The sequence below is a fragment of the Equus caballus genome, chromosome 1 (assembly GCF_041296265.1).
Source record: "Equus caballus isolate H_3958 breed thoroughbred chromosome 1, TB-T2T, whole genome shotgun sequence".
Taxonomy (NCBI): Eukaryota; Metazoa; Chordata; class Mammalia; order Perissodactyla; family Equidae; genus Equus; species Equus caballus.
Window position 1 is genome coordinate 106,443,122 of NC_091684.1, and position 70,727 is coordinate 106,513,848.

The 70,727-nt window shown below is 46.4% G+C and overlaps 2 protein-coding genes and 1 pseudogene across 3 annotated transcripts; 1 reads left to right on the top strand and 2 right to left on the bottom strand.

Moving 5' to 3' along the window:
- Window positions 1-6,253: 6,253 nt before the first annotated feature.
- Window positions 6,254-17,638, bottom strand: MRPS11 (mitochondrial ribosomal protein S11). The gene is made up of 6 exons (XM_001503182.5): window positions 17,499-17,638; window positions 17,257-17,376; window positions 11,027-11,125; window positions 8,681-8,810; window positions 7,352-7,417; window positions 6,254-6,627 (listed from the first exon to the last, which is right to left on the bottom strand). Exons 1-6 carry the CDS (start codon window positions 17,561-17,563, stop codon window positions 6,520-6,522), a joined length of 588 nt encoding a protein of 195 aa, XP_001503232.1. The 5' UTR covers window positions 17,564-17,638; the 3' UTR covers window positions 6,254-6,519.
- MRPL46 (mitochondrial ribosomal protein L46) lies at window positions 17,635-28,609 on the top strand. Of its 2 annotated transcripts, none has more exons than XM_001916648.5 (4): window positions 17,635-18,177; window positions 19,483-19,672; window positions 20,420-20,593; window positions 26,942-28,609. In XM_001916648.5, exons 1-4 carry the CDS (start codon window positions 17,950-17,952, stop codon window positions 27,190-27,192), a joined length of 843 nt encoding a protein of 280 aa, XP_001916683.1. In that variant the 5' UTR covers window positions 17,635-17,949; the 3' UTR covers window positions 27,193-28,609. The 2 variants fall into 2 exon arrangements, 1 of the variants encoding a protein (XP_001916683.1); XR_011438624.1 differs by having other exon boundaries at window positions 17,889-18,177; window positions 20,420-20,755; window positions 25,914-28,609.
- LOC102148958 (tudor domain-containing protein 3 pseudogene) lies at window positions 21,042-22,407 on the bottom strand (annotated as a pseudogene).
- Window positions 28,610-70,727: the final 42,118 nt, after the last annotated feature.

Consider the following 70,727-nt stretch of genomic DNA (forward strand, 5'->3'; position numbering starts at 1 on the left):
CTGAGGTTCAGACTGACGAAGGGCTGAGACTCAAAGCCAGGCCAGAGCGCCGGTCTCCCCACCTCAGCAGGCTGGAGGGGACAGCCCGCAGGGGAGCTCTGGCTGGGGCACGCACTCCGGGGAAGGGCTAGTCGCATTTTTGGGCCCCCGTCAGGCCTTCGTTGCACCCAAGCCTCTCCCCAAGTGCAGTCCAGCACCTCAGGACTTGATCTTCCCTCCCAGCCATGAGTGAGTGGAGGCTCCTGGGAGGCCATCCCCTCAAGAGCTGCGTCCCACGCAAGCCCCTCTTTGTCTTGAGGCGGGAAATGAGGTCCTGTGAGGGGAGAGGAGTGTGGCCTGACGGCCTCCATGCTGGGTCTAGACAACAGGTGTCTTGCCTGCCAGGGCCCCTGTGATACCACACTGCCCCTCAGTTGACATTTCCTTTCAGTTCAAGGGGATTACGCAAATCCAAGGCGGTGTAGCAGCCACAGGGCACTATGGAAACGGAGCCCTGCTCTGTTGGTCCCTCCTTCCCGCCAAGCGAGGATGACACCGAGGCCGACTTTTCTGGCAAGACTTGTTATGCTAAATCACAGAGCATGTGCACAATTTAATTTGAACCCGGGCGGGCAGAGTGGAGAAGGCAGATTAATTACCAGAACAAATTTACGAGCCAAGTCAGCTGCATTTCAGCAAATACTGGACCACCAGTAGGGCAGGGTGTTACAGGGTCCCTGGGTGTCAAAATATTTATTGAAAGAAATGTTATTGCACACTTCAGCAGATCATGTACGTAATGCCTGACCCTGCAGCTTCTATATATTGTTTATAAACCACTTCTTTATTTCTGTTTTTATTTTAATTGGTTCATTAAATAATATGAATAAGCAACAACATGTACTTGGCACCCTCTTCTAAAGGTGAAAAAGGTAAAAACTCTTCTTTCCTCCTGTCTCCCAGTCTCTCATTTCCCTCCCTGGAGCGAAAGCTGCCATTTGGGGGCATGTTTTTCCAGACATTCAATGCATATGTATTTATGTACACACATCCTGTCTTTTCTACAAAAATCAGTGACTGTACTATGCACATTGTCCTGCCCGCTCCCCTTTATTTTTCACTTAGCAATACATCTGGGCTTGTTTCAGGGCTAAGCTTCCATTATATGGATGGACCGGAATTTCTTTAACTAGTCCCTGTTGATGGGCATTTAGGGTCCAATCTGCTACCGTTACTCGCAGTACCTCAGTGATGATCTATCTTGCGTCCTTGCTACACACGGGAAAGAATACCCAAGCTGCACTGTCAGTCTGGTAGCCACCAGCCACGTGTTGCTATATACATTTCAGTTAATTCGCAGTAAGTAAAACTTAGAATTCAGTTCCTCAGCCATGCTAGCCTCATCTCAAGTACTCGAGAGTCATGTGGGGCTGGCGGCTGTGTGCTGGCAGCACAAGTGGAGAGCGTCTCCACTGTGCAGCGAGTTCTACTGGACAGGCTGCTGTCTACGACAAATTCCTAGAGGGGAATTACAAAGCCAGAGGGCCGTACATCTTAAATGTTGACAGACATTCAAATTTCCCTCTGAAGAGGCTCTATTATTGATGTTCCCTGATTAAGGGCTCAGAGGCCCTTTTATTTTAGAACAATGGTGTGGACTGCTGGGGAAGAAAAAGAAATGTCCTCTGTGTACCGACTGTGAGGACGTTCTGTCTCTGCTGTCGGTGCCACGTTGTTCAAGTCAGACGCTGCTGTTCCCAGCTTAGAGCGGGCACGTGTTTCGCAGGCAGCCCCCACCGGCTGTCCCCCTCTGAGGCCTGGCCTCCTGCCACCTGGCCGAGGTCTACTTCTCCCCAGCTCCACTCTTCCCCCTAGCACCACTCTTCCCCCTCCTCCCTGAGGTCCAGGGCTCCTCTACACCCTGACTCCCGGCCCGCTGGGCTCCTTACACATTCCCTGTGGCCATGACACAGCCTTGACCAGAAGACTCAGCATCCTTGGCCGAATCTCCGTGTCCTCACCTTCCCCTCTCCTCCACCCCTTTCCCTTTGGTGAACGGTGGCCGTCATGGGGCCAGATCCAATGGGCACTGCCCACCCTCATCTTGCTTGGGTTCCTAGCTGGCCTCTCAGCCACAGTCTGCACTTTGTCCCTTCCTTCTCGAGGAGCTCACACCTTCGCCACTTTGGCTTCCGGGATGCCACACCTGCTGCCTCTCTGAAGGCTCCAGCCCCACCTCCTTTGTAGTCTCGTCCTCCTCGCTGCATCTAAAACTTGGTGGTCTTTTTTTCCTCATTCTCTGCTTTTTGCCCCCGGCAATCTCATCCCCACCATGGCTTTGATTACATCATTTGGGGAATGACGGTCATGCATTTTAATTCCATTTCCTCGATTACTAGTAAGATTGAGCTTTTGTATTTTCCATGGGTGCTGACCTTTTGTATTTTCTACAGAAGCAGGTTAGAAGCCGAGCAGACACTGCTCACAGGTTCCAGTCCAGACCACGGCTATGGCAGGTCCCTGTCCTCATCCCCTCCAGGCTCTACGTGCCCTCTGCTGTTTCCACGGCTTCTGAGCCCCTCCATCCAGTCAGCAGCCGAGCCCCGGCCCCAGCTCCCAGCCCAGTCTTCTCCAGGACTCTTCTCACCCCTCCCTTCCTTTCTGGTCCCTGGAGCTCGACTCTAAGGGGAGACGCCTCTCATCACCACACTCCTTCCCTTTCCTCCCCAACCCCGCACATCTCACCCCCAGTGGCGGGGACACGTGTCAGCACGCTGCCAACACCTCATCCCCCTTCCGGGACATTGTTCTGCCACGTCCTCTCAACAGTCCTTCTCTTTAAAAGCTCTCGCTATCCATCACCCGCCTCTTCCTCAACTGCTGCGCTGCTTCCTGTACTCTGGGCCTCTCCACTTGGTTGGGGAATTCACTCTCGCACAGACTTCTTCTCTATCCCCTTCCCTGACATCCGCTTTGGGGCTTCACCAACAAGACAGCTTTCTTTGGCCACATCTCATAGTTTCTTGACTTGAACCTCAGTGACTCATTTCCACTCTATTTTAGATGCCTACACACCTGGCTTCATCCCCTAAATGAGCCAGCTCTAAACTCTAACTCTGAAGTTCCTTCTTGACTACAGCCTTCTACATGCTCCCTCCGTTTCTCCATCACCTTTGTTGAACCTACTCTTTATTCTTGGAGTGACCACAGTTTTTTGACTCATTCCTTTCCCCCCAATCCTTTGATAAGCTTCTACCTCCATCTTCCTACCCAGTCAGAACCCCATGATCCACCATGCCAACTAAGCCATACCCAGTACCTGATGATCTCTTACCCCCTTAACCTGGGGCCATGCTGCTTTGCCAGTTTCCAATCCTAAGGACACCTGTTGACCCATTTGGTTGTCTTCCCCACCATCCCCTCCACAAAGCCTTCCCTTCCATCCCTTAATCTGAGGGGATCATTCTTTCACCCAAACACCAACAAACACTCGTGCCTCTTTTATGGAACTTCTTCCTGACTAACTCAGCCACATGCCTATCTAGCTCCCTTAGACTGTGAGCTCCAGGATGGTAATGACAGTGCCATGTCCCTGCACCCCCAGTGCCCAGCCTGTGTTCGTGCAATAACTTGTGCCTGCTCAATTTGGTTGAACGGACAATTTCTGCTTTGGCAGTGACCACTCCATCACTTTGGGCTGATAATACTCAGATTTAAAAGGGAATATGTCAATCTAGCATAGGGAAGAATGAATAGAGAAAATGAATAAAGGACCCCAGGGGGAAGGTACATATGCATTTTTTTTAATGGCCACGCAGAGGCGATTGGAAAATGATTTCTCCTAAAGTGCTGAGTGATACTCTGCCAGCATCCAGGTATTCTAGTGTGAAACAGGCTTATTTTGGTGGTGACAGTCTGTCTCGGTGTCAGGTGATGACTGTGGCTGAAAGAAGGGAAAACACCGTATCTAAGCTGAAAGGAAAGAAAGCGTACTTGTCTTTTTGCCGGCAGAGGCAGAGGAGAGGCGAGGCTTCCCTTTAGGCCACCAGCTTCGAGCCGGCAGCAAACCTGCAGGCGCATTTAGAGAAATAATCCGAGGCCCTGCTGCCCGGAGATGAGCAAGTGTGTCACAGAGCCTGATGCCCACCCCGCTTGTGCCGATACTGATAGTTGGACCCAGCGCTAGGTTCTGCCTCTCCTCTGCCTGGGCAAGCGTGAGCACACGGCCCCCTGTGCTCTCAGGCCGGAGGCCGGTTGCTGAGCAGGGCTTGCGGCAGCCGGCCGGGGACAGCTCGGGAATTTAGGTAAACGGCCTTCATAGGTCTGCTTCTGGTGAAGGTGCCTCAGCCTGCCCGAGGAGGGGCTGAACCCAACCATGAAGAGGTACTACAATTTAAGAGAGCTCGAGTTTCATCGGCCTCCCGGAGCCCGGACACAACGGTGCACAGGGAGAGCTCCCAGGAAAGCAGCGTGCGTTCTCCATACGCCGTGGCAATGGCAGCCCATGCTACTGGCTCCTGGGTTGTGCCAGGCATCCGTTGCTGAGCCCAAGACCCCTGGTCCTTTCGGGTTCCCAGTGTCCTGTCTGTGCTCACAGGCTCTCCTGGGCAGTACCTTCCTCCTCAAAGCCCTCTAAAACTAGTGTGCGGAGGATTTCTCCAGGAGTGACAGGGACCATCTGTGCTTCCTGTTCTGCACTTGCCCCACAGATCCATCCTGCAGCCTGAGAGGCTGACCCTCCGAGGACCACACCACCCTCTCCCTGCCTTCTTGCTTCTCTTTGGGGTCTCTCTGCAGACACCAGCAGGCAACTGGAGGGTGGGGCAGCCAGGGCATTTCGTCCGTTTCCCTCTGCCAGCCATGGTTTGGGCAGAGGCTGCATCCCTCTGTGACCACAGGTCCTGCCAGCTTCTGGAACTTTCCACCCCTGCCCCTGCAGGCAGGAGGCGGTGCCGGCTTCCTGCTCATGCTAGTCCTTGAATGCTCCAGCATCTCTTCACTCCCTCATCCCTGCCTACAGCTCTGTAAAGAACCTTCATTAAACTGCTTTCTCAAACCTTTAAACCATCTGTTTCTTGTTCAGGCCCTGACTGATAGACTGTCTCATGGTTCCAGGCCCTCTGTCTACCCGAATAAAGGCCAAACTACAGCAAATCACAGAGCAGTTCTTGACAGCCCCGTGTTTTTTACGCATCGTGTTTACATGTAGTTTTGTGGTCAGAATGTAACTCTTTCCGGCAGTGGTTAACACCAGAAGCCTCCAGCTGGGTTTGTCACTGGTCGCAAGTTAACCCTCACAGGTCCTGCTAAGGATGGGAAAGGCAGGGGGGAGATAATTTTCCTTTAAATTCACATCCAGGGCATGGTCTTCCCCCTTCTCCGACCCTGGGTCACACAGCCGCTTTGCTATGTAGGAGGGCATTTGGGGGTTAACCACGTGGGGTTCAGGCGGATCCAAGCTCAGCTGGCTGGGCAGACGCGGACCCCAGAGCCCTCCCCTCGGTGGTGGGAGGTGCGGTGCTGTTGTGTATACGTGCCCCTCCTCCTGATCTCCTGGCGGTGCTCACATCCTTGGCCCTTTGTCCAGGAGGAAGGGTCTCTCAAGCCCTCACCTGTGGTTTCCGTGTAGCATCCAGGGACCCCAGGGCCTTGACTAATGAGCAGTTGGTCAGGCCTGGGGGCCCAAGCTGAGCCCCCTGGTGTCAGCACCACCTGGGCTCCATGCCACTTGCTTTCCTGCACTTCCGGATTTGGGCTCTGCTCCCGCCCATCCCTCCCTCCACCCTGTTTTCTAGAGAATCCTGTTTTCTACCTCTACCCTCCCCGCTTTAGGGCCACTCAGTGTTGGGTGTTGAGAGTGCGGAAGCCCACAGAGCATGTAAAAGATGATACTACTGGGGGGAATCTCTGATTGTCCACTCTGAGAGAATGCCAACTGCGGACAACCCTCCCTCACTGTTAGGGCTAACTTCAAATATGCCCGCTGACAGTGAAATTATCAGGATACTCCAGACGGAGGAGGCGGCAAGCAGCTCTCAATCGGGGGCCAAATTACAAGCTAGTAACAAAAGCTGCTACATGAGCTCTGGAAACCTTGGATAAGGGGCTAAAAAGGAAATATCTGAAACCAAAGAGGGAAGCATCTGGTAAAAGGCAGCTCACACTGACGTTTTACCCTGCCATCCAGGGTCTCCCCTCAAGTCAGTCTCTCTTTCAGGGGAAGCAGGGATTACTGTTTGCAACTCTGGAAGCAAAAACCTCATAAACTACTAGAGATGGTCGAGATGTTTTTATTTTGCAGAGCAGAGGCAGCATTTACTGGCTGGAGCCTGAGCCACAGCTGCCCTGGGGCTCCCCTTGTGTCCCAGAGAGGCGCGGCTTCACTTCAGTGCACAGCGACCTCCAGCCCAAGGCAGGAGCAGAGGCGACCACGTAAGGGGGCAACCTCTCCCCTCCTGCCTGTGATCTCTGACAGCGTGATCCACGAGGTCCGGCCAGAGGTGTGACCTGAGGTTGGGTGCAGTGCAGGCTTCTTTCCCCTCACAGCCTCCGAGCCTTCCGAGGGCGGCAGCCATTGTGTGGGATGGGGGTGTTGTCTGTGATGGAGATCACTTCCAGGCCCCCCATGGTCAGTCCCTTGATGGCAGACTGGAAGGAGCAGAAGGAACAGGAGAATGGCATGCTCCCAGAAACGAAGCCCCAGCACGTCCTGACAGGGCTCGGGGTGGGGTGGGGAGGGAGGAGAGTGGGGAGGCTCTCTGGCTTGGAGACCTCCCATCCCAACACTATTCTCACAAAAGTCTCCCAACCAAACCCCTTCACCAAGTCCTCAGTGCTGTCCACTTCTCTAGTTGCACCTGCCACCTCCCCCCTTGAGCTTTACGATCTAACAACAAAGACTACTTGTCAGCCTCAACACACCTTGCGCCTTACATTTTGTAGTTTCCTCTGCCTGGAGCGTCCCTCTCCCGCTATACCTGGCTAACGCCTCATCATTTCTGAAAAGTCAGTAGAGATGTCATCTCTTTGGGGAAGCTTTCCTGATCACACCAGTGGACTCCCAGCACCCTGGGCACAAGCTTTCCCACTGCCCTCACTAGTGGGCACTGATAGCCCCCAGGGACCACCTTTCTCTTCCCAGTGCCTGGCACACAGCAGGCACTCAGTCAGTGTCCGATGAGTTAAACTAAGTGACCTGGGCTTGTTCTGGGCAACTTAGTAGATCAGAACAACAGAAAGAAACTTTAAGCCATCATGGAAATCCACTACAGGGCCTCCCGCTCTCCTGACTCTGCACTCAAGCCCCACCTCTCACACTAACTAAAGCAGCGAGCACACGTGGTGGAGACTCACGGGACTCACGGACACTTACCAAGCGCCCTGGCCCCAGGCCTTTCACCACAACTCGGATGTGGGTCACGCCCTTCCCGGCAGCTTTCTGGAGAGAAGCAGAGGGTGGTTAGTGCTCTGGAGAGAGAACTGCTCCAACTGGCCTCGTACTCCCAGCGGGGGCAACAGGGCGACGAGCTCCAGGGAGAGGCACCTGCAGAGGTGACCAGGCGGAGCACAGGGAAGGAAGCACAGGACAGACGGCTGCAGTGCAGGACAGACAGCAGCAGAGAGCATGGAACCTGTCAGGTCACAGGTTTACAGTCAACTGGGATGCCTTTTAGCTCAGGACAGCACTGCCACCTAATGGAGATTTCTAATCTCGCTCAGATTCGCCTCAGGTGGGTAAAGGCAGAATTTCAGGCCATGAGGAGGTCCCCAGACTGCAAGGCTGAGCCTAAACACCCACTTAAAAAGTGTTACCATATCACTTTAAACTTTTAGGTATAGTTAAATCTTTCTTTCTGGATTATAAAGGCAGTTCACTATAGAAAGTCTGGAAAACACAGAGAGGTCATGTTGACCCACCATGCAGAAGCCACTGTTAACGCTGACGTATTTCTTTTGAGTGTCTATAATCTGTCCACTGGTGGACATTTAGCACAGTTTGATGATCATTAACACACAGCAATCAATATTTTGGGGCCCTGAGCTATGTTTGAAGGTCAGGGCTTTCCTTCAGGAAATGCTCTGGATGGCAGTGTGACCCTCGGTGAGGCCTGTGCTACTGCGGACAGCGCACAGGCTTTGTCCCACGCCAGCCTGGGGTCAGGTCAGGGGATGGAACTGGCTGCACGGCTCCAAGCGAGCCGTATGCTCTGATCTCGACTGGCTCTTCAAAACGTGGGCAGTACCAGGGTCTCCTGAGGGTCCAGGACAATAAATGTAAATGTCTGGCATGGAGCAGACGCTCGATAAACACACCCTGAGCAGTCCACTGCCAGTTCACTGCTAGAAAGGCCCGCAACAGTTCACTCAAACCGCTGTTGCACGGGAGACCTCACCATAGCTCCCCTTCTCCAAGCCGACATACCACCAACCCCGGCCCCTCGCCTGATCTGTAAACTGAGCCTTCAGCACCTGCTCTTACTGCGTCTGGAGTGAACAGCAAGTGTGTCACTTCTACTGAAACTGAGAGAAGGAGAAAAGAGAAGCCTTTTCACCAGACCCATTCGCACCACCTCAGTGTTAGCGTCTGCCAAGAGCTGGCAAATACCCAACTGCTTCTGAGCAGCTAGTTCAAGAACTCCCCCCAGGGATGAGCCACACAGCAGGTGGAGCACGCAGCAGAGGGAGCAGAGAACACACTTACCGCCGCGGCGGCTATGCCTGCCGTTTGGGCTGCAATGCCCGTGCCCTTCTTGGCGTTCCGGAAGCCCTCTGTGCCACAGGAGGCACGGGCAAGCGGCTGGTTCGCGGCAGACATGACCTGGATCTGCGTGCTGGGAAGGCAGGGGTGGCACAGAGGATATGAGGACCGACCAGGGAAACGACGGACAGTGCTAACCATGCCCCCACAAGCCTGAATCAGACAGACACCCAGCTGCTTGCACTTAGGGTTAATCGGATGCATGTGTTTTGAACTCGATAGGAGGCATCAGGAAGGGTCAGAATTATCCTGTAAGCCTCATTGAAAACGGACAAGTCACATAAACTAAAGAGAGCTAGCTCTGTTACAGACTGAACGTCTCTGCCCCCTCAAAATGCATGTTGAAATCCTAACTCCTAACGTGATGGTGTTTGGAGTTGGGGCCTTTAGGAGAGATTAGGTCATGAGGGTGGAGCCCTTGTGATGGGATTAGTGCCCTTATGAAAGGGACACGGAGAGCTCCCTCGGCCCTCCCACCATGTGAGGACACTGAGGAGCTCTCATCAGAACCCGCCTGTGCTGGCTCTCTGATCTGGGCCTTCCGCCTCCACAATGGTGAGAAAGAAGCATCTGCTGTTTAAGCCACGCCGTTTGCGGTACTCTGTTACAGCAGCCTGAGCTACAGCATAAGAGAGGCTTCATGATCTGAGGGGGGCTGGGTGTCACCCAGAAGAAGGGGGCACGTTTGCCTCCTGGGTCTTCCCTGTAGCTGCTGCTTAAATTAGATTTGATGTCCTTGTTTGGCTTTTTTTCCTAAGAAGTTAGATGTTTCACATCAGGTAATTTTTAAAAAAACTTTAAGGAAAGTTTCAAATATACACAAAAGTGAACAGAACAGTATTGAACCACCATGGACCCATCACTCAGCCTCAACAATTATTAACTCATATCCAATTCAGTTTCACCTACAGACCCTGTTTCTACTCCCTTCTTTCCCAACTAACGGATTATTTTGAAGCAAATCCCAGACCCACCATTTCACCTGTAAATAGTTCAGCGTATATCTCTAAAAGATAAGGACTCTTCAAAAAAGCCCCACAAAACATTATCATACCTCAAAAAAGTTAGCAATATTACCATATTGGATAATTTTAATGCTTATGATACTCTATTCTATGACCAAAAAAATTTTTTTAAATAAGTGAAACTTTTTCTAATCATCTCTAACGTTAACAAGTTAAATTAAAATGAAGGATGACTTCAAGAAATCCTTAGACGTGTTTTCCATCTCCCCTGGGGTCATCATCGTCCCGTCTTCTGGTCTGAAGAGCTCTGCAGCATTGACAGTGAAGGGGGTGCTGGCGGAGGGTTATGAAGAGACCTCCTGGGGTGGTCAGCCCTGGGGCGGGCCATCTGTTGTTGGCCTGGCTATGGCTATGATTAGGGCTTCTTGGGTTTTCTCTACTGAACAGACAGCCAAGAGAATTGCTTGTCCTGAGACAACCTCAGCAGAGATCTACAGAGCAGGCCATAGACACTTAACAAAACAAACAGAGGGCTAACCTCTGTCCTCATTACCCTGAGAAGGGAAGAAAAAGAAATCCAGCTGCTCTCATTTGAGCTTATCAGATGGATGCAGAAACGAATCCTAGGGCATCTCACCTGTGCCCCACGCTCTATCCATGACGACCAACAGTCTCTTGTATTGTTCTCTAAATCGTGGGGGTTGGCCTGCAAAACTGTCACTAACATCAGCAAGGCTTCTGCTGCCAACACACAGTTGGGAGCTCCCCTGGCACCCGTGTGTGAGCCACATAGCACGCTAGTCTTGTCACAGAAATCACCATTCACGTTTAGCCCCACAAGGCTGGAGGTCAGTGCACTGTGGCCCAAGGTGAGTACTTCAAAGGGACAAGACTTACTTGGAGGTTTACATTTTGGTTAGTTTGTTAATAAATCAAATATCCTGAAATCATCTCTCTCACCTTATTTATATATCACCCATCCCCTATCCCCCAGGACTCAGTAACACTTAATAGATGCCATCATGGAGGGACCTTCTGCCCCTAAATACGCTCTCTCCAACGACTGAACAGACCAGGAAATACTATTCCGAAGGAAAGCAAAGAAATCTTATCACTATGATAGGCCCAACTCAATAAACTTGATAAAGACAGAGGTGGTTTCCCGAAACAAGGAGGGAGCCCGGGGGACCTCTGCATGAGCTGTCACGCAAAACGCAGCACCTGACTTGCACCCCCAGCCGGGCGCCCAGAGCCAGCCTTGGCTCGCCCTCTGCGCCAAGGGGAAGGCGCCCACCCTGGCCCGCCAGGCCTCCCTCCCACTTACTTGTTGTAGGATGCTTTAATGTGTGCGATCGGGATCTCCTCGAATCTCTTTCCTGCCCACCTCAGAGAGCTCTCCTGTCCTGGAATTGGAGGGTAAATGCTGCAATTAGAAGAAACATTTTACATAAAATTTGCTGGTTTTTTTTTAAAATAAAAAAGGAAACACATCACACGGTTTTAAAAAAATCGAACCGCACAGATGAACTCATACTTAAGAGCAGCAGCCCTCCCCTGGGCCTGCCCCCGAGGCCCCCAGTCCTTCTGGTGCTCCCGCTTGTAGCCACAAACAGGGTGCTCAAGCGGCCGTTTCTCGAGTTGCTGACTGTAGACACACCTAGTGACTTTCGACTAGGAGACGAAAATTTAATCCACAGTCCCCAGCTTCCCCATCCCTTCTAGTATAACCAGATCACTGTTTTCAATCTTCTATAGGCTGCTCTTTCTGCAATTTAAAAAATAAAGGCATTTCTTGTTTTCTTGTTTCATCACACACAAATGATATCTTGACTCTCTAGAAAAAAAGACAAAATAGGGGCTGGCTCCGAGACCTAGTGGTTAAGTTCAGCACGGTCTGCTTCAGTGGCCCAGGTTTGTGGTTTTGGATCCTGGGTGCAGACCTACACCACTCATCAGCCATGCTGTGGTGGTGACCCACATATATATATATATATATATATATATATATATATATATATATATATATATATGAAAGAAGAAGATTGGCACAGATGTCAGCTCAGGGCTAATCTTCCTCAAGCAAAAAAAGAGGAGAATTGGCAACAGATGCTGGCTCAGGGTGAATCTTCCTCAGCAAAAAAAAAAAAAAAAAAAAAAAGACAAAATAATTTTAATAATACTTAAAAAAAAAAATCAGAATAGCAGCCAGCAAACTTTTTCTGTCAAAGGCCAGAGAGTAAATATTTTAGGCTTTGCTGGTCATGAAGTTTCTGTTGCAGCTACTTAACTTTGCCACTGTAATACAAAAACAGCCACAGACAACAGTAAATTAATGGGTGTGACTATGTTCCAGTTTGTCAACCCCTATCCCAGACCACGGGTTCTCCATACTGGCCGAACAGCAGAACCACGGGATTCTGATGTGTAAGCTCCACCCCGAATTCTGGATGGGACGCGAGAATCTATTTCTAAGGTACTCCAGGGGAATCAGATGTGAACCAGGGTTGAGAACACCGGCCTAGACATGGTGTTGAGTTCAAGCTCTTTCACTGTCTCAGCCCAGCCTGTTCTCTGGCTGCCTCTAGGTCAGTACTCTTCATTTTCAGGTGGAGAAGCCGAGGGACAAATAGGGGGACAGGGTTCGCAAGGGAAGTCGGGCCTTGGACCCAGGAGACCTGCCTCAGTTCGGAGTTGGCTCACCAAGCCGTGCTTTCTTTAACTCAAATACACACGACTGTCGCTCAGCAATTGAGAAGCCAGTGACCGTGCTGTTGTGCCCTGCCCACACACACAGATCAGATCCGGGCTGGACCCCCCACAGCCTCCTGAGACACAGGATTCTTGTTCAGAAAATACACTATTATCTGAGCACCGTCCTCCCCAGCCCTACCTGCTTTCCTAGAGATATTTTTATTTTTTTTTTGAAAGATTTTATTTTTTTCCTTTTTCTCCCCAAAGCCCCCGGTACATAGTTGTATATTCTTCGTTGTGGGTCCTTCTAGCTGTGGCATGTGGGATGCTGCCTCAGTGTGGCTCGATGAGCAGTGCCATGTCTGTGCCCAGGATTCGAACCAATGAAACACTGGGCTGCCTGCAGCGGATGCACAAACTTAACCACTTGGCCACGGGGCCAGCCCCAAGATATTTTTAAAAAACAAAACAATAACAGTAGTATTCAAGCATTAGTGTATTCCTTCCTGCTGGGCCCGATCTTAGAGGGTTCACTCCCTCCACAGCGGCCAGCTGAGCAGCCTGCACACTGAGACAGAAAACGGACGAGGCTTCGAGATGACGTTAATGTTTAAGCATTATCATTTCCCCATTGATTATTTCCCCTATTGACTTGGGGGTCAAAAAACTTAAGACTGCTCAAGTCTGAACGTACCCGTGTAATGCTTTTATGTGCAGCAAGGTTTTCAACCAGGAAGGATTTGGAGCCTGAACCATTTAATTGAAGGTACGGACAAGATCAGTCCTTTAAACCTCCAGGTGCAATGTACACACGGACAAGTGGCTCACCCCAAGAAGCCCAGAAAAAGGAAGGAAAGTTTTCTGGCCCTGGTCTGCTGCCCCTTCACGCCCATCCTCAGACAGGGAAACGCAGCGAGGGGCCAGCACACACGCCGTCTCTTCTGAATGGCCCAGGAGGACTGGAAACAGTGCTGAGGGTCTAAGAAGCAGGCTGACTTCTGCCGTGAGCACTTCAGGCAGGAGTTCGCTGATCCCCGAACAAACCAACACAAACTGACCCTGACTCCAGTGGCAGATGCCGGAATGTGGGCTGGGTAAGCTGTGGCTCTACTCCCAAAGAGGGAGGGCCCTGCCTCTCGGTCTTCAACCCATTTTCTAATTGTGGCTAACAACATTTTTTAAAATGCAAATAAGTGTAGAGAAACGCAAAGATTATAGCTCCTGGCTCACTACTCCCGTCATCGGTACATGTGTAATTTCAGCAAGATCTTTCCAACCCCATGGCTTCTGTTTCTTGACCTCCTTTTCCCCACTGATCCCGTGTCCTCTATCCTACCCTGGCTACTTGCTCCTGTGGTCAAACCTACCCTTGTCATCACCACACCTGCAACTCCATCATGACCGTGGTTTCCACCACCACTCAGGCCACCAGCTCCTGGCACAACCCCCCGCTCCCTCCAACCCTCTCACTCAAGGAACCCTTCAATCCCCGATCCTACCACCTGTTCACTTTCCCTCACACCCGTCATGCCCTCCCTTCCCCCTTGACCTGCAGTGAATCCCATGACCAATCCTTATGACTACTCCCTTGCATACACCCTCATTTCTCTGCCCCCTCTTACTTCACTGACCTCTCCTGGCAAACCCTGAACCCTGGTTAAATCCATCTCTCCAGCCACTCCGAGCCTGTGCATGCATCTGCACAGCTGGCTAGAGAAAAACACAGCAATGTCAACTGCTCTCTCTACGTACCTTGGTTTCTCAGCCTCAGCACTAGTGACACTTTGGACAAGACAGTTCTTTGTTGTGGAGGGCTGTCCTGCACACTGTGGGGTGTTTAGCGCATCCCTGGCCTCTCCCCACTAGATAGTGTCTTTGAAGCTGTGACAACCAAAAATGTCTTCCGACATTGCTAAAAGTCCCCTTGGAGCTAGAAACTGCCCCCGGTTGAGAACCACTGCTTTATTTTAATGACTTCTAACATCAAGTGGGCCCTCAGCATGGCCTGGCAATCATACAGCATATCTCCAGTTCAATTATCCTTCCACTCTCCTGGACGACTATTTTATATCTTCTTTTGTCTCCTCCAACCTCCAACTCCTTCCTGCTTCCTCACTGCCAGCTGATGACCTTCAAGAAATAGAAGCAATCAGCGTCTTCCAGCTCCCACTGTCAAACATCTGTGCCCGCAATCTTTGCCTTCTCTCCTGTTATGATGCTCCACTTGTGTGTTGGCCTCTCAAGGGCATCATGCTGGCGATGCTCCTGCCCCCACATCATCCTTCTTGTCCCTCTCTGCTGCATCAGTCCCATCAGCAAAACATACTATCATTTCCCCAACTGAGAAACGAAAACCTCTTGATCCCAAAGCCTCCTTGAGTTACTGCCCAGTTCTCTATCCCCCCTCATGGCAGAACCCACTTAAAGAACGACTATGCTCGCTGTCTCTCCCTGCCTTCTTCTATTCTCTTTGAACCCATTCTAATCAGACTTTAGCCCTGTCACTCCACCAAAGATGCTCTAGTCAAGGTGACCAACCAACCCACAATGTTAAATCCAATGAGCATTTCTGTCATCAGTATATGGACCTATCATATCGCAGTATCTGACACAGCTGATTTCTCTGCCCTTGAATCACACTAAAAAAAAGAAAGAAACTCTCTAGGGGGCTGGCCTGGTGGCGCAGAGGTTAAGTGCACACGTTCCGCTTTGGCAGCCTGGGGTTCGCTGGGTTTGGATCCTGCGTGTGGACATGGTACCACTTGGCAAGCCTGCTGTGGCAGGCATCCCAAATATAAAGTAGAGGAAGATGGGCATGGATGTTAGCTTAGGGCCAGTCTTCCTCTGCAAAAAGAAGAGGATTGGCAGCAGATGTTAGCTCAGGGCTAATCTTCCTCAAAAAAAAAAAAAACAAAAACCCAAAAAACAAAAAAAACCCCCCAAACTCTCCAGGTTTTCTTACTACCTCTCTGGAGGTTCCTTCTTCATCTCTTTTCCTGATTCTTCCTCACCTCCCAAATTACTAAATGTCAGAGGGCTCCAGGGTTCAGTCTGGGACCTCTTCTCCTCTTTATCTACACTTACTCTCTTGATGATCTTGCACAGTCTCATGGTTTTAAAAATCCTCTATATGACAAGCCTTCCAAATGCATATCCGTAGCCCAGATCTGTCCCCTGAGCTCCATTTCTAACAGCCCACATTTGTACCTCTGTTTGGATGTTAATCAAGCATCTCAAACTTAACCACCCAAACCCAAACTCCCACAGTCTGCCCCGTCTTAAGAAATGATTTCCATCTTTCCAGCTGCTTACGCCAAAATTTTAGAGGGTTCCTTCATTCCGCTCCTTTGTCACACTTGACATTAACAAATCCTATTGGTTCTACTTTCTAATTGTCTCACTCCAACAATTTACACTCCCCTTACAGCCATCAGCCTGATCCAAGCCACCATCACTTCTTGCCCAGATTACTTCAAAAATCATCTAACTGTTTAGAAGACTTCTCCCAGCTTCCATCCTTGCTTCCTTGTAGTTCGATATCAACACAGCAGCCAAAGGGACTTCTTAAAATGTAAGCAATGCCATTTCAACTCTCTATCCAGAATTCTCCAGTGGCGTCCTATCTCACTCAGAGTAAAAGCTGAAGTCCTCACGATGGCCTACAAGGCCACACAGGATGCAGTCCGTGTGCCTGCTGCAGCCCTCGCCCCCTCTCCTATTTTCACTCCTCACTCCACATAGCCTTCTTGCTATTCCTCACAAACACTAGACGCACCCTCACCGTCTGTCATACTCTCACATTTTACTTGTTTTCTATTTGTTATCCTCCATCCACTAGAACTTAAGATTCCGTGGAGGCAGGATTTTTGTGTGTTTATTCACTGATGTGTCCCCAGCACCTTGAACAGTGCCTGACATCGCTGAATGCCCACAGACTCTGGGCTTAAATTCCTTCAGCAGCTCCTCACTGCCTGCCACGGGGACCGTGTCAAAGCCCCGGGGTTACAGACAAGACCCTCAGCATTCTGATTCCTCCTTGACTCGCTGGCCTCAGCTGCCATCGCACATGCACTTTGACGCACCATGCTCTTTCATAGTGCACGCTTCTAGACTGTGAGCTGTGCCTGGAATGATCCCTTTCCTCTTGTCCGGTTGAACTCCCATCCAGTTCTGTCCTTTGCTCCACGTTATCTCCCGCAGTCTCGCCTGACTTCCTCAGGAGTGAGACGCTCATTCTTTCACACTTCCAAGCAACCAGGTCTTACCTCCAGGCTACTCTTGATCAGACTATGGTGCAAATGTTTGCATCTCTGTCTCCCCTGGTAGACCGTGAACTACTTGTGGGGCGGAACGACCCTTTGTATTTGCATTCCCAGCGCCTGGCATGGTGCCTGGCACCAAGCAGGTTCTCAGCAAATGTGCGTTCAATGGATGTGAAGCACGTCCACTCAGCACACAGAGGTGGTGGGACTGACAGAAAGGAAGACGCGGGGCCCTAGGGCTGAGCACAAAACCCACCCAGGACCTTAGACCAGCTCTAAAAAGTGCACAATAATTGTGCCATAGCGTAGATCCCTCGGCCCCGCTTTGTGTCCGAGGCCCGGGAAGGTTGTTAGTCTGCCTGATCTCCCTTTCAGACGGAAAAAAGGCTGACACCTCCCATACACCTCCGACGTTCACTCATTCACTCGTCAAACGGTCACCGAGCACCCTCTTTGTGCCAAGGCTCATCTCATGTGATCCGCTCAACCTCTCACGGCATCATCTCCATTTTTAGATGGCAAGTGACACAGCTGGCAATTCACAGGCTCTCTGACTCTGGAGGGTGGGCAGCCCCCCGAGGGCTGGACCAGGGGCCCTCACCTGAAGCTGCTGCCGCCCGAGGTCGGGGCTGCCGCCTTCTCAACTTCCGGCTTGGCCGCCGCGTCTTGCAGCTGCCAGGCGCCCGTGTGGATGGCGGGGGCCGGCGCCCCGGCCGCGACCCTGCGGGGAAGGAAAGCTCAATGAGGTCCTCGCGGCCACTGGCGTCCACGTGGCTCGTGCGACACGGGTAGGAGGGCCGTCCCGGGGGTGGCCGTGGGCTCGTAGGGGGTAATCACTCTTACCTGGTCGTCGGCGGCCAAATCCATGACCGCAGGAGCCAAGATCCCGCGTTTCTTACAACCTGCATGACTGGAATTGACCCCAGTCGGCTCCCGTCCGCGGCGTCCGCGGAGCCGGCTTAGCTGGGGCGGCGCCAGTACCACTAGCGCTTGGGTGGGAGGGTGCAGAGGAAAAGTCACCTGGTTCCTCTCCATAAGCCCCATTAAAATTTTTTATTCCCATTTAAGTGCTCTATAATAACTATCGTTGCGAGCGTCCACTGAGAATTTCCCCCCTTTTCCCTAATCTTCTCACATGAGATCTCCGCTCACCCCTCCATGTTGGAGTGGTTTGTTCTAGTAGTACCGGGGACTGAGGACTTTCCTTCAGGCCGCTCCCGCGCTGCCTTGTGGGAATTTGGGATTAGCCCAGGAGCCCGCTGGGAGCCGCGGTACATTGTGGGAGGGCGGAAAGATGGCGGCGCCCGTGAGGAGGGCTCTGTTAGGGGCGGCGAGGGACTGGCGGCGGTTCGACGGGCTCTGGGCCGGTAGCCTGGGTTCTCGCAACCTGGCTCTTGCGGCCGCACCCTCGAGCAGCGGGTCTCCATGGCGCCTGTTGGGCGCGATGTGCCTGCAGCGGCCACCGCTGGTCTCAAAGCCGCTGACCCCGTTGCAGGAAGAGATGGCGGCTCTGCTACAGCAGGTAGGTTTGAGGTGCGGGTCGCGGCTTCAAGGTGCGGTTGGGGAGCAATAGAGGCACGTGGACCTGGGTTTATCCCGACTCCGGGACTAGTTAATTTGTGTGACCTTGGGCAAGTTGGCCCACCTCTCTGAACTTCAGTCTACTTACCTGCAAAACGGTACCTACGTTGGTGGGTTGGTTTGGTACGTAGTAGGCGTTTAATAAGAGACAGTTTGTTTTCATTGGCCTTCTTTCTTGTCACCTTAAGCAGCTCTTTGGAGATGCTCTCCTTTTTCATTCAACACACTAGGGATGCGGTGGTGAACTAGACGGACTCCGTTCCTATCGCAGGTAGTTGAGTTTGGAGAAAGTCTTTGTGTGACGAGTGTTAGAAGGCCGTGGGCACATCTGTAAGGTGCCTGTGATAAAGTCTGTTTGTGTCAGGGGCAAGTGAGGAAACGGGCAAAAACTGGGTGTAGTGTCTGTGAGGGTCTTAAATCCCCAAAGACAGTTTCTCCAGAATCTGCGATATTTTTGTCTGAACTGCTGAGAGCTATAAACTTCACTTCCTGCCTTTTTACTTGGTTTATTCATTTACTCTGCAAATATTTTATTAATCACTTTACAGATAATCATTTCGCACCTACTTTGTACAGAGACTGTGCTAAGCGCTAGGGGAGCGGGGATGAGTCAGACAGACCCAGGTCTCGTTCTCGAGTGCTTCAGTCTAGTGGAGGGGTGCCAGCCAATAACCAAATAATCACATGACTATACACGAATTGCAGATTCCGGTTGTTATAGAGGAAAACACAGGGTACTGTGAGAGGGTTTAGCAGGGACATCTAATTTGATTTTATGGGAGGTGTCAAGGAGTATCTCTCTGAGAAAGAGATAAATTGAGATGTGAAGGAAGAGTAGGAATCTCCCAGGAGAAGAATGTGAGGGAAAACATTCTAGGAAAAACGAACAGCAACTGTAAACTCCCTGAGGCAGGAAAGCCCACGGTGAGTGAGATTCTGTTCCCAAAGTGACATGACAAGCGTGTAAAAGGGCACGCAGTGCCTGTCCCGTCCTCTGTTCTTTGTAGTGGGCTTGAGCTCCAGTCACATTCTAAGATTTTGGCAAATGTAACTCAAGCCCAAAGTGCAGGTGACCTTTTTTCTTTCCCTTTTTTCTCTGTGGTGTTTTGGTTGTATATCTGTTTATGTTCAGCGGTAAACTTCTGAGTCTGTCAAGTGTGCTATATCTGTGTTTTATTCTGCCCGTTTTTTTGTCCTTATAATTTTCCCAGATTGGGGTAGATTTTTGCCCTTTTAATATTCCCAGATCGAGATCGAGAGAAGCCTGTATTCAGACCATGAGCTCCGTGCTTTGAGTGAAGCCCAGCAACTAGCAAAGAGGAAGGCTGACCTGTATGATGAAGAAGATGGTGAACGGAATATCCTGCTGGTGCAGGACTTGGAAGATGTGTGGGAGCAGAAATTCCTACAGTTCAAACCTGGAGCTCGCATAACAGGTTGTGGGCATTTCAGGCCAGCAAGAAGGAAGGGAAAGCGGGGTATTCTGGTTCCCAGACAAGGGACAGCTGCTTAGCCCCTGCTTCACGTTTTCAGTAACAAATAATTTCAAATAACAAAACTGCTTTCAGGTGGGAGAAAAGTAAATTCATCTCCCTGTTCCTCACATTTACTCATACAAGTTTTAAGACGCCTGTGTTATTTTTGAGTGGGAGGTAAGGGGCTTGGCATAGCCTCCTCTCTCAGTTAAACTTTATGAATGTTATATGAGTTTAACTCCTAATTGAGACTGAGAGTGGGGGAGATTAAGCCTTTCCCACTAGCATCCCTCTTAAAGCTGGGGGTTGAATTTTCTTATCCTTATGTCACAGATGAAGACTGAAGAACAGAGAAAGTGGGGGCTAGTTAAGTCAGTAATAGTGTCAAAACCGATGAAGTAGCAGTGTTTGAGTTAGTATGGATATTGCTTCTTTTCCAAAGGCTCAAAGTGCTTTCTTTCTGTTTTGCCCCTCAAAGGAGATCAGCTTTGCCTTTCCTCTTCTTACATTTTAGTTTCCTCAAGGTTGTGAGACTCCACCCTGAAAGAGGTTGGAGGTAGAGAGATGAGCCAGGGTCGTCCGTGGATTCTGAGTGCTTTGAGGGCATGCGTTGTTGCTCTGCCTTAGAGGAGGACTGTAGAACTCCCCTCCCCTTGGTTCTGGCAGCTCACAGTCGTCTTGTCCCCTCTGACCCCGTTTCCTCCATAGAAGCTGATAAAAAGAATGACCGAACCTCACTGCTCCGGAAGCTGGACAGGAACCTTGTCCTGTTGGTCAAAGAAAAGCTCGGAGATCAGGATGTTTGGCTGCTGCCCCAGGCAGAGTGGCAGCCTGGGGAGAGCCTGCGGGGAACAGCGGAGCGAACCCTCGCCATGCTCTCAGGTGAGTTCTCTGCCTCCCTCTTAACCCCACAAGACTTGCTTCCGTCTCAGCCGGAAGATTTATGGGCTGACTGTGAGGACAGCTTTAGGAGTAGGAGGTGGAGAGGTTAATGGACACTTTGATATTTGTAAGCATTTCAGCTAGAAAAAAATCTTCGATCAGGTGAAAGTCTATCCTTGTCCCACTGAGATTTTTAAACTTTATTTCTTTTTTATTATTTATTTATTTACTATAATAGCATGTTTTATTGATGGCAGAAAGAAAATTCTTTCACTTATAAAAAAGATATTTGCTTTGTTTAACTCTATTTTTTCCCATTCTTTGTGTGGGTTAAATTTTTTTCCTCCTAAAATCTGCTTTTTTGTTCTCCAAATAATATCCACCATGGCAGCATCTTATTCTGAAGGGAAAGTAGGTGTGTCAACAGGTTTTGACCAGGAGGCTTCAGTCAACGACTCCTTTCTTTGCAAAGACTCTTCTCAGATGAGTTCCGAGCCCGGGGTGTTTGGTAAACTGCTGGGTTGGCTCAGCGGATTGTCTTGGCCGGCCATCACCTCCTTTCTGGAACTCAAGCGTTCGGTCGTAGGCACCTTCTTCCTCCCATGCCTCTGTTTGAATGGGCCTGATGTTGCTTAGTTGTGCTTCTTCAGAGTTTCCATAATCAGTGAATTTAACAACTGCTGTCATGCCTGGAGAATGGAGAGCTTCAGCTTCTGCTTAGTAAAACTTGTCGGCTTCCCAGTGAATGCAAACATTTCTTCTCCAGGTTTCCACAGTTTTGCCTGCTCCCTGGGAATAGATAATTCTAGTACTTTTTCTGGTTTAATTGGTCTGGATCTTCTTCTGGGCCCACTATTCTCCTCACAGGATGTAGCTGTGATGGGCCCTGCTGGCTTAGGAGGTCCTACTCGCCTTTGCCTCAGGGGCATTCCTGTCTGTCCGTTTCGAAGACCAGTGAGACTGTTAGTTCAGATAGGATTCTGGAAGTCTGTATTTAGATTAAAATGCTTTTCAATTCTTACATCATTGAAAGCTTCATTATTGAGATTTACTGTCATAAAAATGATCAGGGTTTGCTGTTTGGTTTTCTTTTTTCCCACGTATATTTGGTTATTATAATCTATGGATTCTTGAGGAAGCGGATTTTCTTTTGTCTCTGCATAGGATGGACCTTTTCCTGATCTGCTTTACGTAGAGTGATCCCTTTTTTTTAAAAGCACCGTCATTGTTCTGAGAACTTAAAGGGTATGAAGTATCTTTACTTCTGTCCTATCTAGAATATGGTCTGTCACACTTGGTTCTTTCTTTAGCCCATACTTTGTTTCTAGGTAATCCACTGCTTTCTAAAATTGACTGTGAATTTTGGGTGTCCCTTTGAAAATGAAGAGGTTTTTTATTTCTTGACTGTCTGGTATCATTACGAAGAAGATACCCTGGTTCATTATTATCTTTGACTCCATTTTGCTCAGTATTTGATACTCTGTTTAATGAAGCTAATGAAGCTGCTCTGGCTGTGATTTAGGTTCCGCCCCAGGGCCCCGCGCGGTGGCAGCTGATGGAAAAGCACCCAGACTTTGTGTGAAAGAAGCTTGTTTGCTTATCTTAAGACATTGGCCTCAGGGGCAAGCATCCAATTCAGGATGCGTCTTGGGACCTACGGAAATACCCTCCAGGATGGTGCCAGCCCTGCACTCACCCTCTCCCCACTGGGAGTTTTAAATTTAGTGCGTTCAGAGTCAGTGCTCCTCCCGTCCTCCCAGCCCGCTTCTCTTCCTGTCCTCCAGCCTTGCTTACTGACACCGCCACTTACCCATTCACCCGAGAAACCTCAGAGTCATCCTTGACCTCATTCTGACATCCACAAGTTCTCGAGTCCTACCTGGCCTGTTCTAAATATTCCTCTCGTTATTCCACACCTTAGCTCTGACCCCTTTCACATCTCACTAGACCAGCGTTTCTCAACCTTGGCACAATTGACATTTGGGGCCGGATAATTCTTTTTGGGGGCTGTTCTGTGTGTTGTAGGATGTTAGCAGGGTCTCTGGCTTCTACCCACTGGATGCCAGTAGCACTAACCCATCCCCACTCGCCCTAGTGTGACAATCAAAAATGTCTCTAGACATTGCCAAATTTTACTTGAGGAGTGAAATCACGGTAGTGGAGAACCACTCGAGCGGACTCTTGAAGTAGATGCCAAATAAGTTCCCCTGTGCTTTCGTCTCATATCCTTCGGCGCGGCCAGAATGAGCTTTCAAAAACGCAAATCCCTTGTACTTCTCTGCCTACAATTCTTGGAAAGCTTCCCATGAAAGTTCAGACTTTTAGGCATGGCCTATAAATCCTTTATGCTCCGGTCCTGAGCTTGTCAGTCTTCCGTCTTGCTGCTTATAAGTGTATGTTTTAAGTTCTAACCTGGCGCACCTTTTGCATTCCTTGAATCGTGGTCTTTCACGCAGCTCTGTTTTGAGGTGTGCTGGTCCCTGACTGGAATGCTTTCTCCTCCGTGTGTGCCTGCTCAGCTTTTAAGACTCAGCTCGTACATTATACCTCTGTGGTGGAACCTTCTCCAAGCCTCTAGGTAGAGCAAGGCTCCCTCTAGGCTCCCATAGCACTGTGCGTGCCTTACTCAGTTTATGCGAGAGACATCTCCTCTGTGCCGACCGTTTGCTGGGCACTCTCCAGGCAGTGGGGTCACAGTGATGAAGAGGACACTCCCCCTGCTCCCCGGGAGCTTTAGCTCCAGTGGAGAACACGCTCTTTCACTTACCCCACTGCTCTGTAATTGTTTGTTAGCACAGTTCTCTCCCCAGCCAGAATTCTGGCTCCTTGAAGGCGCACACAGTATCTACTCCTCTCCATCACCCCAGCTTTCAGCAAAGGACCTGGCACATAGTAGGCACTTGCTGAATGTTGATTTGGTAGTCTCAGTGCAGAGCCACTTTTACTGGCCCCACTACCAGCATAAGCACCTGCTAACGAAACGTCAGCAGCCTGTGCGTGTCCCCTTGATCCTTTCCCATGAGGGGCCTGCGCAGCCTGCAGGAGAGGTAGCGAGACAGAATGGAATGGGTGGGGACTTCTGCTCTCCTGGTTTCCTCAGCCGTCACGTAGGAGTTGGCAGCTGGATGTCTGCCCAGGATCCTGTGTTCAGTTGCTCAGCTTCCCTCATGTCAAACATTCCTGAGTGATGCTTGTCAGCTCCACCTCCTGCATACCTGTGGAAGGGGCACCACTTGGCACTACACTTTCCTCCTGTAACATTCTCATTGTCGTAAATAAATGCGAAAGGAAATATATAAAAGATAAATTGTTTCATAAGTACGTATAAAATGTTGATTTGTTGCAAATTTATTAAAATGGCAAATAACATAAAATAATGACAATGGCAAAGAGAAAGTCAAGCAATATAAAAGTATACATATAAAAAAGTCAAAGTCCATTCATTTCCTCCTGGTTAGCGCCACACTTCCCCAGTATTTCTGCAAGATGGAATTCCCAGAGGTGGAATTAAAGGGCAAGGACAGGCACATTTAAGTTTTTGATAGGTGCTGCCCCTTTGTCCTGTAGAATGTATGTAACATTTGACATTTTCAGGAGTGTGCACAGGGGGGTCTATTTGTCTGCACCTCACCAACATATGAAATAGTCTCTCTTTCGCTTTTGCCTATCCAGTCAGTATAAAATGACTCGTTTGTGTTAACATTTTCCTGATTGCTAGTGAGATTAGCCATCTTCTCTTATGTTTATTGGCTGTTTGTATTTCTTCTTCCCTGAACTGCCTAGTCAGATTCTTTGCTCAATGAACTGTTTCTTTTTTTTTCTTGATTTGATTATTATTATTATTTTTTTTAAGATTGGCACCTGAGCTAACATCTGTTGCCGTTCTTCTTTTTTTTTTCTTTCTTCTTCTTCTTCCCAGAGCATCCCCCCCAGTATATAGTTGGATATTCTAGTTGTGGGTCCTTCTGCTTCTGCTATGGGGGACGCCGCCTCACTGTGGCCTGATGAGCGGTACTAGGTCCGTGCCCAGGATCTGAACCAGGGAAACCCTGGGCTGCGGAAGTGGAGCACGTGAACTTAACCACTTGGCCGTGGGGCTGGCCCCTGATTATATTTTTTAATCCAGTTTTTCCAGATTATGGAAAAGTAATACATATTCATTGAATTAAGTGGAAAATTCAGAAAAGTATGAGGACACGTATAATAACTGTTTATCTGCTAATATAATTCCGCTCACAGATACACATTGCTGACATTTTGTGTTGTAGGTGAGCCCACATGATACATGAATTCCTCATCTAATGCTCGTCATGGTATTGTTTTCTGATATTGAGAAAGCAATTCATTGTATATGGTGAGAAAGTTATCAGTGTCTAGTAAATGTAGTATAGGATAAGAAGTAATTTTCCCTTCTTAGAGGCAACCATCATTAGCAGTTTCTTGTGGATCCTTTTGGAAATGGCAACCATGTGTGTATTTAATCTGTTTCTTTTTTCCACATGGTGGGAGCATATATATTACGGTTGCATACCTTCCTGTCTTCTCTTATATACTTTTAAGCGTCTCTGTACATCAGCACACAAACACATATCTTACACTTTTTTACACCAGCATGCTGTCTCATGGTGTGCATGTACTGCAGTTTGTTTAACCAGGCTGTGACTTTTACAAGTGAAGCCGCAGTGGACATCCTTGTACACTCATCTGGGCTCACGTGGGCAAATAAATATATTTGGGAGGATAAAGTTCTAGAGGCAGAGTTGCTGGATCAAAGGGTGTCTATAATTAAAATTGATAACTCTTGCCAAATAGAGCAGTTAACTAATTTACGCTCCCACGATAAGTGTGAGAGTACCCATTTCCCCCTTATTTTTGATAAGTGACATATAGCTCACAATTTTTGAACTTCAGTTATAATATGTTGTTGTTTTAATGTGTATTTCTTTTTTTTTTAAAGATTGGCACCTGAGCTAACATCTGTTGCCAGTCTTCTTTTTCTTTTCTTGTTCTTCTTCTCCCTAAAGTCCCACAGTAATGGTTGAATAGTCTAGTTGTGAGTGCCTCTGGATGTGCTCTGTGGGACGCGGCCTCAGCATGGCCTGATGACGGTGCCATGTCCACACCCAGGATCGGAACTGGCGAAATCTTGGGCTGCCAAAGTGGAGCACACAAACTTACCCACTGGGCCACAGGGCTGACCCCCTAACTTGTATTTCTTTAATTGTTAATAAGATTGAGCATCTTTTAGTTAGTTTATAGGTCATTGAATGTATCTTCATGTGAACTTCCTGTTCGTATGCTTGGTTCGTTTTTCTTTTAGATTTGTTGGTTTTTTCCTCATTGATTTTTAAGTACTTCTTATACCTTAAGATATTATTCATTTGTTGAATGTGTTGAAAATATTTTTCCTATTTTGTCCTTACATTTTTATGCTTCATTTTTCTTTGCAGACAGATTTGATTTTTGGGTAGATAAATATGTCTTTTCTTTGTTGGAGTTTTGAATTTTGTGTGTTGGTTAGGACTTCCTGTCTCAAAAATGACACAGAAAGTATCCCACATTTTTTTTTTTTTTCAGCAGTCGTGGTTTCTTTTTTGTTTAATGAAAACTTAAAAAATACAGAAAAATTTAGAAAATATTAAACATCCATGAAACTACCATCCAGAATAAAGAAACCTCTTAGGAAAATTTAAAATTTTTATTGTTAAATCTTTGATCTATATGGTATCACTTTTGATGTGAGGACTGAGGTAGGGATCCAGCTTCACTTTTCCTCTTTAGCTAGCCAGTTTTCTGAATGCTCTTTAGTAATTAATGCGTCATTTCCCCATCCTTTGAAATGCTGGGTAGGGGTTATTAACCCTCTGTTATAGATTACAGATATGATATTATCTATCTATCTGCCTTTGTCTTAACTTTGATTATGATGTTTCACCCTACAGAAGTTAAATTAGGTTCTTCTTTGGCTTTCGATGTGACAGTCCCTTTAAAAGGCAGATGAACTTTGCTTTACAGATACCGAGTGTCTTGGTCCTTCCTCAGCAGATGGGGCTGAGTCCAGAAGCTCCGCGCTCTGACTCCCAGGTGGTGATATTTGAACCGTATTGCTCCCTTCAGTCTAAATGCAGGAGTTTGGCGCATGGAGTGGACCCAGGGAGTTGGGAGCCCTGCGCCGGGAGCATTTTGATGGGAGGAGAGCAGGCCTTTCAGGAGTGACCCTTGTCCCCACTTCCGGGGATTGCTTTGACCTCTGGCTGGAAATGGCTCTCCCAGAGACTCCCGGTGAGTTTCGGAGTCAGAGTAAACAGGTGGGTGTATCCTCATCTTCCAATTCTGTCCCCCCCTCAGAAAACAACATGGAAGCCAAGTTCCTGGGAAATGCACCCTGTGGCCACTACAAGTTCAAGTTCCCCCAGGCAATGAGGACAGAGAGTATCCTTGGGGCCAAAGTATTCTTCTTCAAAGCACTGCTACTCACTGGAGACTTCTCCGAGGCTGGGAAGAAAGACCGCCATGTGTGGGTCAGCAAGGAGGAGCTGGGTGACTATTTGAAACCAAAATACCTGGCCCAGGTTAGGAGATTTCTCTTGGACCTCTGATGGACTGAGCTGCCTGTGGACAACGCTCGGACAGGTCTGCAACTGGGGCCTCAAGGACGTTTTGTGGTTCCCCCATCTTTGTAGGGAGTATCAAGCAGCAGACTACATTCTGAGAAATAAACGGGTTTGTCCTTGTGTATTCTCGGCTGATCGGCCCTTCGAGGACCACTGACTTCTCCTGGTGGGGAGAGAGCCGTCTCTCAGGGGGTCTTTCCCTTTCTTCCCAAGCTGATAATTGAGTATTGCATTACTTTATAGTGAATCAGCTGATTTCCTGGGTCCAGGAAGAAAAAACAGAAGAAAATCAGTCAAGCTTCTAAAAGCCTGGAGTTTTGTGAAAGCTTCTATCCCTGTGGGGAAAAAATAGTTTTGTGTAGTTTCTTAGCCGTTTTCTGTTTTCTTTTCCCTCCCTTCCTACTTCATATGAAAGTATGTCAGTTTAACCTAGGAAATAATTATTCCTCCTTTTTTTTCCTTTCTTCTTTCATTCATTCTTCCTTTTTTTTTTAAGGCATTTTATATTTAAACAGAATTTAATCCTGTCTTATCTGTTTTGAAACAGTCATGTGAAATAAGCAGGGTCAGCTTGTTGTCTCCGTTTTACAAACGGAGGAATCACGGCTGAGTGGCCCTCAGCTAAGAGTCTTCCTGTGCAGCACTGATGGTGCAGGAGAAGCCGATCTCTCGCCTCTGGGTTGGGGCTCTTGACCCCTCACTGTGTTGATTGGGTCACCACTCGTCCCAGTGCCTGGCACAGGGAAGGCACTCAACGAACATTTGCTCAGTGAGTGGAAGAAGCGAGGATCTCAGGCATGCCTCTGTCTGCCTAGAAGAGTGGCTCTAACCACAAGGCTGCGGTCCTGGATCCCATCAGACTCCCTGGTTTCCTCGCAGACAGCCTCCTGGGTTAAACAGATGGCCCTTTATGATACAAGCTTGCGAATGTCATATCATGATTTATAATATTTGATCTTCATCCTCATTCCTGGTACAGAGCTCCTAAAACCCTTGGAATTTCCTAAGTGTCGAGAGCAATTAAGGTGTGTTTTGTTATATTGATGAAGTGCCTTTTGGAAAGCCCCTTGGTGACCTAGGAATAGGGGCTGCAGCCTGGGGAGCCAACCCTGCCTACCCCCGACCTCTGGGGAGGGGAGAGGGGCTTGAGGTTGAAGCAGTTACCAGTGGCCAATGATGTAATCAATCATGCCGATGTAATGAAGCCTCCATAAAAACCCAAAGGACAGCATTCGAAGAGCTTCCGGGTTGGTGGACATGTGGAGATTTGGGGAGAATGGGGCGCTCGGAGAGGGTGTGGAAGCTCCTTGCCCTTTCCCCATACCTAGACCTACATATGTCTCTGTCTGCCTGTTCCTGAGTTATATCCTTGTATAATAAACTGGTATTCTGGTAAGTAAAATGTTTCTCTGAGTTCTTTGAGTCGCTCTAGCAAATTAATTGAACCCAAGGAGGGGGTCCCTGGAACCTCTGATTTATGGCCAGTTGGTTAGAAGCACAAATGATGACCCAGACTTGAGGGTTGGCATCTGAAATGGGGTGGGGAGTCTTGTAGGACTGAGCCCTTAACCTGTGGGATATGATGCTTTTTCCAGGCAGATAGTGTCAGTATTGAGTTGAATTGTAGGACACCCAACTGGGGTCTGAGAATTGCTTGGTGTAGGGGAAAAACCCACACTCTGGAATTGGGACCAGAATCTTAATGACCTGTCATAAGATGGTTTATTTTGTTACAGAGTTGTCTCTTTCATAGGAAATAGCATATATACAATTGGTAAATAGAGAAGTGGTGTCAGGGCAACCCAAAATTAGGTTAGTTCCTGTAAGGTTTTCCCCAGAACATTAATATTTTGAAGTGCTCAGGGACAGAATTGAATACCTTAAGAAAAAAGCCAAAAATTTTGTAGAAGTGGCTTCCTTTATTACAAGTGGTGGCTAGTTTAGTAGCTCCAAGAATCACTACCAGCCTTTCTACTGCGTTAGGCTGTGTGGGGAAATTGAGTAGAAAGGAAGATGCTGTGCCTATGCCAGCCTTCTGTTTGTTTTACAAAATTGATGACGAAGGTCTTGTCCTGGGTCACATTTTTTATTTTGATGTAACTGGTCTCTGCTAGGACCTTGATCTCAAAGGACCCACATCTCAGGAAGATGCATGAGCCCCAGGATTGAAGGCTGCAAGGGACCAGTGCACATGCCAGTGGGAGTTTAACTCCAGGAGCATCATCTTTGGGCTTGGTTCTATTTTGTGCTGTGGCTACAACATTCTGTGGTTTTCAGTGGTCTGCTCCAACCCCTCTTTCCCAGAAGCTTTGTAAGTTTTTGGAGTGTGATTTTGCAGAATGTAAGTTTTTTTGGCTTTCTAGTAGAAATGATTATACATGCTGAATGCCAGTCTGAGTCTTCCCTTGGCTGCCACATGTGACCGAAAACTTGTTTCTAGTCTATCCTTTGAGAGAAGATTGCCAGAGAACAAAGTAAGAGGTAATGTTCTCTGTGTTTTAGGGGATGGGAGCCTTCAAAGAAAGCAGTGGGAGGAGGAAAGAGTAACGTGTGTGATGTGGGGGTCAGGAGTTACAGTTTGAGGTGTGTTTATGCACCCTAAGAAGAGAAATGCCCGTGTGTGTGTGTAAAACATGTAAAACACCCTAAGAAGAGAAATGCCCGTGTGTGTGTGTGTGTGTGTGTGTGTAACATGTAAAACACCACCCAGCTCACCAGTAAGCTCCTGCAAATGTTTAGTCCCCTCTTGGTCCTTGCCATCCCAAGTGATTTCCAGTCACTCGTTTTTCAACATTGCCGGTACTACGGAGAAAATGCTACCACTCTTAGAAACTTGTTTTCCTGGTAACTTAGCCTCAAGAGTTAACCTCCTGCTCAGCCTTTCCTGCACCTGGTCTGTGCTTCCACACTTAGCATTTTATAGGACCATGACTTGTTTGTTAGTCTGGGTCCTATACCTAACTGAACTTCCGCATCCTAGGACAGAGCCTGCCTTCATGGCCATACTCAAAAAATGTTTAAGTCAGTCAGTTTCTTTCCCCATGAGCACTGAAGTTGGGAATCAGGAAACCTGGGTTTGAATTTGTTTTATGACCTTGGGTAAGTTACACCTGCTGTCGCTATTAACAACAGTGGCGTGAGCCCTGACTGCCAGGAACTGGGCTAGGGTCCATCTCTGCAATGTACACTTATGTTCAAACCAGCAGCACGGCCATCGTCCCTATTTTATAGAGGAGAAATAGACTCGGAGGTTAACTTGCTTAGGGGTGCTCGCTAGTAGGTAGTGGGGTCAGAATTCAAACTCAGATCTGTGTACAAAGCTAGTTCTTAACCTCTTTTTCCCTTTCTCATCTGTAAGATGAAGACGATACTATTTCTCAGGTAATGTGATACTTTATGTGAAAGTACTTAGCACCGTGCATGGCTTGTTATAAACACTCAGTAAATGTTTCCCTTCTTCCGGCATGTTTAGGCTCCTCAATTCTCCTGAATTCAGCTGTATCATCTTCAGCCTTTACAACTCCTATTCTCACCTTTTCCAGGTTATACATTGTGGCAACCAAGTGTTTCTGACCTATTTCGGAAGGGACATGGGAAATTTGGACCTTGATGGATTCCTGTCAGCCCATCTCAAAATGGGTGGGTGGCGGGTCAGTCCCATAACCGCATCCAGCTGGTTGGGCATGTCAGCCCTGTCCCACTGTGCACCAGGAAATCCAGAGCCAGCATTAGGCACAGGCTTATGAGGCACCCTAAACAGAATGGACTTGCTGACCCATTCTGTTAGCCCGGCAGGGGCAAAGGAGCACAGCCGAAAGGTCGCAGCAGCCCTGTTATTAAGAGCTCACAGCTCACCGGGCTGCAAGCACACACAGCAGGGCAAAGCCTGTCTGCCTGGAGTTGCAGGGCAGCCTCAGTTCCTCTGCTTTCTCCCTAGAAGCCTGGGGTATAGCCAGTCACTTCTGGCTATCAGTCACCTCCCATATGCCTTGGAATGTCACTGCTCAGACCCCAGGAAGTGAAGGAGGAACTTCTCTCCCTGCTCCCAGGAGAGGTGCTAGAGACGCTCAGGAATAGGCCCAGACAGCCGAATCACTGCTGCAGCCGCGGGGCTGGCGCTGGGAGGCCCCCTGAGAGTCGGGATGGGGTGGCTGGGGAGGGCGTTGCTAGACCAGAGCAAGGAATAGGTGCCTGTGCGTGTATGCATGTGCACACATGTGCATGCACACACGCACACACACACACACCAGCTACCCTGCCCCAAGCCATCCTCAAGTGGAGCAGAGGAGCCAGCAGCAGGTTTTGTTCAGAGGACTTGGCAGTACAGGTACCCGGTTGATCGCTGAAAAGTCGGATCCCCAGGCCCCAAGTAGCTGCTGAGTGGCTGAAGAAGGGCCTGAGGTCGGGGGAGAGACCCCCAGGTCCTCCTTTGGCCTAGGAGGGGGAGGACCATCCAGAGGAGGGGTCTTTGAGAACGACAGGTCTGGTGGGCGAAGTTGAGAACATCCCGGGCCTAGGGGCTTTGGGAGGACACCTCCAGGTCAGGAAGCCTTGTGGTAGACAGGGGTGAGAAGAGGAGAGAGGACACCCTCACACTAGGCAGCCAGCAGGGGGCAGAGAGGGTAAGGCGGGGCTTCCCGACTGGTGGACGGGGCTCATGTGCATGTGCACCACAAGGTGGCAGGTTTTGCCTGACAACCACTCTGTTCCTTGCTGCCTCACTGGGCCTGGCCTTAGGCTGCTGGATGCCTTGGAGAGGACCTTCCCAGGCTCTGCAGAGCCCCCAGTGCCTTGTCCTCGGGTTAAGGGGTAGCCTGAAGCTGACATTCACCTGCCAGCACAGGTGTGGGGTGTGTTCGCGCGCTTTGTCTCACATGATTCTCAGGGGAGCCCCGTGTGGGGACTTTCACTCACACCATGTTTTGATCAGCAGACGAGGTTGGGGAGGTGAAGGGACTCTGAAGTTCTCACAGCCAATGTGTGGTGGAGCCAGGGTTGGAACCCAGAGCTATGTGATTCTAAAGCCACTCACTGCCCCATGCTGCCTGGATGATTACCTTTGTATCAGAGTTCCCACGCCTGTCACCAAGGGGCAATCAACTACAGACCCCTGGGCCCCTGGAAAGCCTGAACTGGAGCAATTTGGGAGAAGAGGAAGAGGGTTTGGAGTTGAGAACAATGAAACTGAAGAGACTGAAGTCATTGAACTTAAAGAGGAGAATGAGGAGAGTCATGGTCCTCAGGTGTGTGTGTGCTTACAGAGCGGGTATTGGGCAGTCTCCTTTGACTTAGAGGAGTACGCTTGAAATGCAGGGAGTTACAATGTGGGAAGAATGCCTTGACATTTCGGATTATTAGACTTTAAAGTGGATCCCTGAGACCTTCCAGTTACCATTCAACAAATGTTTGTGGAGGAGGTGGTTTGACTGCCAAGTACTGGGGATAAAATGGTGATCAAAATAGTCCTGGCCACCGTCCTTGTGCTGGTTTAGTGTGAGGGTGGGGGCGGGAAACAGACCTGTCAACCAGCAAGGAGGAGCTGTGCCGTGGGAACACACGGGCTGTGCACCCAGCCGGGTCCAGGCTGAGGGACGGCCTCCTGGGCAGTCATGGGAAGAATAAGGAGGAATGAGTGGGCGGAGGGGAAGGGTGGGAAGCATGTGTATGTAGCCCACAGAGACCTGAGAGAAGTTCTGCGGGGCTGGAGTGCAGTGTGGGAATTATTTTACAGTGTTCTAAGTTCTTAACTGTCCAAGACTGCTTAAGAGTTGTTCGGTCTGAAGGCAAGAGAATGGGTTCCCTGATCTCGTATTACGTGGAGCCATATCTTACCTGGAGGCTGGATCCTGAAGTCTGTGCATATGTCCTATATCATGAATAGTCAAAGTTCCCATTGAGCTATCCTTTTGAAAGGCATCACGTTGGTGACCGGCACAGGTCCTTAGGGGAGTCCATTGGTTTTCTCCAGGGATGGGACCAATCATGGTTTATTTGGTTGAGCACAAGGTTAACCAGTTGGCTGGTGTTTAGGGACTGTGGTGTGTAAAGTACTAGGGCTCCCATACCTCTCACTGAGGGGCAATTGACTGCAGTCAATTCCTGTGTCTCCCCAGGAAAGGCCCATCTTGGGGCAATTTGGGAGAATAAAGGGGATTCAGAATCACACAGTATCATGTGACACTCACCAAGATAGGCATTCGGGATCCCCGCTGGATTCTCCTCACCGGTCTCAGGCTCACTCCAGAGCAGGAGCCCATGGGAGCAGTAAGCTCACCCATAGTGGATAGAAATGCCTGCACTGTTTACAGATTACTAATCTCACCTTTAAAAAATCCCAGATAATAGTTTGAATGCATAAAAGTCAAATGTGCATATCATGTGATTCTATGGTATTCATTTGGTTCCCTGTTGTTCCTCTAGCTCCCTGCACCCTCTCATCTGCAGCAGCTAATTATCAAGCTCTGAAGCTTGTGTTTTAACCCAAATACCCAATGGAGGCTTGACCTCCACGGTGATAAATTAGCATTCCTTTTTTTTTTTTTTTGTGCTGAGGAAGATTTGGCCTGAGCTAACATCTCTGCCAGTCTTCCTCTGTGTTGTATGGGTTGCTGCCACAGCATGGCTGACGAGTGGTATAGGTCTGCACCCAGGATCTGAACCCACAAACCTGGGCTGCCAAAGTGGAGTGTGCTGAACTTAATCAGTACGCTATGGGGCCGGCCCAATTAGCACTTTTTTTTAAGGAGAGAGATTTGGGTTTTAGAAAGGCTCTTAAGTCAAGCCAGTGATGGGAGTGATTGAATGATTAAGTTGGGTAGTTCTAACCTCAGCCAATAAGAATACGTGATGACTGTAGTAATGGTTGTAGATTTTGTGTATGGCACACAAACTGCCTGAAAGCAGGCCCCAAAACTTCCTGGAGCTGTGGCTGCATCAATAAAATAAGAATTTAACTTTTTAAAGTGACTTCTTTGAAGCAGCTGATATTCATTTGGATGGAAAAGTATGTTTGCTAAATTGTTTATGTAGTTGTAAATTGTAATAAACAATTATTATGTTTCTTGTAGCCACACCTCCTATGCAGCCTTCTCTGGACACCATCCTCTTAGCCATTTTGTGTGCATATGTGAGAATGAAAGTTTGGATGCAGGTCTGTCCCCAGAGAAGACACGTGGCTACATTTTCTACCATGTCCATAGAGGACATTCCTGTACACATCCTTTCTCCCATCCCCACTTCTTCTCACCAGTCTCACACACAGCCACACGCACACACACTTAAACATCATGCCACACAGCTTTGAACATTCACAGCACACATACACCTCCTTGAACATTCACAGCACACACCCCCCCCAAGAGCTTTAAATATTCTCATCACACATATACATACCCTTGAGTGTTCAACCACACACAAACCCTTGAACGCTTGCTCCTGTCACACATTTATACGAACCCTTGAAGTCCCTCTGATACACACATACCCTTGAACAGTCCCGCTAACATGCACATGCACGTTCTACACACACACACCCCTTTGAAACTGATGTCATAATACACATGCGCATTCTTGAACATTCACATCCTACATAGGCTCTTCAGTATTCGCCTCACATACTGTTCAGGTTGTTGCCTGTTGCTTTCAGACCCACTCCCCACCCTTCCCCTGCTGTGCTCTGCAGTGTGCGTGTGTCTGTGTGTGTGGTGTGTATCCGGGGGAGGTGCTGACCCTTGAAAATTACATTTCTCAAGCCTTCTTGCTACTGGTTTCCGGTTGGGTTTGGCCAATGAGAGGTGCTGGTGAGAGATTGGAGGGCGAAGGGAGAAGGCAGATATTTCTCCTCATTCTTTACTTAGGTGCACGCCTGATGTCCCCTCTGGGGTCCCGTCTCCCGCAGGCAGCCGTCTGCATGATTCCAGTTCCTGCAGGATGGTTGAGGCTCCTGGCGGCACCACCTGCCTCCTCTGTGCCTCCAGCTCTAGGGCTGGCGGTGGCTCTACTCGTGCTGATCCCTGGGTTGCTTCGCCATTGCCTGTTTTTGAGTTTTGGTCTTTCCAACACTTTTGTGACTAGTTCCTCTATTGAATCCCCTCTTCTGAACTCCCTGGCATGGGTGACTTTTCCCTAACCAGACCCTGACTGCTGCTCAGGTGACATCTACGCTTTAGAATGTTCTCGTCCCTGACTGATGGTCTTTCCTCCAAGTGTGCTGGGATCTTTGTTGGATCCAATCCTGGTACAGAGCAGATGTTCAGTGTTTGTTGAATGAATGAGTGCAGTGACCTTCCCCCCGGCACCCACCCATTCCAGGATTTTTCTGGGGTGGAGCTTGTTGTAGCCCTGAACTAGGTGGCTCAGGGGCATCTTCAGCCTTCTCTGCATGGATCACAAATGACAACAGTGAGCCCAGCCTCGTGGGGGTCCACATCATCTAGACCAGAGCATTTGGAGAGTGTTGGGAGAATGGCCCTCAGCCGAGTCGTGGAAATGTTCATGGAGCCTCCTGCATAACCAGATTTAGCATCAGTAGGCCAGAGCAAGGGTTTCAGGAGCAAGGGCACTCTCGCTGCCTGACATAAATAGGAAAGGATTGGGGGGGTCTCTCTTTCCTTAACAGTTGGGATGTGCACCTGTGGTCTGAACACTGGCCCCCAAATCTGAATTCCTAGTTCTGAAGCTGGCTGTGGCGAGCTGTTCTTTGTGTCAGAGTTCTTGCCTATGGAATCACAAGGGACTATTACCCGTCACTTGTTCCTGTTCGCAAAATGTCTAAGGACCTGTTGGATCTTGAACGAGTAATACGCCCCCATGTGGGCCTCGGTTTCCTCGACTGGGACATAAGGAAGTTGGACTCACAGTGCTGGTGGGGGCTGCCACGCGTTGGTGATTGGGTTTTGGCGATCAGGATGGGTCCCAGGCAGTACATGTGGTGTCCACAAGGGAGGCGCCACACACAAATGCATCCACGGCCCTGGATGATCCAGGCCAAAAGCTGGGCTGCCCAGGGCTTCAGAAAGCCCAGGCTGCCCCTTCTCCAGAGCCTCCTGGCATGTGAGGGCCTCTGAGTGGCCACCCACCTGTTACACACTGAGTTAAGGCATTGAAGGCCACTGCAAGTATGCAACGATGTGGTGAGGTGGAAGTCGCCAACCAAGTCACCAACACATTAGGACGAGCTCATGGGATTAAGCAGAGTCATGAAGAGGGTGTGGGAACCCAGGAGAGGTGAGATTTGAAAGGGAAGAAGAGCCAGGGAGAAAGTAATAGCACCAACATCCAAACATTTCACACGTATTTGATTCAATTTAATATATTTTTACTTCGAGCAGACTGTTTTGCTAGATTCTCCCTGTCATCTGGTGTCCTGAATTTATGTGATCTTTACAACAAGCCCGAGGAAGGCAGGGCTGTGTAAATATCACTAATGGACAGGCGAAGGGAGCTGAGAGCTGGGGAAGTGAAGTGGCGTGGCCCTCGTCACACATCTGGCAAGTGGCAGAGCTGTTACTGAAATCCAGGTCTTCAGGAGCCATGAAGGACACCCTGGGGTACCAGAAACAGTCAATATGGTGGGCGCCTGCCTTAGGGTGGCCTTGGGTGAGTCTGTCTGGCGAGCAGCACCTGACGTGTGACAGGGAGGCAGTGCTGGCTGGATTCAAACCCAGCAGTGGGCCACGCAGGTGAGCTCCTTCAGTCCCCTGCTTCCACCTCCTCTAGATCTGGAATAATGAGGCCCAGAGAGGGCCAGTCTCGTTTTAGGCCTCAAACAGAGCCCGAGGCAAGGATGAGCAACCCTGGGAGTCCTGACTCCCAGACTGGGGCTTTTGCCCAGATGCCGTGTGGAGTCTCCCTGACCCCAGCATGAGATCCGATACTTTCTGGAAGGCTCTGAAAGCCTAGGGGCCTCCCCTCCTGCCCTCACATACCAGGCTCTGAGGAGCCCCCTGGCAGGGCTCCTTGGCCCTCCTGACCCCCTCCCAGCAAAGCAGGGATTTCCCAGTACCCCGGGGCCTGTGGAGTAGGGCGGGCCAGGCTTTTTGCTGTGCACAGCTTTCCCTGGGATTACAACACAGTGCACCTGACGGAATATGAGTCATCCACGTTTATGGATTATGTGGAAATTGAATTGTGGAAATCTCCCCGGCCATCTGGTCCTGGTGCCGCTAGCCAGGGCCTCCCAGAGGCCTTCTCAGGTCCTGCGCAGGGCTGGGGCAGGGCCGGGGGTGCTGGCTGTGCCTAGGGCCAGGCCAAGATTTCCCAGGGGCCTGGAAGGGTCTCTGCCCCAGCACTGGAGCGAGGAAGGCAGGACAGGGCGGCTGCAGCTCAGGCAGGGATGTGAAAGCCCATTCATTCCTGTTAATGCTGCATGCGGATGGTCTACCTGTTTCTGTAACGGAAACTCAACCTTGCGTTTTAGAAGGCATCAGCAGGCACGTTTCTGGGGTTGGGGTGGTGGAAGGGGAATTTTTCTCAAGACTAGATGCAAACGTCCCCTGCCCTCCTTAAGAAGTGCAGCCCGGGCAATGGAGTGTGCGTCTGAATCCTAGGGCCTTCCCTGCCTGTGAGGACAGCCCCCGGAAGCTATTGCCTGGGGTGGGGGTGGGGTCAGAGGGGTTAGGGGGGCAGTGTCAGGTAGGAATGTAGCAGTGAAGCATGTGGACTCCTGCTCTAAACAGCCAGTGTGAACTCAGCTCTGCCACTTAATAGCTGTGTGGCCTTGGGCAAGTTGTTTGACCTCTCTGTGCCTCAGTTCCTCATCTGCAAAAAGGGGATACAGATAGGACATGTGTGGTGGGGTGGCTGTGTGGATTAAATGATTAAATGCGTGTGTGTATTAAAGCACTTAGAAGATTGCCTGGCCCCCGGGTCCCTGAGTCCAGAGACTGTCCTGAGTGTGGGGTTGTAGCAGATACTTAGCACCAGCAGCGTGAACTGGTTCTTGGAGGTGCTGGGCAGTGGGGAGGGAGTGCTGTTTTGTAGCACTCATCCATTTCCATGGTGTAAAAACTCCTGCTGTGGCCGGTTTTGAGCCACTATGTGGTGTCACTAAGTGAGAAATTGGGAAGAGGCGCCCAAACTTGGCTTTCAAGGGGGTAGCGTGAGCTGGTTCCAGCACAGCTCTGGTATGATAAGGCTGCTTAATAAATATTACAAATTTTCATCCTGGTTGGTAAATAGCTGCTGCCTCAAGAGTCTACCTCCTAGCCCATTAGCCCTGGTCCCTCCCCTCCTGATGCTCCCCGACCCCCCGCTGGTACATTAACTGAGAGGGTTGTGAGAGCCCTGCTCTGTGATTTGGCCGGTGTGTCGGTTCTGATAGGTCAAGGCTGTGCCAGACCAGTAGATCAATGACTCGAGTGTCACAGGTCTGCAGCCTAGAGGTGCCAGGCCAGTGGCTGAGGGACCTGGCTCGTGGATGTGATATCTGGCCCAGCACTGTCAGCTGCCTGGTGAAGCCCCCTCCCTGTGGTGTCCCCCAGCACAGCCGCAAGACCAAGGTGGAGCCCGGTGTCTGGAGGTTGAACTGGGGCAACAGGGAGTGCACGTCTCTGTTAAAACAGAGTTTGCACATGATTTGCTTAAATGATTAAAAAAGTAATCAGTATGAACTGCTTCACCAGCCTGGAATGCAAATACCGTCACATTTCTTTTATTTCTCTAATTAATTGCTTGAGCAGTCTTTACTATTCAGAAGTTGAGGATCTCTTTTTTGAGGGTTTCTGCCCCATTGAATTGTTGGTTCAGTGTGAAGGACAGACCTGCTTTCAAATGCTGGGCAGAAAAGCAACTAGAGTCTGATTGGTCCCCTAGCTGGCGGTCTGGGTGGGTGGCTGCTGTGGTGCCTCCCTCAGGACTCCCAGCCTGAGGTGGGTGCCAAGGTGGTGGGATCTTTGTGCAGTATGGAGCCAGGCAGGTAACAGAAATGAGTGTGATGGGTTGGAGGTGAACAATAGAGAGTGGTGGGGTCTGTGGTGTAGTACCACGTGCATTCCTCCAGTCAATTGTGGCCAAAGGTGGGCTGTGTTACCAGATTTTCTCATGTTTTCAGAAGAAACAAGATATATGTGGGGCTTTATTTCTGAGGCATAATTTACATATAATAAAATGCATGAATCCTAATGAGTTTTACATATGTATACATTTTATATATGTCATCGCCATCCATATAAAGATATGGAACAATTCCATCTTCCAGAAAGTTCCCTGTGTTTCTTTCCAAGTCAATAGGTACCCTTCCCCACCAAAAGGTAACCACTGATTTCTATATCCATAAGTTAGTTTTGTCTGATCTTGAACTTCTTATGAATAAAATCTTACAATATGTATTCTTTTGTGTCTGACTTTTCTTGTGTTATATAACATTGAAGATTTATCCATGTTGTGTGAATCAGTAGTTCATTCTTTTTATTGCTGAGTAGTACCAAATACCACAGTTTGTTTGCCTGTGCTCTTGTTGGAGAGTGTTTGGATTGTTCTGACTTCTTGCCTGTTGTGAATATAGCTGCTGTGAACTTTCATGTGTAAATCTTTTTTGTAGACATATACACTCATTTCTCTTGGGTAAGTATATACATGGGAGTGGTATTGCTGGGCCATAGATAGGTCTGTGTAACTTTATTAGAAATGAACAGTTTCCCATAAAGGTTATGTCAGCTTACACTTTGACCAGCAATCTTTGAGGGTTCCGGTGGCTCCACATCCTCACTAGCAGTTTTGGCCATTCTGGTGGGTGTGCAGTGGTACCTCTCAGGTCCCAGTGAATAATGAAATTGAGCACCTTTATGTACATCTATTGGCCATTCAGTATTTTCTTTTGTCAAGTTCCTTTTCAATTCCTTGCCCTCTTTTTTAATTGAGGTGCCTTATTATTATTTTATATAATATATTGGATGTATATATATCTGATATGTATATATGTATTCTTTATTTTTTAATATGTTCTGAACACACGTCCTTTGTCAGACATATGTGCTGTGAGTATTTTCTCCCATTCTGTGGCTTGCCTTTTCACTTTCTTGGTTGTGCTATTTTTTTTTTTCCTCCTTAAATGTTTGGTAGAATCAGTGAAGCCATCTGGATTTGAAGTTTGATTTGTATAAGATTTTTAACTATAAACTCAATTAACAAAAATAGGATTTCCTCTTTCCTCTTGTATCAATTTCAGAAAGTGGAGTTTTTCAAGAGTTAAAAAAAAACTTCCTCCAAGTTGTTAAATTTATTAGGATAAAGTTCTTCATAATCCCCCCATTACCTTTTCAATATCTGTAGGTTCTATGATAATATTCTCCTTTTTATTCCTAATATTAGTATTATGTTTTATCTCCTTTCTTCTTGATTATTCTCACTAGACATTAGCCAGTTTATTAACCTTTAAAAACATAAATTTTTGCTTTGTTGGATTTTTCTGTTATTTCTCTTTTTTCTGTTTACTGGTTTTTGCTCTTATGTTTTTATTTTCTTTCTTATACTTTGGGTTAAATTTCTTCTTCTTTTTAGCTTCTTGAGGTAGAATATGTAGCCATCGATTTTATACTTTGTTCTTTTCTAATAGATGCCTTTAAAGCTATAAAGCTCCCTCTAAGTACTGCTTTAGCTGCATCCCATAGATTTTAGTATGTTGTTTGTTCGTTTCAAAATATTTTTTCATTTCCTTGGGATTTCTTCTTTGATTCCTGGAGCTTTTTTTTTTTTTTTTTTAAGGTGTAACTTAATTCCTACATATTTAGAAGTTTTTAGGTTTTGTTTTGTTAATGATTTCTATTTTATTCCATTGTGGTCAGAGAACATACTCTATGATTTTAGCCCTTTAAGATTTATCTAACTTGCTTTATGTCCCAGCATTTGGATTATTTTGGTGACTGTTCCCTGTGAATTTAACAAAAGTTATATTCTATAGTTGTTGAATATTGTTTTCTATGAATATTAATTAGGTCAAAGTAGTTGATAATGGTCAAATCTTCTATACTCTTCTCGATTTTTTGATTAGTTGTTCTACCAATTAAAAATATTCAGCTATGATTGAGGGGTTTGTTATTTCTCCCTTAGGTTAATTTTTGCTTCATGTATTTTGAAGCTCTGTCTTTAGGGGCATATACATTTGTGGTTGTTATGCTTTCCTGATGAATTGTCTATTTTTTTTGAATTGACCCTTTTATCATTATAAAATGTTCTGTTTATTTCTAGTAATAGTCTTTGTCTTTAAGTCTATTTGTCTGATATGAATATAGCCACACCAAGTTTCTTCTGATTAACATTTATATGATATATCTTTTTTCATATTTTTACTTTCAAACTGTCTCCTTATATTTAAAATGTGTCTCTTGCAAACAGCACAATTTGAACTTGATTCTTTATCCAGACACTCTTTTTTTTTTTTTAAAGATTTTTTTATTTTTTCCTTTTTCTCCCCAAAGCCCCCCAGTACATAGTTGTATATTCTTCGTTGTGGGTCCTTCTAGTTGTGGCATGTGGGACGCTGCCTCAGCGTGGTTTGATGAGCAGTGTCATGTCCGCGCCCAGGATTCGAACCAACGAAACACTGGGCCGCCTGCAGTGGAGTGCGCGAACTTAACCACTCGGCCACGGGGCCAGCCCCAGACACTCTTTTTTTTAGTTGAAGTGACTAGCGTACTTACATTAAGTATAATTAAGGATATGATCGGGTTTAAGGTTGCTTCTTTTTTTTGAGGAAGATTAGCCCTGAGCTAACGTCTGCTGCCAATCCTCCTCTTTTTTGCTGAGGAAGACTGGCCCTGAGTTAACATCCATGCCCATCTTCCTCTACTTTATATGTGGGATGCCTGTCACAGCATGGCTTGATAAGCAATGCATAGGTCCGCACCCAGGATCCGAACTGGCAAACCCTGGGCTGCTGAAGTGGATTGGGTGAACTTAACTGCTGCGCCACTGGGCTGGCCCTTATGTTTGCTTTCTTACTATACTATGTGTCCAATGTCTTTCTTATGTATTTATTCCTCATTTCTAGCCTTCTTTTGAATTAATCAAACATTTTTTATTATACCGTTTTATTCTTCTGTTGGCTTTTAAACTATAATTCCTTATATTATTTTAAATGTTTGGTCTAGAAATTATAACATGCACCCTTAACTTTTCACACTTAGTGAATCATATAATTAGTATTAATTAGTATTATACCATTAAACAATGTAGAATCTTATAAAGTATGATTCCTTTTACTTCTCCCACCATTTGTGCTATTTTTCATGTATTTTACATCCGAGCATGATGTAAACCCCACAATTCAATGCTAGGGTGTTTTTTTTTTTTTGGCTTTAAATATATATAAAATCACCAATATTTACCCTTTTTCTCTGTTCTTTATTCCTTCCTGAAGATCTGGGCCTCCATATGTTCCTCAGCCTGAAGAGCTTCCTTTAGTATTTCCCTTAGTGCTGTCTACTGCTGATGAATATTTCCTTATTTTGTTTTTCTGAAAATGACTTTATTTTGCTTTTGTTTTTGAAGAATCTTTTCGCAGTATATAGAATTATAGATAGACAGGTTTTTTCTCTCTCTTTTTTTTTTTTAGCACCTAAACAATGTCATTCTGTTGTTTTCTGAATTCTGTTGTTTGCTATAAACAATGCTTACGTTGTTGAGATGTTTGCTGTAAATCTTATGGTTATTCTTCTAACTTTAATGTCCCTCTTTTCTCTGGCTGCTTTAAATTCTCTCTTCATCTTTGTTTTTCAGTGGTTTTACTATGATATGCTTAGATGTGGTATTCTTTGTATTTTCCCAACTTTGGATTCACTGAGCTTTTTGGATCTCTGGGTTGACACGTTTCACAGAATTTTGAAAATTCTGGTCATTATCTCTTCAAGTACTTCTTTTGCCCCAGTTCTTTCTCTCCTCTCCTTCTTGGACTTCAACTGTTTTTATATACACTGTTTGATTTTTTTCCCCCCACCACACTCTGATGTTACATTGTTTTTATTTTTCATTCTTTTCTCTTTGTGCTTTAGTTTTGTTATATTTCTTATTGACCCGTTTTTGAGTTTATTGGTCCTGTCTTCTGCTTTGTCCATTGTTAAGTTACTCCTTCATTTCAGATAGAGTCACCTGTTGCTTAATGACAGGGATCTGTTCTGAGAAATGCACAGTTTGGCAATTTTGTCAGTGTGTGAACATCATGGAGTGATGGTATAGCCTGCTACACACCTAGGCTATATGGTACTAATTTTATGAGACCACTGTCGTATAAGTGGTCTGTCATTGACTGAATTGTCATTATGTGGCACATGGCTATATTTATTTTTTTAGGCCTGAAATTTCCATTTGATTCTTCTTTAGAGTTTCTGTTTCTCTGATGAAATTCTCCATCTTTTTACCCATTACATTTATACTTTATGCCAATTTCTTAAAATATTTGTAATTGTCATTTCAAAGCTCTTCTCAGTTGATTTTACTACCTAGGTCATCTGTAGATCTGCTTCTCTTGACTGTTTTTCTGTTAGTTAGAATTGTCATTCTACTTTGCATTTATTGTAATTTTGGGTCACAAGCTAGAGGTTGTGTATAAAAGAACAGTAGAAAATGAAGTAGGTAATATTTATCCCAAGAGAGATGATACCCTTTCTTCTCTCAGCAGTAAAATAATGGCTTCATTCACCATTGGTTTCAAATATTTTGAGGATGTGCTCAGGCCTTTTCCTTGGGATCTTTTCCTGTGGGAGATCCCTTGCTCTCCTTTCCAGGCCAGGTCCACATGATGATGCATATGCAATAAACATCCTGTGGTGGAGACTTGGCAGTGAGTGCCATCTCTACATGAGGGCTCCATCAGAATCCAATCCATCATGCCAGCCCTAATGGTCATTATAAGTTAATCTGGTTTCCCCTTCATTCAGCAAAGGACCCCTACCTGTTGCAGGTTTGCTTCTCTGCCTGCCCATGTCCCCAAGGATAAAAACAGCCACTAGTCTCTATTCATTTATGAAAGGCTTCTCTCTCTGTAGAATTTAGTTTATTTAGATTTCTCTGTATCCTCAGCTCTTTGTTGGGTTTCCAAAATTTGGTTTTGTGGTATATCTGATGTTTTCTCATTATTATAGTGAGAGTGACTGTTTTTCATGACTTTCTTCATCCTAACTGGAAGCCCAGATGATTGTTTTTTTAGTATGAAATCATCTCATTTTCATGGTAGCAAAAAATTCCAATATTTCAAAAATGTTATGCAGGCTGAAGGAAATACTTCTGTTGGCTAGACTTCTTTTAGCCAATGGGCAATAAGTTTGTAGCCCATGATCCAAAATTATTTATTGATCAGTAAATCATAATTGGTGGAATAACTATGAATTATTGTAATATCCTACTTCCTTGAAAAATGGTGTGAGGTTTTTGTTAGAATCTGCTTATACTTTGGGAGTCTATCATACTTATGTTCTTCACATCTTTCACAAGTGTTATGATGGGGAAAAACATTAAGAATCTGGTTGATAAGTCCATTGGTTCTTGTAGGTGATTACTGAGAAAACCAGGACCCTGTTGTTTTGAATATGGTGGGCAAGAGGGGTAGTGAGAGGTGAACAGTGCCTGAGTCCCCTGGGATGCTTATATTTGTTATATATTTTCTATCTTGGGCCTAACCATGCTGATTATAGCTCAGCCTACCCTAACAAAACACCATAGACTGGGTGGCTTAAACCACAGACGTTTATTTCCCGTGGTTCTGGAGTTTGGGAAGTTCAAGTTCAAGGTGCCGGCAGATTCAGTTCTTGGTGAGGGCTCTCTTCCTGGCTTGCAGACAGCTGCCTTCTTGCTATGTCCTCATAGGGTGGAGAGACACAGCTGTGTTGTCTCTTTGTGTCTCATAAGGACACTAATCCCATCATGGTGGCTCCACCCTCACGACCTCATCTAAACCTAATTATCTCCCAAAGGCCCCTCCTAATGTCATCATATTGGGGGGTTGAGCTTCCACATATGAATTTTGAGGGGACACATTCAGTCCATAACACTTATTGGTGATTTATAGCTGGAACATCTCTTTGTTCAGTCAGTTCTGCAGCATTTTCTTTTCTCGGATTTCTATTCTTTTCTCCCCGCTCAGGCCTCTGCTTGTCTTCATTGTCATTCTTTTATTTCAACATTAGAGTTTATTTCAGTTCCTTTGTAGTTTCTCAGAGTTCTTACATTTGGTTAGCCATCTTTACCCTTCTTGAAAATTAAAAACCTTCAATTAATTAAATAAATGCATAAACACACACACATTTTCAATTAAGCAGATAAATGCTCAAAAACAATGCAATTCTTGTGAATATTTTAATGTACTGTGTTAAGAGAAAAAGTGACATGCTTAACGAGGTACATTGCAGAAATTCAAAGGTTAATTTAGAAGATTAAGTAAACACTTGGAAATGCATACAGTTCTCATAAACATTTTTATATACAGTTCAAAATAGATGGCACATTTAATGTCAATGCTGTAAAAATTCTAAATTTTATTTGGAAATATTAAGTAAACAAATGCTGAGAAGCATATCAGTTCTTTCAAAGGCAGTCATGAAATGGATAGGCATGTTTTTCAGTGGCTGGAGTCGTTATTGAAAACATGCATGCTCAGCGGAATCTTGGGGAAACAAAGCTTCGGATTTTATATGTCAGTAAATGAGGTTCATAACTCAGCCCTGCCCTGATCCCAGCCTCAGTAGAGGCCTGAAGGTTGGCAGGAGGTGGGGACACTAACAGAGGCTCAATCAGGTTGCCTGGCACCACAGGCTCAGCTCAGGATTTATTCCTGCCCCCAGGCCACATGACACGGCAGCAGGACCATCTCCCGCGTGTAGGGAAGGAGACCCTGCCGGCCAGCCTGGCCAGCAGGTGGGAGGTGGTTTATTGTGTCTGAGTCTGTCTGGGCTGGGACAGCAGGGACCCAAACCCTGGTGCTGATGTCCTTTCCTTGCTCCCCTGGGTGACCACACAGTGGAGAGGAAAGAGCCTGTGTTTTAGGTTGAAAAATCTGGGGTTAAGACTCTGCTGGGCAAGTCACTTACCAGTTGACGAGTTCCTTAGCCTCTCTGATCTGCAGTTTTCTTATCTGTAAAATGAGGCTAATAATGCCTTTTTTACTGGATTTTTGGGAGGATGAAATGAGATAATGGATATGAGAGTGCTTGGTTAATTATATAAAGTGCTGCATACAGTGCTAATTGTGATCAGGTCACTACAGATATTCAGTTCAATCTGAGAAGCAGATATTAAGTGCCATTGTTTACCAGGTGGGTCATGTCTTAGGCACTTCAGGGGGTAGAATGATGAATAAGAACCAGCCCTTGGTAGGTGGATATGTCAAAAGTAGCTGTGATGGAATTCTTTCCCACGAGGATTTCCATCTGCAGTGGAAATGCCTTCTCAGCAACGTGCCCACTCAGTTTAGGATAACTTGCTGTAGAGGACACAAGTTATTTGCCTGTCAAGCATCCATTCCCCGTGTTTCTGGTAATAGCATGTTCCCATTTTCATCTGAAGGTCCACCCCTCCCTCTCTCTCAGCCCATGTGCTTTGACTTGACTTCATCCCTGGCCCCAGGGGTGGAGCATAAGGCTCAGGTGTATACAGGCAGTGCATTTCATCCCCCTGTGGTCAGTGATAGCTTTAGGAACTAGCACGTAACTCAAGTCAGGCCAATCAGAGCTATTGAGATTTAACTCTGGGATTTTTATTTGTTTCAGTGTTGGGATAGCAGACTTACACTTTCTTATAGGATGAGCCTGGAAGTGTGTGGTGTTAGAACCACTGTAGTCATCTTCTATGTCAGGAGAGCCTTTCTGAGAATGGATCCTATCCAGAGAAAGCAGACCTTAGAGATGAAGAACGAGGTTTTGGTGATACTCTTTGAATGCCTGCATCTAGCTGTGCCTGAAGCCAGCCCCACCTCTGAACTTTTCAGCTATGTGTACCATTAAATTCTCTTTTGGCTTAAGAAAATTTGGGTGGGGTTTCTGTGCCTCGTGACAGAAATGCTCCTCATGTCAGGATGCCTTGAAGAATCCCGCAGTAGGCTCCTTAGAGACCCTGTAGAGAAGAACACACTAACAAAATATTTTACTTCATGGTTGCCCCCTACTACTCTAGCTCCTCCATCTGCATACCCACACCTACTGAGGATCATGAGGCAACATCAGGACCCAAACCTTTTTTCCCCAGCTTTATTGAGATGTAATTGACATATAACATTGTGTAAATTTAAGATGTACAATGTGATGATTTGATGTACATAGTGCAAAATGTTTACCTCAATAAGGTTAGTTAGCAAATCTGTCACCCCACAGAGTTACCATTTTTTTGTTCTTTGGATGAGAACATTTAAGATCCACTCTTTCAACTTTCAAGCATACAGCACAGTCGTGTTAACTGTAGTCACCGTGCTGTACCTTAGATCCCAGAACTTATTCATCTTATAACTGGAAATATTTACCCTTTGACCAACATCTCTCCATTTCCCCACCCTGCAGCCCCTGGCAACCACCATTCTACTCTCTGTTCTATGAGTTTGGCTTTTTTAGACTCCTCATATAAGTGAGATTACGCAGTATTTGTCTTTTTCTGTCTGACTTATTTCACTTAGCATAATGCCTCAAGATCAATCCATGTTGTCACCATGGCAAGATGTCCTTCTCTTTTATGGCTGACCAAATCTTTCAGCAGGATACCAGTCTCCTGTTCAGCCAGATGTACTTGTCCCATGATAGCGACTCAGCCCTTCCCCCAGGTGGCACCAGGCCTGAAAACCGTTTCCAGTTGTTGTCAACTGCCCTCTCCCTTCCATCTTTTAACCAATTCTGGGACCCAATCTCATGTAGGGAATCTTTTCCAAGTAGGGAAAAGCATGAACCATCTTCTCTTTTACATACCACCCCACTAACCTTGTCCAAAATGTCCCCCAACCAAAGAAGCTGGAAGGGCAGACTGTAGAGGTCATCGGGTGCAGAGAGAGGAAGTTACTTGTCCACTTTCACTTGGTGAGCAAGTTTCAGGGTCAGGACAAGCAACTGGGTCTCGGCGTTTCTAGTCTGGCCCTCCTCCCACCATAGGACTAGTTTATTTTTTTACGTTCTGTATTTTCACATTGTGATATCTTAGATGCTTTCAGATCAGTGTAGTCTGTGTTGACATTTATGATCCTAGGGAGCAGGGATGGTATTGTTTGGTTGGGTCATAAAGCCACCTCTAACTTGGCATTCTTCTCACATAAGAGTACACCAGAAGTTTCTGATGACAGGCTGAGGATGGAGAGGTTGTTTTGGGCTACAGGCTCAAGTGGCTGGTCACTGGGGCACAAGGATGAGTCTGTGTGAAGTGTGAGTGGATCGCTCCTATAGGGACCCAGATTTCCTCACCTGCCATGGGGTTTTCTGCTTTGGACCCATTGTTCTTCTCTGGGAAATGGGACTGATGTCTTGCTCTCATTTCGTTTTTGGAGAGTATACTTGAAGCTCTTCCAGTCGATGGTGAGCTTTTTGAGAGGCAGGGCCAGTCTGCAGTGGATGTGTGAGTGAGTTTGTGTGCCTGCCTACAATCTACTTATTCACCTTGTAGGGCTCCCAGTCTCTGGAAGGGGCAGCTCTTTGTTCCACATCATCTCTCTCCCGCTGAACTTTAGCTGATTAGGCCAGGGGTGGACATATGACCTAATCTGATCAGTTCATCTCTCAAGAATTTGGAATCAAGACTCTGAGGGGAGGAGTTGATGAGCCGTGGGGTACCAAGCTGAGAGGTCCTATGGACTCAGAGCTCAAGTCAGCCTGGCACCTGGAAGTCTGTGGAAAGCCTAGGTCATGGGTGAGCCCGAACCACAGTTCCTAGATGAAACCGTTCTACAGAGAGAACACATGATCATGCCACCCAGAGACAGGAGAGAGAGAGGGAGAGAGAAGCCCCGAAAGATTGGCCAGCTCTGTGAGAGTTACTTTCACTTCCTGCTCAATATTTCTTTGAGTTTTCCTGGTAGCCTTCAATAAAACCCTCCATTAGTTGAGCTAATTTGAGGCCTTTATGTTCCTTGCAAGCACGTGATCTCTGATTAGGACAGTGTCTTAGACATGCTGCATCCCCGACTCCTTGCAGCAAACCCTGCACGTTTGCTGAGTGCAATGTGTGCCTCCCAGGACTGCGGCTGCGATGGAGGAGTGTTCAGCAGTGCAGAGGGCGCGAGGCCCGAGACCAGAGTGTAGACACAAACCCTTCTTAACTTGACAAGACACTGGGGAGGGGTGAGCTGCTGGATGTTTCCGGATGTTCCTAAGGGAGGCCTGGTTTCAGGGACGAAAGGCAGGCAGCTCTAGCGCCCACTGCAAAACCATGTGGGCCAGGGGTGTTGCTGGTCTCCAGTGTTCTTATCTATGTTTTTAGAGCACCTGGGCCTCTCTTTCCTGTGACCTGAGGTTCTCAAGTTGCTCCCCGGTCCCTCTTGGGCCCCTAATTGGTGAAGACTCAGTTCTTTGAGTCTGAGTTAATTTCAGTCTCATTTTCTCTCTCCTCCTCCGTCTCCTTCTCCTTTTCTTTTGTTGTTGAAACTTGTGTTCGTAGCAATCAGCGAGTCTGTGATACAAGGTGGCAGATACTCTGCTTCAGCCCTGTGTCCCCTGGGCCCAGCCTCACTCCTGACCTCCAGTAGCTGGTGCTCAGCCCTCTCTTAGGGCTGGGACCTTTGTTTCACATCCTCTTCTCTGCCTGATGCATGGTAGGTCCTTAGCAGACATTTGTGGAATTGATTTTGGGAGAATATACCTGACATAATAGGATGCTCTTCCAGGGGGACTTAGGCAAGCTGAGGAGGGCTGTAGAGCTCCAGGGCCTTGGGGGAATGCAGAAGGGTGGGGAACAGAAGTCTGGGAAACAGGCGGAGCTGTGTAGGAGACGGAAGTAACCGAAGACGTGTTTTGGCAACTGACTTTGTCAGGGCAGTCCAAGTGCTGCAGCAGAGAAGCTCAAAATCGCCATGTCATAACATAATCGAAGCTTAATTTTTGCTCAGATAGCAGGATATGTGTGTTTGACAGGTGGCCTTCCAGCTGTAACTCAAGCGCCCAAACTCCTTCCATTTTGCAGCTCTACCATCCCCTAGGACTTGAAAATACTCAGCTGAATGGGATGCTGTGCGTACAGCTGACAGACAGGGAGAGAGAGAGTAAGAGTTGGGGAGAGAGAAAGAGGAACTTGTATGAGGGGCTCTCATGGAGCAGCCCTGGAAGTGTTAGCCTTCACTCCTGATCACATTCCATTGGTGAGGCCAGCAGATCAGGAGCCATCTGCCACTGAAAAGATAGTGTGTTACTCACAGTGCCCAAGAGGAGGGGGTGCGCCACGCCACGCAGGACCACGTGGGGAAGTGGCAGGGTCATCAGGAGCCCGAAGGAGCGAGGGGAGCTGCGGAAAAGCCTCTATTGTGTTCTTTGTGGGAAGGAACGGGCGAGGCAGGGTAAGCAGGTCTAGGATTGGCTAGTTTGAATAATTTCAGGGGGCTCAGGGTGTAGGGGCTGCCCCCACACTCCTGTCTGATGCCTGGCCCCAGGGTGGTAGGGACAGAGGAATCGTGCAAGTATGAGAGCTGCAGTATAAGAGACGCGAAAGCAGAGGGTTGGGGGCTGGGGTTTGTACTGGCCAGTCTGCACAAGACAGGGGGCTCTTGGCAGGGTTTACTATCGCTAGAAGTCTGCTAACTCTGGGGGGCAGTTTCCCCAGGGTTAATAAGGCTCCAGACGTCAAAACATCAGAATAAGAAGACGCTTAATTCAATGACCACGCTTAATTGTCAGAAAGGCAGGAAGTGTAATCTAGTTGTGTGCCCAGGAGCAAGAGGCCAGTTTTCGTGAGCACAGTTAGTGTCTACAGCAGTGTACCCTAATTAAGCGGAAGGAGCTTACAGTTGGAGTTAGAAGACAAGGACTGAGCTCCCGTCCCTCTGACATGGAGGAGTGTGAGCCTGGACAAATCACTTTCTCTCTAAGACCATCAGCTTCACTAGCTTTCAAATGGGGAAAATAATTAGAGCTACATCTCACAGCGATTGTGAGAATCAAATAAGAGGTTGTATGAGATGCTTTTGGCAACCCCAGGCGCTGTTGAAATGTGAACTGTTTTTTGTGGTGTTTCCAAGTTTGCGGGGGCCCGCTGTGGCTCTTGGAGATGGAGCTCTGCTGTTGCTTCAGCACAGGTCCCATCCCCAGCCTGCTTGGAGAGGGACCAGAGAAGCCGCTGGGATGACCTGTTTCCCCAAGGCCACATGCGGAGGCTCGGAGGGTCTTTACAAGGATGGCGCAGGATTAACAGATGTGGCTGGGGGATTTCATGCCGTCTCCAGCTGGGAACACACACGGCTCAACGGGAAAGAAGGTGATTAGTGACTCTGCCAACGCTTTGTAAAAATGATTCTTTCCCCGATTTTAAATCAGTACATGCTCATTAAAGAAACAGGGTTAAATATAGAAAAACACAGAGAAGAAGTGAAAGGCACTCCTCGTACCACCGCACAATCGTTGGTAACATTTTGTTTCTGCTTTTTTTCCTTTCGGTATTTTCCCACTGTGAAATGGCTTTTAATTCATTTGTTCTTAATCAAAAATTTATTTTGATACATAGTACATACAAAATTCAAAAGTTACAGAGGGTTGTGCAGTGAAAAATGAGTCTGCCCACTCCTAGTTCCTTTCCTGGAAGGCAGCCTCGGTTACCAGCCCCTTGCGTTTCCTTCCAACGTTAATCAATGCGCATATAAGTATATGCGTGCATATTCTTTTATTTTTAAACACGCGTTCTCGCATGGTATATACCCTCTTCAATAAATTGCTTTTCCACATAATAATGTATCTTAGAGAATGCTCCATATCAGTTCTTGGGGGCTGCCTCATTCATTTTAAAGGCTGTATAATATTCAATTGTATGGATTGTGACATGATTTATTTAACCGGTCTGATATTGAAGGATATTTAGTCTATTTCCAGGCTTTTGAATTTTTAACAATGCCACAATGAATATTCTTATACATATGTCATTTCACACATGTGCAAGCATATCCATAGGATAATTTTCTGGAATTGCAATTGCTAGATTAGAGACTCTGCACATTTTAAGTATTATGGTTTATTACCTCCGTAAAGGTCACATGCATAGAACGAGGTTGTCGGTTTCTTCACACCCTTGCCAACAATCTGCTATTAAGTTTTGTCAACTTGGCCAACCTGTTAGGTAAAAATGGTGTCTCATTTAAATTTTCAAATCTTTTTATATGTTTAAAATCCATTTTACTTCAGTTATTGTTAATGATTTTATCTTATCCACATTTTTCTATTGGAGTGTTGATCTTATTGATTAGTAGAAGCTCTTTATATATAAGGGACTTAGCCTTTTGTCTATGATATATGTTGCAAATATTTTCCTCAGATTTTACTCTTCTTGTGACTCTGTTTATCTTTTTTCATAAAGAAAATTTTGTTTTTGTGAAATTAGTGTAATCAATCTTTTCTATCATAGTTCCTGGGTTTGTACCATACTTCAAAAAAGGCCTTTCCCACTCCAAAAATGTAAACATTCTTCTGGTACTTTTGTGGTTTTATTTTATATATTTGGACCTTTCTTCTTCATGAATTTATTGTGGTGTAAGGAATAAGGTTGAAATCAAACTTATTTTTCCAGCTAGAGACACAGTTTATCCCATCATTTATTGAATACTGCATTCTTTGTTCTACTGATTCAAAATGTCATATTGACCATGTGCTATATTTTCACTTGTATTTGGTTATGTCTCTGGAATCTGAAATCTGTTTCACTGATGGGTTCTCTAAAATAAAAGAATAGACTGAGAGAGGACTGATCAGGAAAGGTCTATGTGAGGAGGTGATATTTCAGCTGAGGCTGGCAGGGCCTTTCAGGTGGAGGCAAGAGCATGTGCAAGAGCTCTGAGGCAGGAAAAGACTTGGTGCCTTAGAGGAACCAGAAGAGAGAAGCCTGATATGGCTGGTCCTCAAGTCAAGGAGCAAGTGGTACGACATGAGGCTGGAGAGATGGGGAGGGGCCTTATTAGTCCTCATGGGCTGTGTCAAAGATTTTGTACTTATCCTCTGCATTCAGGAGCCTCTTAAGCAGGGGAGTGACATGATCCAGTTTACATCTCTCTTTTAAAATACTTCCGATGCTTGTTGAGTGAATGAAGACCCTAGGTGCGAAGGTCGTTCTGCAGGGCGTCTGAGGGATGGAGGAGAAGTGCCCGTCTTGTCTTCACTCTCGGGGGGTCCAGCACAGCCACCAGGCCCTCTCACTCCCTCTGCCTCTGTGCTGAAAGCAGTGAGACTGGCATATCAGCCAGTAATTAGCTTTTAACTAGAAAAACATGGCTTTGCCTCCACGAAGGGACAAATACCTTTACAAATTGAATCACTTGAATTGCATAAATCTTTTACTGGAGAGTTCTGGAACTTCTAGCCTCATTGAGCAAAGCCTCTTGAAAATGCTGCGTTAACACAGCAGTCACTGGAGCGCCGTTTTGAATACAGCTGTTTTACCGTGAAGGGTAGGCTGGCTTTTGGCCAGGATGATGCTCTTCCCTGACGCTCTGGGCCCCCTCGTGGGTCCTCTGGAGCGGTGCTGCGCAGAGTCCCGTCCAGACCAGCCAGCAGCACCTGGGAGCTCATGGAGATGCAGCATCTCGGGTCCCACTCCAGACCTCTTGGATCAGAACCTCCGGGGTAGGTCCAAGAAATCTACGTTTTTAAAAGCTCTCCAGGCACTTCCTGGGCACATTCAAGTTTATGTTCAGAAGCCAGTGGGCGACTACGAAGCTTTGTCCCATCAGCCTGTTGGATAGGGAGTCCTCTGGCGAGCTGGCCTTGCTTACAGCTGCTCATCACATGATGAGTTCTGGAGCAGCTGCGCAATGCCGGCACTTCCCAGGGATGGGGAGACAGGAGAGTCCCTGTCCTCTAGGAATTTAGTCTAAGGGTTTTTGGTTTGTTTTTGGTTTAAATAGCATGAACGGGTCACTTAAGAAGGAAGTGCAGGGTTCCATGGAAGCACAGAGGGGCACAGCTGGGGTGGGCATGTGTTGTTTTGTCACCCAGCATCAGCTCTCCCTTTTGGGGGCAGTTTCTTATGCTTTGGGGGAACCACCTCTTTCCTACCCTCAATCTTGTTGGTTCAGAAAAGACTAAGCCCACCCCAGGCTCCCGGGATGGTTGAAGCTCACAACCCAGGTCTCAGAGATTGCTGCAGCAATGGGCACAACCCCCAGCAGACCACTGAGAGGCAGCGCGACCTCAGGGGACTTCTGGCGGAGAGCGCCTCTCTGCTGGGTGTGGCTTTGAGTGGGTACAAGGTCTAGAGCTGCTGCAGGCCCTGGAGCCTCTGAGGGGAGAGCCTGTTGGAGAATCAAGACAACCATGGAGGAGGCCAGAGTCAGGCTAAAAGCCTGAGTCACCCAAGGCCTGGTGACACTGTTGGAGCTATTGCACCAAGCCAGGCTTTGAGCTAGCCCACACCCTGGAATTTTCAGACACCAAGGCAGTAAATTCCCTTTTTGCTTCAGCCAGTGTGGACTGAGTTCCTTATCACTTGCAACCAAGAGAGGACTGATTTTTAATATCAGAATGAAATGATAATACCGTGTTTTAGTATTTATTTTATATGATACCGAAATACTAGTCTTAATACTGGTATTTTAAAATTAAATATTTAAAATTCCTTTTTAAATAATTAGTGAAACTAAGACCTTAATACCTTTCAAATTCAAAATATGTATAAACATATTACAAAACATCAACTAAGTGTTAACTAAAATATTAACGTTAACGAACATTATTCTAGTGTCATTTTGACATAGAGTATTAAGCCCTGCCAGCCCCGCAGCGTCCTCTCCGCCTTGTCTCCTGGCTCTGCCGCCTGCTGCTCCTCTTGTCTCATTTCTGCCCGTGGGAGGTTAGGGTTGCCCTCTGTTGCCAGTCCGCACGGGGCCCTATCTCTTTGTTTCCTCTAAGCCTTGCTCACCCCTTTGTAAATAGCCCCTTTATTGAGCTCTTCTCAATTATCTAGTTTGAGTGTGCCATTATTTCCTTCAAGTTCTGCAGCTCCAGCTGATGATGGATTGTTGTGGGGGCGCCTTCTTGCTGGGCCGGTAGTGAACGAGCGTCTATTTAGAGGCTGTCGAGCAAATATCCTCCAGAAAGGGTTGTAAGGAATACAAGCTTTCCCTCTGGGTTTGTCACCTTGTTCCCTGGATGAGGACAGACTTTCTCCTGGGTGAAGTCCGGTGTTGATGCTTCCTTGTGAAGGTCTTTAATTCATTGACTGAGGCGAGGCAGAGAAGTGACCTGTCCTTTAGATCAACGTCACTTCCTCATCTCTGCCTTTCTCTTCCAGCCTTGGCCCTAGTGATGTCCAGGGCCTTGGCCAAGCGTTTGCTGACCCCTCCGTGGTTTTGGACTTGCCCTGTGCCACACAGCTGGCACCACCTAAACTGGTCTGGAACCATTTTCTTTGTCCCTCCACATGCCACATGCCAACCTGCTCCAGATTGTCCCAGCTCCTGATGCTCCCATTTCCGACTTTGCAGATTCAACCTTCCTCCTTTCCTCAACTCCATTGTGAAGTCTTCCTCTGCCTACCCTGCCCCTGGCTGCCCATCCCCCAGCTCCTGAGACCCTCCACCTCAGGGCAGCCTACGTGGCCTTCACTCATGAGGTTCCTTTTGGCTCAGTGGACGGGACACAGAAAGAGTTAGGGCTTCTTATGTCATGACAGAGGCAGGATCTTACCGAGGGGCCAGAAATATGTACAGGGTTGGACATGTCGGTACCAGGTCTAATTTACCAATTTCACCAGTCCAGTTTGAGAACGTTGGTGTGCACTGTGGATAAAGGAGTCGCCCTCTGGGAAGAGTTCTAGAACACTGAATCTGAAAAGGACCCCGGATTTAATCCATGTACCCCTTCATAAATGGGGACACTGGGGTTGAGCGTATTTAATGCCTTGCCAATTGCACACAGCTCACTTTTGGCAGAACAGGAGCCAGAGTTCAGATCTTAGATTCTCAGTTTGATGCTCTTTGCCCCATATTGCATACACAAAGTTTTTCTTTGAATTTAGGACTTTTTTCCCCAACAAGGAGAGTCATTTCTTAACATCAGTCCCAAACAGAGGAACTGACAGAGAAGAGCAACAAGTACAGCAAAGAAATGGTGTGCCAGGCACTTTGCCAGGGGCTTGTACAAATACCTCAGGGACATCCTACCAGTGGCTTAGGAGGCAGGCTTTTTCTGGATCCACTTTAGAGATATGAAAGACTGAGGCATAGAGAGGGCAAATGACTCTTTAAGTGACCACTCACAAGGAATCGAAGAGAGCTTCAGATGGTGGCTTGCTTGCTTCTAAAGACCAGGGTCTTCCCCTGACACCATACTGTCTTTTAAAGTGAGTGTGAACATGTATGAGTGTGAACCTGTATGAGTGTGAGCATGTAAGTCTGTGTGAGAGGTAAGTGTGAGGGTGTGTGTGCAACACCTTCTCAGGCACAGGTGGACAGAACAGAAGCCCTGCATGGAGTGGTGATGGTTAATGTCTGTCTCAGGGCTGCTTGATGGAAGAGGATGAGGATGCTGATTCATGGAAGTTCTAGGATGGCTGGCTTCACGTTCCTTCCCTTTTGAGCTGGTCCAGGCTGCTGTGTCAGGCATGGTCTGAAAGAGCTTGAGATGAGGCCGAGTGATCCTCCATTCAGGGTGTTACCGGAGAACCCTCTGTCCTGAGAGGGGCTGGATCACAGCACAGAGGGTCCCTTATGGCTCTGAGATGTTCCCATGACTGCCAAGAGGTAACGGAAGTGACCATGAGCCACAGGACTCCAGATTTTCACTTGGAAGGTATAGGTGGGTGTTAGTGTGTGCGAGCGCAGGGCCTCTCTAGCAGGTGTGTATTCAGGAGTTGAAAGGAGCCCTCGACTGGGTCTCACACTCACAACAGCCTTCAGATATGGGTTCTTGATATTATCCCCAAATGAGGTTACACACGGAGTCAGTCTGAGATGTGCTGACAAGATGGAGAGAAGAAGCCATTGATCATACGGCTCTAAGCACATCGCGTTACCGAAGCATGCTGCTGCAGTGCCTGAAGAATTAATAGTTCATAAATCCTATAATTATTTTGTGGATAGCACAATTATGTTGCATTTAAAACACACGATGATAATTTGTTAAATGCAAACATTTAGAACAGCTACAAACATGGGGATTTGGTTGTAGCAATTTCTCATCCTTTAATATTCTGGAAGCCTCAAAACTACAAGTGCCCTGGGTCTCTCATGACTTCTGAGGAGCCTGAGTGTGGGTGTTCATGCTGCTGTGATGGAGGATGCTTATTCGTGTCAGCGTGGGTGAATCGGTGTGTTTGCAAGCCTGTGAGGGTGTTTGTGTGTGTGTGGGCATTCGGGTGTGTGTGCTTATGAGAGAGTGTGTTTCTATGCGCTGGGGGGCCAGGGCAGGACCATCCCTAGCCTATGGGCACTGAGTGTGTGGGGAGCCGTCAGAGCCCCGCAAACATAAGATGTCAGGGGCGTAACTTGATTTGGTGGTTTGGCCCGAGTAGCCCTCTCAAAATAGAAAAATCAAGGACCCAGCGTGGAGGCAGCCTGTCTGGGCTCAGGCTGGTAATGAAGACTAACAAGGGTTGATGGAGCCCGGGAGGGATGGGCTGAGATGGCCCCGAGCTGCCTGGCACCCTAGGCCCTGCAGCTTTTCAGAGCTGCCTCGCCCAGCCTAATGCTATAACCCACGGAGATCCTTGCTGATAAGGGCCGAGAGAAAGGGAGAGAGCAGCTTTGCAGGCCACTGCAGGAGGGCAGCTGGCTCTACAGAGCCCTGAAAAGAAGCTGCCCTGTGGGCTAACAGAGCTGAGATCCCAAAGTGGAACTTTCTGGAGGGTACTCAGTCAAGTACCCTCTAGGACAGAGGGTCTTACCTATCCTGTAAAAATATATTACATAAATACATGTTCATTTTAGGCAACTTGGAGATATAGATTATCATAAAGAAAAAAAGAAAGATTCCCACTGTACACATTTTGTTGGGTGAAACCTGGCCATGGGTGTCAGGATGTAAAGTTGGTCCATAAGGAGAAAAATTGCCCTGGACAATTCCTCAGGAATGTGGCGCATTGGGAGTGGCCTACTATCTCTCAATCCACGCAACCCAACTCTTCCCCTCTGGGTTTGGACCAGATCACTGTTTTGTAGTTGAGCCCCAGAAAAAGTAGTTGGCTTGCATTTAGGGAAAAAATATATGTCACGGAACATTAGAGCCACACTCAGCATGGGAGGATGCTCACATTCTGGAAGGCAAGTGGGAACTGAGAGGGGCTGAAACTTCAGAGTTGTTCTTGCTCTTTCTCCCTACCCCCGTCCCCTGACCTGGCTGTGGAATGCGTAGCGTGGAATTCAGAGAAGTTAAATTCATGTGTGGTGTGACTCCACCGTATGACTTTTCAATCCTTGTCTATGCCTATGAGTACACCTGTATGATTGATTGATAAAAACAGGATCATACTGTATATGCTCTTTCCAGCTATTACATCCTGGATATCCTTCTGTATAATATCCATATCATCATTTCACAGGACCTCCTGGTATGCCGCTGAAGAGATAATACTATAATTTGTGTAATTATGTAATCAATCCTTTATTGGAGGCATTTACTTTCAAACTTTTGTTATCCCAGTAATTGTTGCAGTAAATGTCCTTCTGTAGGAATCTGTGATTTTCTATCCAGTTTCTTTCCTGAGAAGAAATGTTCTCAGTGAGGAATTCTGTGTCAAACATATAAGCCTTTGGTCACAGCTCACCTGCTATCTTCACTCTTGTCCAGGGAAGGAGAAGAGCTCAGAAAAATTTGATCAGTAGCCCAGAAAGAGGTGGATGGGTTTTTTCTGTATGGTGAAGGGCACGTGACAGTGGTTCCAGTCTAAACTCCTCTATTTGTCTTACCGTCTTCCATCAACCTCAATTTCCCTATCATTTGCAAATGGGATGAGCCAGGCTCAGGTTGTCCCTGGTTTCCTTGGAGCAATAAAGATGATCCATTGTATCTATGGAGTACTTTACAGATTTCGAAGTGGTTTTATGAGTTTTAACCTTGTTGAATGTCTATTAGTTCTTCATTCGGTGAAGAAGGGGATGGAAGCCCTGCAAAGTTAAGGGAGATTCCCAAGTTTACAGACGTCAGAATTGGAAACCAGGCCTTCTGAATTTTGCTCCAGCAAACCAAAAGTGTTGCTGGGATCACAAAGTGAGAATAGTCAGGGTCTTAGCTTGCAGGCTGTGCCGGTCTCTATCCCATTTGCAGTTGAAGGGAGGAGCCAGAACTTCCTGTCTAGTGGACAGTTGTTGTTTCTACCTGCCTAGCATCCATCCTCTTTTCCTTTATAACATCCTGATTTGGTGTGAGAATCCCCCTTAGGTTAGTAGTAGCTAACGTGAAGCATATGCTACATTTTGTAGGGCAACACCTCAGCCTCACCAGGTGTTGTTTCTCTGCTGGTGCCATAACTTCAATCGGTTGATCTTCCGTTCTGTAAGGCCAGTTGCTTTTGGGTGATGAAGTACATGGGAGGAAAGATATGGGAGAAATCCATTCTCCCCTTTAGATTGCATCCTGTTCTCACTGTTCAGGGTACACATATCACCCGGGTCTGGCATAGTCAATCCCTTTGGCTGTAGCAGTCGATTCAGTGATGAACATGTAACCCAAACTGGGTCAATGAGATTCAATTTAGGGACTTTTAAAACCAACTTTTTACTACTGGCAAGGGAAACTCTATTCCTACTGGATTTGAAGCTTCCAGGAGCCACTGTGAAGGGGAGAACCTGCGTCAGAATGAATCCAATGCGGAGGAAAGCAAAGCCTGGACATGGAGAAGGATATATCAAAATCCTGATGACTTATTTTTTCATCTAGAAATCTTGCAGGTGTTGTGACCTTCTGCTCAACCACTACACAAGCAAAAACTGGACCTCTGCTGCACCAGAACTTCTCTTACAGCTCCTGCAAAACCGCCTAAAATCGCATCCTTGCTTGTGATCTCACTGTTCTCATGATTGACCTCACTATCCTCCCTTCTGCTAAGTCTCGTGCTGATGCATCTGCCTGAAGGAAGCTCATTGCGTGTCTATACTTTACTTACAAGGGAGGCTGGGAAATGTGGGTTTTGGATTATATCTTCGAAAGGCAGGATTTAGAACGTGGAAGTGTTCAGAAGTTACAGATGTCACTACAGTCTACCCCTTTGCTGCCTAACATCAATATGTGCCCTGTTTTCATGCTTATATTTCCAACCATAATAGTCACAATAACTGTGCTTGCCTAATATAATACAACTGTCACTCGTACAATGAAAATACAATCCCCGAAAGGAAGGACCCAAAGTTTCATTAGTTGTTGCATCCAGATACGAGTTCAGGTTTTCTGGGTGATATCCATTTCTCCTCTAGTTCAGTCGTTATATCATATTGATATTCTGTAGCCTGTGGACAAAATTGTAAGGTTAACTACCACCCACATAGACTATATAAAATAGTAGAGGAAAAAGAGAAGGAAGAAAAAAGAAAATATATTAAATATACATAAATATGTACATGACACAGCAGGTAAAGAAGAAATTACGGGTATCTACTGCAGAGTTTATTTATGCAACTGGCCACGAGGCTGCAGGTGGCATTTATAATGTCCTTCCTCCACTACCCATTCATGTTCCCCATCCATGTTCCCTTTGTCCTCAAAGAGTCAGCTGGCTATGCGTCTTTGTCTGGTGGGGTGAACCACCCTTCATTCTTTGGGGATCTGAATACTAAATGGCTCTGTCTGTATGGGGCAAGAAGTTACCTTCTGTTAACTTTTATCACTGGACATGGCAATTTTAGAGGTGCCCCAGGGAATCCCTTGGCTTACAGAAATAGTCCTTTCTGTCCACATGTGTGACAGCAGTCTACTCTGATCATCTGGACTGTCATTTTGTCCATCGGGGCATGGTAAGTCTCAGATTTCCAGTTGGAAGTCCCAGGTTCCAGTTCAATGGATCCATTATTGTGTCCCCTGGTGAAAGTATGCCTCCCTTTGTTCAAAGACCTTTAATTGAGCAGAGCCCAAAGTCATAGAAAGCAAAAATTTAGCAAGTGGTTCATTAGGTATCATAATGAGAGGAGCAACTCTCACTTTTACCTCTTGTTTCCTGGGGTGAAAAAGTGGTCATTAACTCAAAGAATGGACTACATTTTGTAGGGCAACACCTCAACCTCACCAGATCCAGATGTTGTCTTTCCACTGGTGCCATAACTTCGACAGGTCATTCCTCCGTTCCATAAGGCCAGTTGCTTTTGGATGATGGAATGCATGGGAAGACCAGTGAACGCACATCAGCCCATCACTACAATTCTTTTGCTGTACATGAATTCCGTGGTCAGAAGCAGTGTTTGAGAGATGCCACGATTTTGGATAAGGAATTCAGTAAGTCCATGAATTGTGGTTTTCAGAAGCATGGTAGGCAAAGAAGATGTATTAGTTTGCTGGGGCTGCCATAACAAAATGCCACAGATTGGGTGGCTTAAACAAAGGACATTTATTTTTTCACAGTTCTGGAGACTGGAAGTCCAAGATCAAGGTATCATCAGGTTGGGCTTATTCTGAGGCCTCTCTCCTTGGCTTGCAGATGGCTGCCTTCTCGCTGTGTCCTCACACGGCCTTTCCTCTGTGCTCAAGCATACCTGGTGTCTCTTTGTGTATCCAAATTTCCTCTTCTTATTAGAAGATGAGATCAGATTAGGGCCCACCCTAATGCCCTTCTTTTAACTTAATCACATTTTAAAAGGTTCTATCTCCAAATACAGTCACATTCTGAGGTACAGGGTGTTAGGGCTCCAACATACGAATTTTGGGGGGGACCCAATTCAGCCCACAATAGAAGACAAATCCATATCTAGCATTAAGTGTCTGTTCCAGTAAGAACAAATTACTGCCCCCTCCATGGAGGCGGGATTTCAGTGCCATCAATCTGCCCAAAAGTGGAAGGCTCTTCCCCAAGGGGTCTATGACTTGTCCAGGGATCCCAAGTGGTTATTACCACTGGCAAGTTGGTTGCTTAGCAGTGGCAGTATCCCAGTCAGGTGAAGTCCTTGTGGTTGAGTCCAACCCTGTCACTATGGCATGTTTTTCATGAGCCTGTTGAGCAAACATAGGGATAGCTGAGGAAAGAGGCCTTGGCATCCACAGAAAAGCTTACTTTATCTGCTTATTTATTTATTGTGAGCTTCCTCCTTAGTAGGACCTGCAAAGCATTCACACACTGTCCATTCTGAGCGGTCCATTCCCAGGCCTCTTCTCCAACACTCTGTCACCGATCTCCAGTCTTGTTACCTTGGAGGTAGTAAGGTCTGATCCAGGTCTGATCACACCATGAGTCCCAGAAGATCCCCACCCAGAGCATCTCTCTTTCCAAACAAAGTGAAGCATGAGATAGACTCTTAAAAGTCTGCCCACTGGGAGAGATTTGTTTTCCTTACTGTTCTGTAGGATATCCCTAGGTGGGGTTATAGTTCATTTTCATCTGATGCCTGCAGATTGCACAGAGCCACCTAAAAATCAGGTTCTAGTTTTTACCTTTTCAGTCAACTAGTCATATGGAACACCTCTTAAGGCTCTAGGCATGGGTTGAAGAAGGGGTGGAAGTGTGGAGGGAGTAGACACCTTCGGAATATGAGTCATGCAATTTTCTTGTGTCTATTGGATCAGCCGAGTTTATTCATGATATACTACTTACATCTGATCATGAAGTGTTTGGGATACACCCTAATGCTGGTTGGCAACCCCCAGTTCACAATGGGCAGCTCAATCTCAAGGCCACCAGTTTCCCCATGGTTGGACATTCTGTCTCTGCCAAGCTAATAGCAAGCCACAAACTGTTGAGGTGATGTCCCCAAGATGGTGACATAGGTTGGTGCTGACTTTGCTCTCCCTCACAAGAACAACTAACAGCTATGCATGGAAAGACACAACTGAGAGAATCCTAGAACACAGGGGTGAGGCTGAAGCACTCACTGGCACCACAGAGACCGAGACAGACTGCCTGAGACCTGCAAGAGGAGCAGCTCCACTCTGACCATATTGCCCCTCCCCCAGGCCGGCTCAGCTCCTCGTGGAGAGGTCTCCCCTGAGCCTATGGTTCCTCCAGTGGGAAAGGAGAGCCCAAGGGGACATCCAGCTCGCCCAGCATTGTGGGTCATTTCTAGGGAGCCCCCACTCCAGTCTCACCCCATGGGGATTGCAGTGGGACCTGCCGGGCTCTGCCACTGGGAATCTGATTGTGATGGGGAAGAGGGAGGGGCTTGAAACAACCAGCCCTTGGATCTAGGCAGGCTGAGTTTCTACCTGTGGAGCCCAAGTAGTAGTTCCAACCAGCGCTTTGCTCATCTGCAGAACCAAGTAGATGGTGCAGTCTGACCAGGGAATTATAGCCCAGCCCACTGCTGAGTGTAGCACCCCCCTTCCCCCTCTGACCAGAAAGGCTGGCAAGAACACCTGGAAGCTGCATAGCCCAAGGCACATTGATCCCCTGAAAGGGCATGGCTTTGTTTCAGATGCCTCCACTACAGTTCTCCTATTGAGATTGGCCCAGGCTCTACAAGGCTCCCAGCCAGCCACTTTGACCCAGTCAGGAAGTCCTAGCGGCAGAGCTTTGCACTGCATCCAGGGCCTACTGCAGAGCCTTCTCTTGCTTTGTGTCCCACATAAAGCTGGTGGCCTTATGGGTAAGTACAGCAGTCCCCCCTTATCCGTGGAGGATACGTTCCAAGACCCCCAGTGGATGCCTGAGACCACAGATAGTACCGAACATACCTATGATAAAGTTTAATTTATAAATTAGGAGATTAACAACAATAACAAAAACACAATAGGACAATTATAACAATATACTGTAATAAAAGTTACCGTAGATCTTAGCACCCTCAGTATATATACGATTTTTTTCCTTTCCTTATCAATTTGAGAACTTTCACCTTTTCACTTAGAGGAGACACTTTACGGCTTCTCTTTGGCATGTATGAATTGCCAACATCACTACTGTTGTGATTTGAGGCCGTTATTACGTCAAATAAGGCTTACTGGAACAGAAGCACTGTGATACTGTGACAGTCGATCTAACGGAGGTGGCTACTAAGTGGCTAAGGGGCGGGTGTACCCTGTGCAAAGGAATGATTCATGTCCTGGGTGAGAGTTCATCATGCTACTCAGGACAGTGGGCAATTTAAAACTTAGCAATTGTTCATTTCTGGAATTTTCCATTTAATATTTTTGGAGAGCAGTTGACTGCAGGTAACTAAAACCGCAGATAAGGGGGGCTACTGTATTCTCTATTTCAACTGTAGGATCATGAATTGGTGAAATAACCATGGCAGGACTCACACCCAACTCCATTAACCTTCACTTCCACAAGCCTCCGCCTTAGCAGTGGACCATAGTGACACGCTGTGTTGCCATGGGTTAGCGTTGGCTCAGAGCCAGAGTCAAGTAATCCCCGAAAGTTCCAGGCACTCCTTTTTCTCCCCAGGGTACGATTACCCCGAAACGTATTTTCTGTCCCTTTGGTAAGAGTCAGGTGAAAGTTTTATGGTACATACTTGTGATGTTACTACATAATTCTTTTTTAACGGTACCCAATCTCGTTTTCAATCAGAAAGCTGGCTCTTTTCACTGATTTAGATCTGGGAATTGGGTGAAAGGTAGTGAGTCTTTATAATGGTGGCTCCAGCCAATCTTCTCTGCTTACTAAGCCTAGCATTTTTTTTTTGTCCCACACGTGAAGTAACACCTTAGGGAGTAGCCCATTTATCTTAGTTATACCAGCCTAATTATCTCCAAAGATCTCTATCGGTAAAACCATTCTGTTGGTTCCTCTGGCTCTACTACTTTTAGGATAACTATGTCCACCTTTTCTCGGGTATTTTAGTACATCTACTAGACCTTTGTCATCTTATATTTCCATCATTGTCACTTAAATCAAGGGGATTATTATAATGGCAGCGTTGCCTACTTTTATACTCTACCTACAGTGGATAGCTACTAAAGTGATTTTAGAGGATGTTGGTGCTCTTCATCAATGTACTTTTCAATGCCATGGCATAGAGATTGTCTTGTGAATTCTCTTGTGGGTTATTTTTGGGGTGAGAGTTGTGAACAGTTGATAAAACTGCTCTTATATGCTTATCTCCCCAGCTTTTTGGGTTCTTTCTTCTATGTTCTATCAAGTTCTTCCTGGCATTTCAAATTCATATAGGTTACTGTTGACTTTCATCAATCAAGCAAATAAATGGAATCCTTCCCAGTTGCTTGAGTCAATATTTTGCATCTAGAATCTCTGGTGGGTAATTGAAAATTTTACCTGATCTAAAATTATCTTCCTCTCCCCCTGGCGGGTCCATGAGACTCCATTCTCATACATGTTCCTCATAAATATTTTTTTAATTTTTAAATTAATGTACAGTAAATTGACTCTTTTCGGAATATAATTCTACGTGTTTTAACACACAAGTTACAGAATAATTCCATCACTCCCCAAATCTTCCTGTACTACTCCTTTGTAGTCATACTCACCCCACTCCTAACTCCCAGAAACCATTGATCTGTTCTCCATCACTAGTTTTGTCTTTTTGAGAATGTCGTATAAGTGGAATCATATAGTATACACCCTTTTGAGACTGGCTCCTTTCATTCATCATAATGCATTTGCGATTCATTCGCATTGTTGGTGTGTATCAACAGTCTGCTCCTTTTTATTGATGAATTTTCCATTGTATGGATGTCCCACAGTTTGTTTACCCACTCGCTTTTTGAAGGACATTTTGGTTGTTTCTAGATTTTGGCGATTATGAATAGAGACCCTATTAATGTTCGTGTATAGGTTTTCATGTGAATGTAAATTTTCATTTCTTTAGGGTAAACATCTGAGGAGTGGGATTTCTGGGTCATGTGGTAGGTATAACTTTATAAGAAGGTTTAAGTTTATAAGAAACTGCCAAACTGTTTTCTAGAATGAATATATTATTTTGCATTTCTGCCAACAATGTATGACAGTTTCAGTTCCTCCCTATTCTTGCCAGCACTCGGTATTGTCAGTTTTCTGTTTTATGTCAGCCATTCTTGTAGGTGTGTTTTAATTTGTGTTTCATTAATGGCTAATGATGTACATCTTTTCATGCGCTTTTTTTGTTATCCATAGATCCTCTCGTCCATTTTGCCCATTTTAAAATGGAGTTGTCTGGTTTCTTACTGTTGAGTTTTTATAAAAACAGATATTCTGGATAGAAGTCCTTTGTCAGGTACATGATTTCACATATTTTCTCCCAGTCTGTAGCTTGTCTTTTCACTTTCATAACAATGCCTTTCAAAGAACAAAAGTTTGCAATTTGTATGAAGTCAATTTTTCTTTACTGATCATGATTTTGGTGTCAGATCTAAGATACCTTTGTCTAACCCAGGCCACAAAGATTTTCTCTTATGTTTTCTTCTAAAAGTTTTATAGTGTTAAGTTTTACATTTATATCACTGATCCATTTTGAATTTTTTAAAATAAGTTATGAGGTTAATTTTTTTTTTGAGCACGAATATCCAATTGTTCTAACAAAATTTGTTGAATGAGGTACTTTTTTCATTGAATTCGTTTCCCACCTTTGTTGAAAATCAGTTGTCCTCTACGTGTGTTGATTCCAGTCTCCCTCGTCTGTTCCATGGACCTCTCTGCCTCTCCTTTTGCCAATAGACACAGTCTCCATTACCATAGCTTTATGGTAGATCTTCAAATTGAGTAGTGTGATTCCTACCACTTTATTCTTCTTTTTCAAAATTGTTTTGGCTATTCTCATTCCTTTGCCTTCTATGTAAATTTTGTAATTGACTTGTCTATATCTATAAAAATTCCTGCTAGGATTTTGAATGGAATTGTATTAAACTATAGGTTAGTTTAGCAAGAATTGATATCTTTATCTTGTTCAGTCTTCCAATTCTGCTGTTGAACCATGCAGTGAATTTTTAATTTGTGTAATTGTGTTTTTCAGTTCTAAAATTTTTATTGGTTCAGAATTCTTTATATGTTTCTATTTCTTGGCTGAGGGTTTCTATCTTTCTTTTCATTTTAATTGATCCCTACTTCTGAAGTCTTTTTGAAATAACTGCTTTAAAGTCTTTGTGACATCTCAACATTGGCGTTTGTTGTCTTTTCCTATGTGAGTTTAAATTTTGGGGCTTCTTCTAATACTGAGTAATTTTTTATTATATTCTGAACATGTTAAGTATTATGTTAGGAGACTCTGGGTCTTATCTAAATTCTATGGAGAATATTGATATTTTTGTTATGGCAGGCAATTCACCCTCTTAGGTTCAGCCTGCACATTCCAACTAGGCATCTGTGGGTTGTCATTTCAATGCCAGTAGGGTCTTCAAAGCCTTTGCAGTGATAATGGAATCTGTCTCACTCGTGTGCCACCCAGTGGCCAGTCTGGGATCCGGGTGGGGGTCTATGCTGCAGTTCAATTCTCAGTCTTTGGTGTGCTGTTTAGGGCCAGATCCACACATGTGCAACTCAGGAGTGAGCCCAGAATTTATAGACAACTTTATGGGATCACTTTCCTGAGCTCTTCCGTCTCTGTGATCTTTCTTGGACTTTCCAGTTCCTGGTGCTTCTCTTTTTTGTCCTCTAGCCATAAAAGTGAAGCCATAGAATTCTCTACTCAGTCTTTCTCTAAGCATTAGGAGTTCCCTTTCTTGCTCCTTGAGCCAGAACTGGAGGGTTCCTCCTTGAGCTTTCTCTGTCTGTGCCTGGTGCCCATTGTTGGATTTCTGACTTTCTTGAATCCAGGCTGGGAGATACCAGAGAAAAAATAGAACATTCACCACTAGTTCAGTGATACTTCAAGTTCTGGTCTAATTCCCCACATTGTACTATTTATTTTTCAGAAACCTCAAGTAGCTCCATGCATTCTATCCAGGTTTTAAAACTGTCTTCACTGGGAGATACAGAGTAAAGTGTGCTTACTCCATCTTACCTGCAACCAGGACTCTCTTCCCATATTTTTGACATAAATGGTGAGATCCTGTATTTCTTTTGGTGTATTGGCTGTCTTCTTCCAGGTATGACATTGTAGTTGGCCTCCTTGGGAATACTGTGATTTGACCCTCATTATAGGTCTGGAGATAATGAGAGGATGGAAATAAGTCGTAGGGAGAATTCTTACAATTTAGCTATCTCAGGTGAGGTCATTACAGGGTCTTGATAGAAGATAGAACCAGCCTCATGATACAGGGCTCATGGGTCCTGTATCATCTGGATCCTCTGAAATGTCACTATCCCAGTTCTTGAGGTCTTCCTCTATTCTAACAATTGCCTTTTCAAAAGACATGATAGGGCTTTGAGTTCAAGCTCCAATGTAATTAAATAAACTACAGCAGAGTCTGAGTTTGATGTTAGTTACATCAGCCTTACTAGAGATAAGACACTCATTCTTTCTGGGTAGTCATAGAAACTCTCTGGTTCTCTGACCATACTTTGAGTGGAAAACCGAAAACATCAGCCTTTTAATTTTTATTTTCTAAGCTTAGTAGTGTAACTATAAATCCTAGTCTAGTTCACAGTTTTTGTATTCCTCAAGCCTCTGATAATATTCTGTCATAGCTGCCACTCTGACCACCAAAGTCTTCATTCCATTCAGACGCAGGTGATATTTGAGAAATCGTTTTGTCACTAAGTTTTATCAACTAACAATATCACATCCTTTATTGATAACTGAATCCTTACTCCATCAGGTTAGATAGCCTCTTAATCCTCTATTCTCATTTCCTCAAACTCTCTTGCTCTTTATATTATTTACTGTTTTGTGCAGGGTTCAATTGCAGACAGCAGAATCTATTTTGCCAAGTTTAAGCAGGAAGAGAATTAAAATAGGATATGTATGTCTTAGTCCGTTTGGGCTGCTATAACAAAAATCCTGTAGACTGGGTGGCTTATAAATAGCAGAAATGTATTTCTCACAGTTCTGGAGGCTGGAAAGTCCAAGATCAAGGCACCTGCAGATTCACTGTCTGGTGAGGACCTGCTTTCTAGTTCATAGATATCTTTCTCTGTGTCTTCCTCTGGTGGAAAGAGCAAGGGAGCCCTCTGGGGTCTTTTTCATAAGGGCACTAATCCCGTTCATGAGGGCTCCACCCTCAAGACCTAATCACCTCCCCCAAACCCCACCTCCTAATACCATCACACTGGAGATTACATTTCAACATGTGAATTTTTGGGGGAAACAAACATTCAGTCTATGGCAATGTGGTAGGCAGAATTCTAAGATGGTCCTCAGGATTCTCTCCTCTTGGTGTGCATGACTTGTCTAATCCCCTCTCTTTAAGTGTGGGAAGAAACTTTGAATATGATAGGATATTACTCATGGGATTATGTTACATTATGTGGCAAAACAGATTTTGCTTCTATAATTAAGGTCTCTAATCAGTTGATTTTGAGTCAGTCAAAAGTGAGATTGTTCTGGGTGGGCCTGATCTAATTAGAGTATCCCTTAAAAGATATGAGAAGAAATAGCAGACACCTTCCTGTTGGCCTTGAAAGAGCTCACTGCCATATTGTAGAGAGGACCAAGAGGCAAGGACCCAAAAGCAATCTCTAGGAGCTGCTAGTGGTCCTCAGCTGTCAGTTAAGGAAACATGGACCTTAATCACATTGCTACGGGGAAATTAATTCTACCAATAGCCTGAGAGAGCTTGGAAGTGGATCTTTCCCTAGTCAAGCCTCTCAAAGAGGACACAGCTGGCTTCACTTTGATTTCCCTGAGGTCCTGAGCAGAGGACCTAGCTAAAATGTGATGGACTCTTGATCCATGGAAATTATAAGATAATAAATGTGGGCTTTTGAAGCCACTAAGTTTGTGGCAATGTGTTACACAGCAATAGAAAATGAATACAGTATACTAACAAGCTTACAGAATCTCTAGAAGGTCTAGGACCCAAGCTTGAAAGCCACAAAGCCAGAACTGACACAACCAGGAGTTGTGTCCAACCATACAATGAGACTATTATAGCTGCAATCCTGCTGCCACTTTCATCTGATGCGCAGCATTCATGAAACCAAGGATCAAGTGCCATGGATACGGGGCTCAGATGACATGTTGTTATGATGGTGTTTTCTCATCTGTGAAATAGGAATAATAGTAGTACTACCTCAATATGTAGTTATAAGATTAAGTGAAATAAAACTTTTAAAGTGTTGGAGTGACACACAACTCTTAAGGTTCTATACGTGCTGGCTATTATTATTCGTGACTGACTTGCCCAAAACCACAAAACTAGTAAGAATCTGAGCGGAGACTTAACTTTGGGTCTGCCTAGTACCAAAATCCATTCTCCTTCTCTTCATTCCTTCTTGACTTTGGCAGGAAGAGTGATCCAGGAACCCACTTTTAAAAAGACTTTGCCCATTCCCAT

Excerpts from the sequence above, each read along its gene's own strand:
- MRPS11 (XM_001503182.5), bottom strand. The coding sequence starts at position 17,563 with ATGCAGGTTGTAAGAAACGCGGGATCTTGGCTCCTGCGGTCATGGATT. Across the intron at positions 17,377-17,498 it reads ATTTGGCCGCCGACGACCAG|GGTCGCGGCCGGGGCGCCGG; the intron begins GTAAGAGTGATT and ends CCTTCCCCGCAG. Across the intron at positions 11,126-17,256 it reads TCGGGCGGCAGCAGCTTCAG|CATTTACCCTCCAATTCCAG; the intron begins GTGAGGGCCCCT and ends TTCTAATTGCAG.
- MRPL46 (XM_001916648.5), top strand. The coding sequence starts at position 17,950 with ATGGCGGCGCCCGTGAGGAGGGCTCTGTTAGGGGCGGCGAGGGACTGG. Across the intron at positions 18,178-19,482 it reads TGGCGGCTCTGCTACAGCAG|ATCGAGATCGAGAGAAGCCT; the intron begins GTAGGTTTGAGG and ends TAATATTCCCAG. Across the intron at positions 20,594-26,941 it reads AACCCTCGCCATGCTCTCAG|AAAACAACATGGAAGCCAAG; the intron begins GTGAGTTCTCTG and ends TCCCCCCCTCAG.